The sequence below is a fragment of the Portunus trituberculatus genome, chromosome 19 (assembly GCF_017591435.1).
Source record: "Portunus trituberculatus isolate SZX2019 chromosome 19, ASM1759143v1, whole genome shotgun sequence".
NCBI lineage: Eukaryota > Metazoa > Arthropoda > Malacostraca > Decapoda > Portunidae > Portunus > Portunus trituberculatus.
The window spans coordinates 15,573,094-15,645,182 of record NC_059273.1 but is presented as its reverse complement, the minus strand read 5'-3'; the positions used below and the strand labels follow the sequence as shown (position 1 = coordinate 15,645,182).

General features: G+C 40.0%; 1 non-coding gene across 1 annotated transcript; it reads left to right on the top strand.

Annotated features, from left to right (window-relative positions):
* Positions 1 to 58,105: 58,105 nt before the first annotated feature.
* Trnam-cau lies at positions 58,106 to 58,178 on the top strand. The gene has a single exon. It is a non-coding gene; the product is annotated as a tRNA-Met (tRNA).
* The last annotated feature ends 13,911 nt before the right edge of the window (positions 58,179 to 72,089 follow it).

The window sequence follows — 72,089 nt, the reverse complement described above, 5'->3', positions numbered from 1 at the left end:
AGAAAGGTAAATTTAACCCCTTGAGTACTATGAGGCGTTTCCAATGTTCATTTTTTTACTATTTGGTGATTTTATACAGGTTCAGAAACTTATGTGGGGGAATAAAACAGTGGAGATTGTGGCCATTAATCCTCTGACCACCATAGATCTATCCTAATGCAAATAAAGTCGTCTGATTATGCCTAGAAATAAAGGTGAAAAGTGTTTCTCAGTATTGAAGAGGTTAAAATCGGGGGAAAAATCGCCCAGTCACACATGGCAGTGAAGTGAGAAAATAAAACATTAATAAGAAAAAAAATCTCGTTGTTCAGAGGTGGTTCAAATCTTCCCTACTGTTTTCTCTCCTTTTTTATTTATTTTATTTTCTCCCATTTTTGTATCTTCGATCTTTAGTTTTGTTTATGTTTTTAGCCGTTTTCTTTATCCCTTTTCTTAATATAAAAAAAATCCCGTTTTTTAGAGGTTGTTCAAATCTTTTCTCTTTTTTTTCTCATTTTCTTATATTCTCCCATTTTTCTCTTGGATCTTTATTTTTTTATCCGTTTTTCTTTATATCCTCTCTTAAATAAAAAAAAAATCCCGTTGCTTAGAGGTTGTTCAAATCTTCCCTACTTTTTTTTTTTTTTTATTTCCTTATATTTTCCTGCTTTTTTCTCTTGGATCTTTAGTTTTTTTTTTAATGTTTTTATCCGTTTTCTTCATCTCGTCTCAATAAAAAAAACAAGTTGTTCAGAGGTTGTTGAAATCTTTTCCCTACTCTTTTCTCTTCTTTTTTCTTATTTTCTCCCTTTTTTATTTTCTTTTGGGTCTTTATTTTTTTTTTATCCAGTTTCTTTATCTCCTGTTTCGGTGTGGTATTTGTTCTGCATATTTCCTTTTCTTTTTCTCTCTTTCTCTTTCGTTTCGTTGCTTTTTCTCTAACTTTGTGTTTGTTTCTCTATTTTTCCTTTCCCTCTTCTTTTTGCTCACTTTTTTTTCTCATGTATTTCATTTTTACTTTTTCATATTTTTTTTCTCTTTTACTTGCTATTTCTACTTCATAGCTCCTTTTTCCTTCTTTTTTCATTCCCTCTTTCGTCATACCATCCGTCCTCTGTTTATATTTCCTTGTTGTCCTTCCATTTTCTATTTTCTTTTTTTTTTTTTGTCCTGCATATTCGTGCAGTTAAATTTTTTCCCTTCTTGCCATATTCTTCCCTTCGTCATGTCATTTTTTCTTTTACATATTTTCCTCTCCAATATTTTTCGTTTAATTTTCCTTCTCTCTCAAATTGTTCTTTTATTATTTTCATTTTTTCCCCTCTTGTTATCGTATCCTGTCCTTGTTCCCTTAACATTGGTCTATTTGCTTTATGATAAATCCTTTTCCTTTTTCTTCTTTTTACTCTATTTTCAGTTTTTCTTCATATTGTTTTCTTTAATTTTTGTTTCTTTTCTTCATTTTGTCTCTTTGTTATCGTTTCTTGTCCTTGTTCGGGGTTGGTCTATATGCTTCATGATAAATCCTTTTCCTTCTTTTTCTTTTGTTACTCTAATTTCTGTTTTTCTTCATCCTCTTTTCATTTTTTGTTTTCTCTTTTTTTGGTATATTTTTAATAACCTTTGTCCTTTGTCCTTTATTTCTTCCTTTGTCATGTCTCCCTTTCCATCCGATTTTCGCTTTCCTTGTGTTTCCTTACTTTATTTTTATTTGTTTGATATTTCTTAAAATAAAGCTTCATTCCCCCTGACTTTTATCTCACCGTTCATGTGTTCTTTTTCCAGCGCATTTTCCCTCTCCTTTTTTCGTTAATTTTCCTTTTGGAGCTAGACACTTCTAGATAACACATTTTCGCTCTTGCTGTGTATCCTGCCCCTAATTTTTTTGCTCTTGTTAAATATTCTTCATAGATATTTTCTTTCCCCCTCCTTTATCTCTCCATTCGTCATGTCTCCTTTTTCCCTTTCTTCTTCTCCCCTTCGCTGTTGTCTTTCCATCCGTCCCCCTAATGCAATAAAACGACACTCACTGCTTTGGACATGACCTTCCTTCCTGCTAGTGGTGCGTTGCTCCCTTGCCTTCCTCACTCTCAGACGGAGAAGATTTCCATCCCGTATACCCAACCTGTGCGTTACCCTTTCATTACGTCTCTCTAAATATATCAGAGGGCAGCTTGCGTAACAATATCCATTATGTGGTTGCCTGCCTGCCATCACACCCGGGTTCATTAGGCAATAAATATTGTCCATGTACACAGGTGGAGGTGGATAATTACATCCGGGGCTTGGTTGGCTACAGGTGCGTGACTCCCGCCTCTAAACTCCCCCGGACAAAAGGTTAAAAAGAGAGACAGGAAAATAACTCCATTCATCTGCGCCGACACTGCTGATCCTCCGTCGCTTCGAGAAGACTTGGTTATCCTCCCCGCTCAACTCCCATCCTCCCTTTCTCCAGCTCACTCATCACTCTATATCTCTAAGCCAACTCAAGTGACCCTTACTCATGTTATCCTGCATTTCCACCGTGTGCTTCCTTTATTGTCTCACTCGGGTAGCTGTCAAGTGTTTCTCTCTTTCTCTCTCTTCGTTCCCGCTCTGTTTTTTGTGTCTCTCAGGTGAGCTTTACCGAGGGATGGAGGTGATCTGCGTGGCGGCTATCAAGTTTACGTCAGGCAGGAGAAAGGAAAGGAAGGGATTAAGTGATAGACGCAGTGTAGACGGGGCAGGGAAGATAGCGGCGGGAGGAAGAATGAGAGAGAGAGAGAGAGAGAGAGAGAGAGAGAGAGAGAGAGAGAGAGAGAGAGAGAGAGAGAGAGAGAGAGAGAGAGAGAAACAATAAGATGGAAACAAAAAAATTTAAGGCAAGAAAAACGAGCGAAAATCGAAGAGATCTAATTTTCAAAAGCAGAATCGAGCAATCTCAGAGGAAAGACGCCTCGTATTTTTCTACGGGACATGACGTGAGCTACTGTGTTCATTCCGGCGGCGCTTAAGAGTCGAGCCAAAACCAGCAACATCTTTCACTCCTCATCTATACAGGAAGACCAAGAAAGTACGATACATAAGCTAGTATTCTAAAACACCCCTATTCTTCAGCTCCACTATTTCATTAGGGTTTATTTGAATTTACATGAGTTCTTATGTTTTTTTTATGGTTCTATAGGCTAAGTGACAAGATTTCTACGTCAAGAACTGGAGAAACACTCTTGAATACACCATTTATCATCTCTGCGGCCTTGGAAAGTAGTCAAGATGAGAGAGCAAAGCGTTTTTAATATGGACCATACACACAGATTACCTTGAGGCTGTTGAAAAGTGGGGAGAAACTTCGGAAATATAGCCTTAGGATGGAGTGAAATATGTAAAGGTTACTTGTTTTTCATTGTTTTTATGCGGGGATGTTGTGGTTAGATTAAACGTGTGTGGTGATGTGAACTGTTATGGAGTGAAAGTTTGGACAGGTTCGGAGGAGACCATGGAGAGGGAAGGGAACTAGAGGAATGATGCTTTGGAGTGAGAGAGAGAGAGAGAGAGAGAGAGAGAGAGAGAGAGAGAGACAGACAGACAGACAGAGACAGAGACAAAGAGGAGCCAACAAGCCAGACTAAACTCGCATCTCACTTCATCTCTTATCACTTGACCTCCCACAATTAATCTCCCAAACCGTTCGTGGTCTCAGCTCTCCATTTCCACACACACACACACACACACACACACACACACACACACACACACACACACACACACACACACACACACACACACACACACACACTTCCTCCCTTCGCCTTTTTATACGTTCCTCTCCTCCACGTTCCACTCTCCTCTCACTTATAAAGCAATAAGTAGAATTAAATAATGCGTCATGTGAGGAAGGAAGGAAAATACCACGTGTCTATCCTCCCCCTCCCTCACCCTTTCCCTGGTATAGGTTTCAGGGTTTTCAGTATTCACCAATAAAAACTGTAATGAAGAGGATCGTTTTAATACTCAGGGTTCAGAAGGCTGTCTCCAATTACAATGAGAGACCGGCGCGGGAAGCACAGTGATGCTTTCTCTCTCTCTCTCTCTCTCTCTCTCTCTCTCTCTCTCTCTCTCTCTCTCTCTCTCTCTCTCTCTCTCTCTCTCTCTCTCAAGCATGAACTAAAACAATCCTCAGGAAATGCCAATAAAACATGGAAAATAGCAAATGATATAATGGACAGGACTAGATCAGAATTACCCACTCAGTTTACATTTTAAAACAAACAGGTATCATATAGTAAAGATTTTGCTGAATATTCCAATAATTACTTTACAAATGTAACTAATCATTTTGTTGTAACAATGTAGGACACATCATCCTCATTTAAAGATTTCCTACCTGCACCTACCTTACTTTCTATATATTTCCGTCCAGCATCAATTACAGGGATGAATAGCATTATAAAATCGCTTAAAGAAACATCCCCCGGGGCACGACAGTATGATGGCCAAAGTTATCAAAAAATGTTCCGACTCAATTTCTCCATTTCTAACACACATAATTAATTTATCGTTTCATCTAAAACGGTTATACTAATATGCAGAAAAAAGTATCTATACTATCCCTGAAAATTATAGACCTATTTCTCTTCTTCCAGTATTTAGTAAGATTTTCGAAAATAAATCATGGCATTTTCTTTAACAGATTACTCAAACAAACAATCAATTTTATCCAGTAGCCAATTCGGATTTAGACCGGGATACTCCACCAAGCTGGCTGTACACACACTTTGTCAATCCATCTACGAGGCCCAAGACAGCAAGCTTTATCAAATAACACTATTCTGCGATCTCTCAAAAAGCTTTCGACACTATCTCTCATTCCATTTTACTACAAAAGTTGAATGTTTATGATATTCGTGGTCTCGTTCTTAAGTGATTTTGTAGTTACCTCGCCAATAAAAAACAGGTTACAGTTTTCAAAAACAAGACTTCATCTTTTAAAACTTGCTGTAATGGTGTTCCCCAGTTTTCAGTTCTGTGTCCAGTTTTATATCTAATTCATATCAATGACATAGTACATGCAAGCAGTAAACTATATTGTATTTTGTTTGCTGACGACACAACAATTTATCTCCAGGGAAAATATCTCAAACTACTCCAGGATACCCTCAACAGAGAATTAGTACACGTTTTACACTGGGTTCAAAATGATAAGTTAACTCTAAATGCCAACAGAACAAACTACAAGGTATCGAATCCCATAAACACTCAACCATTTAACGTAACCATTAAAGTCAATGATAAGGTTGTTATATATGTCCATAAAAAAACAAAATTTTTAAGAGTGTTAATAGATAATAATCTTAAATGGAAGTCTCACACAGATGAATTGATGACAAAAATATCTAAAATAACAGGTGTTATTTATATAATTAGAAATCAGCCAACTTTTAATAACCTTAAACAAATTTATTCATCTCTGTTATACACTAACCTTTTGTATTGTTCAGCTATTTAGGAAGGAACATACCAAACATGTATACAAAATTTATTTATGAAGCAGAAAAAAAATAATACAAGTTATATTTAACTGGAACTGGTATGATCACACCAATCCATGCTTCAGAGATTACAATCATCTTAGATTACTGGATATTATTCATTTTCAAAGTTGTTTGTTTGTTTAGAATTCATTAAATGTATTCCGTGTTCATATTGGTTTCAAAACACACACAATTGGCACAAGAGGCACACAGGAGCTCAGACTCCCGCCCTGCAGAACATCACATGCCCAGCACAGCATTCTAACCAGAGGAACCAGACTGTGGAACCAGCTGCCTCACAATACTAAACTTGCACTGTCTAGAATCTCATTCATAGCAAAGTTAAAACGTCATTTGCTAACTAATTATAATGATCAATTAAATGTTATGACTTGAATACCACCAGCAATATATATATATATATATATATATATATATATATATATATATATATATATATATATATATATATATATATATATATATATATATATATATATATATATATATATATATATATATATATATATATATATATATATATATATATATATATATATATATATATATATATATATATATATATATATATATATATATATATATATATATATATATATATATATATATATATATATATATATATATATATATATATATATATATATATATATATATATATATATATATATACACACATATATATATATATATATATATATATATATATATATATATATATATATATATATATATATATATATATATATATATATATATATATATATATATATATATATATATATATATATATATATATATATATATATATATATATATATATATATATATATATATATATATATATATATATATATATATATATATATATATATATATATATATATATATATATATATATATATATATATATATATATATATATATATATATATATATATATATATATATATATATATATATATATATATATATATATATATATATATATATATATATATATATATATATATATATATATATATATATATATATATATATATATATATATATATATATATATATATATATATATATATATAAATATATATCCGTTGAGCTGAAGCTCAACGGATCCATAATTTTCAGTCATATAAATATTCATGTATTTTACAATCACTATGTATCGCCTACTAAGACCAAATAAATTTATCAATCTCTCTCTCTCTCTCTCTCTCTCTCTCTCTCTCTCTCTCTCTCTCTCTCTCTCTCTCTCTCTCTCTCTCTCTCTCTCTCTCTCTCTCTCTCTCTCTCTCTCTCTCTCTCTCTCTCTCTCTCTCTGCTACATTGGTAGAATTGTATTTGCATGGGCTATTTTTGCTTGTAAAAAAGAAAAATAGAAGTTTATATATAAAAAAAAATAGTTTTGTTATTTTATTTGTATATTGATGTATTTATTTCATTTTTATTTCTTTTTATCTTTATTTTTGCAACAAACTTTAGTAAATGTTTGTCTTATTCATTATTCATCTTGGTGCAGTGCGGTGGTGTGATGTGTGCATGCTTTTTTATTTTTATTTTTTCTTTTATTTCTTTGCGTGTGTGTGTGCATGATTTTTTTTTCATCTTTTTTTTTTTTTTTTTTTTTTGCTCCAGATATGTGTTTAATTTTTTTTATCAGATTGGCTTTTGCACGAGTTTAGTGTTAGTGTAAAATGAACGCTTTAATCTGTAAAGAGAAGAGGAAATAGGAGTTCTTGGTAGCAGTGGAGTGAGTGGTGGTGATATTGATGCTTCGGTGATGATAGTCATAGTGGTAACGTATTGCCGGAGGCCTGAATGGTGGTGCCTGGTGGTAGTGGTGGTAATAGTGGTGATGGATGTGTGGACAATGATAACAGTATTGGTTGTTGTGGTGACATGCTTATAGTAGTGGTGGTGGTTGTGGTGGCGGTGGTGGTGGTGGAGACGAGTGACTCAACCCGTCGTGGTCGTTAATATTTCATGATTATGGTAATTACCCCCGGTGAGTGTAATCTTGTGGCTTAACTAATATTTACAGGTGGAATTTAACGTGTAACCATTTACATAATTCATGTAACCTCTAATGAAAAAGTCATACAAGAGAGAGAGAGAGAGAGAGAGAGAGAGAGAGTGTGCAGTACCATTAGTATGTTTATGACACAAGAAATACCTGTTGTGTATTATAATTTATTTTGTTACGTGTGTGTGTGTGTGTGTGTGTGTGTGTGTGTGTGTGTGTGTGTGTGTGTGTGTGTGTGTGTGTGTGTGTGTGTGTCTTCTTGCGTACGCGTACATGTTCCTTATTCTCTTTTTGATGCAACCTACAAGATGTTGTTTCTGGGAAACGTACTTCCGACGCCGTGTTCTATTTTTCCAACGTGGTAGTTTATGTATTTAATTTGCTTTCCTACCTGTTATTTCACCAGTTTTGAAAAATGCTTTCAGATTAAGAGAAGGCAGATGCCCATTAACAAAGGAAAATCCAAAATTCATTCTATGAATATTTTCTTGATTCTTGCGTGATTTCGAAGATTCGACGCGAGAAGAGGGTGTGATTCAAGACAGTGTTGTCAGCACTTGTTTGTCAGGGCGATAGCTTGTACATAGACATCAATTTAAGTGTTCAGTCTTTCACCCTTTTGTGTTCCTCTCAGTTTGATATTTTTTGTCATCGTGGTACCGTATCATGTAAAGCTCCCCCTTTCATTCGCAATAGTCATGACCTTTACTGTTATTCAGAAGTAATCCGTTTCTTACCATCGATTAAATCGCGTCACTGTAATATGAGGCTTGAGTTTTCCATCGGCTGATCCCTTTCCTATGAATAAGGCAATAGCTTTTCTCGTGTAGCTTTTGTTATCTCTTTTTTTTTAATTCGTATGGATAGAGGCTTGATAGTCCTTTTCAAGAAAAAATAATAAATAAAATTAAAACATATTTCAAATGGAGCTCATAGTAATTCAGAGTATTATATAATGTCCAGCCAGGAGTTGCAAATCTCTCTAGTGGTCAATAAACAGTGTAGCATATGCTGATGACGTTATTGTGATGGCCAAGACAGCAGAGGAAATCAACGAGATATTTCGCAGCTTTCCGAAGAACAGCGGATCAAATAGAACTGAGAGGCAACTTGAAGACGGAAATTATGAAACATAGTTGAGATGACAATTACTTACCAAGAGAGAAGCAAGTCTGATCATTAACTATAACGAAAGTGTATTAATTCAACTGCGTACCAAGGAACTGTTGCAAGGGAATCAAATGAATTAGTCTTAGAAGTAAACGAACACATAGCTGCAGGAAACAGATGCTGCCATGCCCTATCAGTAAGGGAAAGTAAGATTGTAAGCAGATAAACCATAGTAAGGATATATATAACACTGTAATAAAAGCCCACTGTTCTATAAGGATGCTTTTCTATGTATGTAAGAGGGAGAACTATCAAGAGCAAAAAAAAAATAAAAATGAATATTAGAGAAAAAAAGGCACACTTGAATTGTAGTCTCCATAAAAGATGTGAGATCTGCACACTGACTAGACGAACAGTGTAGGAATAGAAGTCTTTGAAAATAACACAATGAAAAGAATCCCCATATTTTCACCAGTATCACTATTATTCACCAGTATTCTCACCAGTATTCTCACCAGTATCACTTTTATTCACCAGTATTCTCACCAGTATCACTATTATTCACCAGTATTCTCACCAGTATCACTATTATTCACCAGTATTATCACCAGTATCAACAGTTCATCACCAGCCACTATTTCCACAAGTACCGTCACTAACTACCTGTCTTCCTAGTACCATTGCCATTCAGTATTCTCTCAAGTACCTACCATCACTATCTAACATCCTCTTCAATACCATCCATCACCAGTATAGAAACGAGGAAATACAGGCAAGAGAAGCTGAACAAGTTGATAAAGAAGAGAAAGTAGTGAAGAAGAAAAAAAGAAAAGAAAAGATGATGCACATAACTTATTTTACAACCTTCATCTTCTATTCAATCGCTTCTCTTAAGTTACATGAAGTATTTTTTTTTCTTTTTTTTTCTATCTATTTTACTGCTCTGGAAGAGATGGTGTTCTTTAGGCCAATAGTAATTTCCTGTGTGTGTGTGTGTGTGTGTGTGTGTGTGTGTGTGTGTGTGTGTGTGTGTGTGTGTGTGTGTGTGTGTTTACCCTCGGTATCGCTAACGCAGAAAAGCCATGGAATTTTAGGTAAAAAGGAGAATATAATGTTGTTCCCCAGCCATATCTATGGACTCACTGATGCGTGTAATCAATTTAACGCCGGATTGTGTTTATTATAATGATTTTAGCTACAGGGGATAACTTTCACAAAATTGAGATTGAAAGACATTACTTCCACGAGCTCATATGCAGTAATGGGTTAAACACACACACACACACACACACACACACACACACACACACACACACACACACACACACACACACACACACACACACACACACACACACACCTTGCCTTTGTTCGTGCTCTGATCAGCTTCAGTTTCCCAAAGAACATCCTCTATCAGATACCTTTATTAAGTTAGCAACATCGACCTCCTCCTCCTCCTTCTCCTCCTCATTTTTTCCTACTCCTCTTCTTCATTCCTATTTCTCCTCTGACTCCTCTTCTTCCGTCTCCTCTTCCTCAGTTCACACAGAAAGGAAAGAATGAAAGGAGGAAGAGAGGGAAAAATAGAGGCGCTAGGAGGAATGTAGGAAGAAAAGAGAAAAGAATTGCCAGTGAAGGGACAGCAAGGATGTAAGTGAAGGAAAAGAGCGTTGGTTGGGTGAAGGAAGGGAGGATAGCAGAGAAACACCTAAGCGAGAGAAGAAAGAAGAGAGGGGCAGGAGAAATGCATTGATAAAGGAAATAAAAACACGTTTGATGTAAAAAGGAAAGAAGGATGATAAAAAAGGAAAGGAGGAAGGAACAGGAGGTACAGGGAGAAAAGAAACAATAAAAAGAGACACGAGAAAAGAAGGAAGGAACGAAAAAAAAAAAAAGAAATAAGCAGAGAGAAAGAGAGAGAGAAAGAGCCGGTAGACACAGTGGTGATAGTGGTGGTGGTGGTGGTGGTGGTGGTAGTGGTGTAATATTTACCAGTGAACAGACACACACTCAGTATTTTCTGGGTGCATCGTTCAGGCCGTTAGCACCCTTCTCTCAGGCACGGGAGGCGAAACCAACGTCATTATACTCGCATTTTTTCACACCCCTTCTCTCTTTTCCCGGCTGGATAAACGAAGTAGATATTTTACGTTTCAATCGAGCCAGGCGAGACGCGAACCAAGGAAGGGCGCGAGGAGAAAGTTGTCACGAAGAGCACCTGAAAAAGAAAGTAAAGACCGAAGGGGCGAGGGAACGAAGGGCGATGGGACACTGGGGAAGAAGGGCGAGAAGGCGATGGAAGGGATGAAAGGCGAAGAGAGTGTGAAGGAGTGTTAGCGAGTGGCAGGGAGTCCAAGGATATCTTCAAGGGAGAGGAATATTGGAAGGTTAAGGATGGGCTAGGAGCAACAGAGTATTTGGAAAACTTTTCGAACTGACCAAATTGTACTTCCAAGAACAGTAAATTGCTTTGATGATAATTGTTCAGGCTTGAATTGTTGGTTCCTTCCCTAGAGAGCCGCAGTCCAGCACCGCATCTACCACTGTGTCTATCCTTCTTTCTCTCTCTGCTTGTCTATACATTTCATAACAACATAAGAGAATAAGGGAAGAGTATTTTTATCATACATACCTCAGCTATTTCCACTCAATGAATTTCTCTCATCTTTCAAATCTTTTTCATATTTTTCCCTAACAATCTGTCAATTTAATTCTTTGTTAAAAAAAATGAAAAAAAATGAAGAAAAAATAGAGAGAAAGGATATCTGTAGGGGAGTGTGAATACAGCACCAAATTGTTTTAGCAAAGAACACCATTGGCTGGCGTCCCTTCCGCCCCTCGAGGCGTTGTGAGGCGGAGGAAGTGAACTGTTTGCCAGGAGACACGCCCACTCACTCCCTTGATAGCGCGGGTGGGAAATGGGAACGCCAGATTGCTTTAGACGTGACTGACTCGAGGGTTTAGTAAAGGTAGTGGTGATAGTTGCGCTGGTGGTGATGGTGGTTGTAGTGATGGTGATTGTGGTGGAGGAGACGTTGGTTGTGCTTGAGGTAGCTGTGTCGTGACTGTGTGTGTGTGTGTGTGTGTGTGAGAGAGAGAGAGAGAGAGAGAGAGAGAGAGAGAGAGAGAGAGAGAGAGAGAGAGAGATTTCAGGCAATAAAACTACATTATTTATCAAGAACATTTGAATAACATTAGAACTATGCCTATGAGAAGTGAGATACAATATATTTTGCATACGAGACAACATTATTTTCCAAGACTTCAGGTAATAGAAAAAATAATAAAGCAGAAAAAATTTAAAATACTCTTAACATCACATCATCGGATATGTGTATGTAACTTTGGATAACACTTCCATCTCTATTCCTTTTTTTGGACCATTTTTTTCTTTTTTTCCCCGCCTTTATGTAGCTTTCAGCCAGGTTGCCTCTCACATAAAGGCAAAATAAAAAGAAACACCTTACCTACAGCACCAGCCTTTGAATTAATAACAGCTTGAATACATAATACCAGTTACCTGACACTGAATCTTACCTCTTCGTCGATACCAAAACGGTAATCGATTGGATCAGGAAGCAACAGAAAGCTGATAGGCAATTCTGTAAAGTGAGGGACAATAATCCTCACATCGCTGCTCGCGGGAGAGACCAACACGACAACGAAGAGGAACGGAAATTAGTAATCACGCAGGAGAGAAAGTAACCGGTCTTAAGCCTTATGTTATTATGGAAAGTTTGCGTAACCCATTCAACTCATAAAGATTAGTACATGGAGCGTGGCAAGTGTGCGGGGAGCTGCCTGGCCTTGCAATATCCATTAGTTTATATTGATTTCCTTTTTTGATGTTAGAAAGAAGAGAAGATTTGCCTGTCTAGATGATGAGGTGATTCTGATGTTGTTAGTCTTTTTCGTGGCGGTGGTGGTGGTAGTAACAATTGTAGTATAGTAGTAGTAGTTGTAATAGTTGTAGTTATAGTAGTAGTGGTGGTAGAAGCTGTAGTAGTAGTAGTAATAGCAGTAGTAGTAGTCGTAGTTGTAGAAGTAGTGGTGGTAACAGTTGTACTAGTTATAGTAGTAGTAGTAGTAGTAGTAGTAGTAGTAGTAGTAGTAGTAATAATAGTAATAGAAGTAGCAGTAGTAGTAGTAGTAGTAGTAGTGGTAGTAGTAGTACTAGTAGTAGTAGTAGTAGTAGTAGTCGTTATTATTGTTGATGTTGTTATTGTTATTGTTGTTCTAGTGGAAGTAGTATTAGTAGTTGTTGTAGTAGTGGAAGTAGTAGTAGTTGTAGTTGCTGTAGTGGAAGTAGTAGTAGTAGTTGTTGTTGTAGTGGAAGTAGTAGTAGTAGTAGTTGTTGTTGCAGTGGAAGTAGTGGTAGTTGTGGTTGTTGCAGTTACTCTTAGTGGTGGTGGAATGAAACTTTTTTTGTGGCGTTCCAATATTGACACACTATAAACTTCACATAGTCGTATATTTCTCTTTGTTAATTTTCTGGCTTTGCTGTAATTGAATGGTAATAGACTCAGGTATTTGTGTGTGCGTGTGCATGTGTGTGTGTGTGTGTGTGTGTGTGTGTGTGTGTGAGTGAGTGTGCTTGCGTTTCTCCCGAACAGCTCTGAACACGGCAATATTCATGTGTGTGTGTGGGTATATATATTACAACACAAACAGCTTGCTTGTACTCATCAAATAAACATGGCACAAGTGGCGCTATGCATAGAACATTTTTGCTGTTGGATAGATTCGTTGAGTTTTATCATTCAACGCGTGAGTGCTCTTACAAACGATTCTACCAAGTACCCCCACACCTTTGTCCTCGGTGGCTGCTTCGATTGCTATTCTTTTTATTTATACCATGTGGGCTCTTCACGGGAATTTATGGGGTAAAGGGGGATACTTTTTTAGGGTACCTCCTATCTCAAATCCCACCCGCTAGGAAACCGTTGCCCCGAGTGAGGAAGCCCAACCTATACTCAGACCGTGGACAGGATTCGAACACAAGTGCTTGGAGACCCCTCGGACCCCAAATCACGCATGGTTCCACTGTACCACGGCGGCCCCATACGATACAAAGGAGTTCCTTGGCCGTGGTGTTAATGTACGTCATTGCTTATGTGTTTACCTGTTCAATTTTTCCGTTTACATTTTATCATAACGTATCACGATGTTTTTTTTTTTTTACGTAAGAACTGCAAAGGGCAAAAAAAAAAAAAAGAAAAAAAGGCCCACAGGAATTGCAGTCTCCTGAATGCAGTATCCTAAATGTGTGTTTGCGGTTTTGTGTTTGTATTTGTTTTCCTCTTTAATACCACTGAGGCAATGACACCAAAGGTTTACCATTGGACTCCGGGGTTGGTTGGATATTACATCTCAGATTCAAGAATTTCTGAACTCCATTAAGCATTAACTCTAATCATCAAGATAGTGTAATGTCGGTAACACACCAATGCTAATTCGCACAGTGCATATTCATAGTTCAGATGAAAGAAGACATATCTGCTGCACTGTATTCCATTCCTGTCCTTCATTTAGACACGCTGACTGATTATACATTATCACCATCATATGCAACATAACGTAACTGTGTAAAATTAAAGGTGTGTTACCACTGCCTCTGATGAATTATCTAGACATTAAATGCAATGAAGACATTAAAGGCAGACAGTGCAGTGATACCACATTACAGATTGCAGAATGTTCGCAGGCACCACAGCAGGGAACTTTATCGTTGTTCATGTTTCTCCTCGGTAGCCCTGCCCTCTCCGTTCCCTTCCTTGCCCTGCCCTTCTGTTCCCTTATCTTTCCTTTCCTTTCCCTGCCCTTCTGTTCCCTTATCTTTCTTTCCTTTCTTTTCTTTCCTTTCCTTTGCCTTCCTTCCTATCCTTTCATTTTCTTTCTTTATCTTTCCTTTTCTTTCCCTTGCCTTCCTTTCCTTATCTTCCTTTTCTTTCCTTTCCTTTCCTTTGCCTTCCTTCATATTCTTTCCTTTCCTTTCAATCCCTTTCCTTCCCTTTCCTTTTCTTTCCCTCCCTTACCATCCTCGAGACATGTAATCGCAGAAAACGTATTACATGGAAGGAATTGCGTCAAGGTTGATGGGAATTACTTATTCGTTGAGAGACAATATTTTCTCGCCCAAGAATTTACACGGACACACACACACACACACACACACACACACACACACACACACACACACACACACACACACACACACACACACACACACACACACACACACACACACACACACACACAGCAAGTAATCACTGTTAGCAGAAAAATAATGTTTATCTTGTTCCACTTCTGAGTATCATTAGAAGAGGAAGAGGATGGAGGATGATAAGAAATACGTGAGTGATTAAAAATGACAAGAATACAACAAAAAAAATATAATGAAAAGCAAGAGAAGAGGAGAGGGAGAAGAATATTACAAACAACAAAAGTAAAAAAAAATAATGTTGAAGATAATATAATAATAGTGGTAGATATTATAGAAAGAAAATAATATTTGTTAAGATTATGTTATGAAACGTTTTTTTTTTTTTTCTGTAGCTCTGGCGTATTATATTGATTTATAGTGTTGCTTCTGGAAAATGCGATTATAGATCAGGACAATGAAATGGAGGGAAGCGGTAGTATTAATAATAATAGTAGTAGTAGTAGTAGTAGTAGTAGTAGCAGTAGTAGTAGAAATGTTATTATCATTATTATTCTTAGTAGTAGTAGTAGTAGTAGTAGTAGTAGTAGTAGTAGTAGTAGTAGTAGTAGTATAATAGTAGTAGTAGTATAATAGTAGTAGTAGTAGTAGTAGTAGTAGTAGTAGTAGTAGTAGTAGTAGTAGTAGTAGTAGTAGTAGTAGTAGTAGTAGAAATGTTGTTATCATTATTGTTCTTGGTAGTAGTAGTAGTAGTAGTAGTAGTAGTAGTAGTAGTAGCAGTAATAGTAGTAGTGGCAGTAGTAGTGGTGGTAGTATACTAGTAGTAGCAGTAATAGAAATAGTAGTAGTAGTAGTAGTAGTAGTAGTAGTAGTAGTAGTAGTAGTAGTAGTAGTAGTAGTAGTAGTAGTAGTAGTAGTGGTAGTAGTAGTAGAAGGAGGGAGGAGGAAGGGGAGGAGGAAGAGGAAATATGAAAAAAAAGATAACTAAAAGAACATGAGTAAGAGGAAGCAGGGGAGAAGAGGAGAAGGAGAGAAGGGGAGAAGGAGCAAGACATTGAAAAAAATTAAAAACGAAGAGAATAGGGATAAAAGGAAGCGATGAGGAGGAGGACGAAGGGCATTAGTAGCGCCATGGCGTCACACTAGGTGGCGTACGAACTGCGTAACACTTGCTATCTCGCCTTGGAATGTATCGCTGCCATTACCGTCACTGCATGGCCGTTGCCTCCTCACAATACGGCAATGATCCCCTTACTCTTTCCCCTCCTGCCCTCTTTGTCCTCTTTCCTCACTCGCTATCTCTTGTTTTACTTCGTTCCTCTGTGTATCAATTCCCTTCTTTCTTTACTTGTTCTTTCTTCCAAAAACGAAAAAGCAAAAAAATAATAAATCTTAGACATTAATAGATAACACGAAATAAACGTGACTTGACTTCCTTTAAGATATTTATCCCTGTTTTGTTTTTTTTCCCTCTTCAATGTTCATCTATGCATCCCTTCCTTGCCCTCTCTCTCTGCTCGCTACCTCTTGTTTTGCTTTGTTCTTCTCTATCCATCAATTTGCTTCTTCCTGTATGTGTTCCTTCTTCAATGTTCATCTAAGCATCCCTTCCTTGCCCTGTTTTCTACTCGCTACCTCTTGTCTTGCTTTGTTCCCTCTATTCATCAACTCTCTTCCTTTTACTTGTTCCTTTTTCATTGATTATCTAAGAATTCCTCTTTTCTAATTGCTACTTCTTGTTTTACTTTGTTCCCTTCTATCCATCAACTCTCTTCGTCCTTTTTATCTGTTCCTTCTCTCATATTCATCTAAGCATCTCTTTCTCTTCATTATGTTTCTTACTTTCTACTTGCTATTTCTTTAATTATCCTCTCTTTCTTATTTTCATACACTTTTTTTTCATTCTTTTATATGTCTTAGTTTTGACTACATTTTTTTTGCTGTATTTTCTTCTTGTTCCTTAGTCTTTTCTTTGTTTTATTTCTCTTCATTCAAACTATCTCTTTCTTTTGTCCTCCCTCCCTCCTTACTCCACTAGTCCTCTCTATTCCTTTCCTCTCCTTAATTCACACGTTTTTTTTTTTTTTCTGTTTATGCTTTCTGTTCTTTTTCACTTCTTATTTGTGAAGCTTTTTTTTCTCACGTGACAATTCTTTTTTCAACTACATCATTGCACTTACAACCTTCCCCTTCATTCTGTCTCGTCTCATATATAATTTACATTCATGCTTCCATCCACGTCCTTCACACTAATATCTTAATCCACCTCAAGCAGCGTCATCTCTCTTCCTCACCTTCCCTTTCCTTCCTTCATTTTCCTTATTTCACATTTAGCATCGTTCGCTCATTCTTATCCTCCACTCTCCGAAATCTCCTTTCAGAATACCTCAACCCTTAATCTTCAAGCCACTGCCTCTACCTCATCTCTAGGGAAGCTCTGCCCGGCTCCTCGCTCCTCTCCCGACCCTTCTCCGTGTCGTGGCTCCCGTCCCCCGCCTTCCCATCCTAACCCCAGTCGATAAATCTTGCGCCGGGACTAAAGATTAATGTGTTGACACGGCGTTTGGGGTCTCACAGTGTTTCCAATAGCTCGTGTCTTTGATGCCCTGTGTTTATAGCCACCCGTTGCCTGGAGATAGCGAGAGAGAGAGAGAGAGAGAGAGAGAGAGAGAGAGAGAGAGAGAGAGAGAGAGAGAGAGAGGGAGAGGGGGGAGTGGTGAAGCGAAGGAGAAAGGGTTATCGACACCTGTAGCCTCGTGGACTTTATTGCTTTAATCGGCGAGGGCGAGGACTGAGGTGTTGCATCTTAAGGTTCAGGCGGGAACAGCTGCGCCCTTCTCTCCTTCAATCGCCAGGTATAAGTCTCTGGATTATCTTTGTGTATGTGTGTGTAGGGCGAGGCAGGGTGGGTGGGTCATCTGGTGGGTGTTTGTTTTGGCGACAGACAGAGGAGAGAAAACGGATTACAACGAAAAAAAGAGAGAAAAAAATCACCATACTGCCACCAGCACGAAAAAAGAGAAGTTTAAGACCTAAAATTAAGTGTTGTTTATTTGCTACGTTTTTTTTTTTTTTTGCTTCCTTTCTGTGTGTGTGTGTGTTGGGGAAGAGGTAAGTGGTGCTTCTGTGTGTATGTGTGTTTGTGTGTGTGTGTGTGTGTGTGTGTGTGTGTGTGTGTGTGTGTGTGTGTGTGTGTGTGTGTGTGTGTGTGTGTGTGTGTCGACAGTTCAGATGTTTTCTTGTAAATTAACAAACACTGCTTTCCTTTTAGTGTGCTCTGCTAACTCAATAATAATTCCATGTATTAATCCCACTCGTAATTTCAACATCAAATCTTGCGACAAACAAATGTAAATATGATTTCTGCTTTCTTTATAATTTTACACATTCATTCTTACTCCTCTTTTACCAATGTAATAGAAAATTGTAACTATAAAAGTTAGAACAACAGTGGAGGTGATGGCGTTGGTGGTGTTGGCGGTGGTGAAGTTGTTGGTGGTGATGGTGGTGTGGTAGTGGTGGTGGTGCATCTGCAATAGTACTTTTTTTATGATCGGGCTGTAAAGTTGCAGCACTTGTGAAGAAATGAGGCATTTGTTGATTAAAATTTTGCTAGGGGAAGTGTGTTGAGAGAGAGATAGAGAGAGAGAGAGAGAGAGAGAGAGAGAGAGAGAGACAGACAGACAGACAGACAGACAGACAGACAGACAGACAGACAGACAGACAGACAGACAGACAGACAGACAGACAGACAGACAGACAGACAGACAGACAGACAGACAGACAGACAGACAGACAGACAGACAGACAGACAGACAGACAGAGAGAAAGAGAACAAACACACATAGAGTAAAAAAATATGTCCAAACGTGTGTCTTGGTACGTGCGATACACCACTGTCACCCTTTTACTGGTGCACAAGAGAAGAGCGGAACCTGAGACTGTAATAGAAGGCATGCATTGTGTGAAGGCGAGGGAAGCCAACATCGTAAACATCCTTCATGTACATTCAACAGGGAACTCGTCAACAAACATTTAGTCAGGAATCTAAGGGACTACATGTATTGTGCAGTTCTGGAGGTATTGTGCAGACGTGGCGGTGGTGGTAGGTGCTCGTGGTGGTGATATAGAACTACTGACTACTCTAGAATTTTTAAAGTGCTTTTTTCATGTAAGACTAAGAACGAAAGTGAACAAAAAAGTGTTAAAAAGATTCATTAATCCCTTCATTACTGAGACGCATTTTTATCACTAGTTTCGGGTATAATTAGACGATTCTATTTACATTAGGAAGGTTATGTGGAGGTCAGAAAATTAATGGTCACAGTCTTCACTTTTTTGGATCACCACATAAGTTTCTGAAGCTATATAAAATCATCAAATAGTAACCAGAGTTAATATAAAAACGTGTCATGGCACTAAACGGGTTAATATCCTCAGTTCCTAAGAATAGGTGAGAGGGATAGCTTGGAATTTGAGGCTGAGTGTTGTAAACTTCCTTTCCAGAGTTCAAGTCATAAGAAGGTGCAAATACAGAAATAAATAGGCAGGGAGTTATAAAGATGAAGTGTTTAACCTCTTCATTACTGGGATGCATTTTTACCGTGATTTTTGGATATGATTAGACGACGTTAGTGACATTAGGAAGCGTCTATGGAGTTCGGAAGATTAATGGCCAGAGTCTTCACTGTTTTAACTCTCACATAAGTTTCTGAACCTATATAAAATCATCAAATATTAGGTATAATGAATATGAAAATGCGTCATGGTACTGAAGGGGTTAAGGTATCGTTACATTGTTTATAGGTGTGTTGTGTGTTTATAAAGTAAGTGTAGTATGTCACTTTTCCAATAAGGATAAAAAAAATGTGACTTGTTATGCATTCAGTAATTTTGTTTCACAGTAATGTATTTTCTTCAGAATTTTCCTCTTTGTTGCGTTTTCTTCATTATTTAGTTTTTGTTTCTGTTCTTCTTGTTCTTCTTTTTAAGTTTCAGTAAGATAAGCGAAAATGAAACGCAGTATTTTTTCCTTTAATGCCTCTTCGTTATTTTTTTCTTTTCCTTTCAGAGTGCGGAGTGGTGAGAGCGGCTCCAATTGGCGGGCACATGATGAGAAGGTACGTGCGTGAGTGTGCTTTGACACTAAAGAATAGCAAGTGCCTCGCCTCACTGCCGCGAACCTCCTCACTAATTAATACAACTCCTGCAAACCATTTACACGAAAATTACACTCGAATTATCCTTTGAAGACACACGTTATCTGCATCGTTCTTAATTTGAGCCGCTTTGTAACGAAGATAATATTTTTCTCTTTTGTTGTCCATGAATTCGTTTTTCATTTTATTTTCATTTGCTATGTAGATCGACGTTCTTTTTTCCTCTCTCTTATTTTTCCTTCCTCCTGCAACACATGATCAATACTCGACCAGTGTTCATTAAAGGCACATAAATTATTTCTTTCTTTTACCTTCTTTCCTCATCAACTACATTTCTAAAGTCCCTCAAAAACCTTGAAAATGTTATCAGTAATGGTCATGATAAAAGTACAGTACTAGTAGTAGTAGTAGTAGTAGTAGTAGTAGTAGTAGTAGTAGTAGTAGTAGTAGAGAGATAGATAGATAGATAGATAGATAGATAGATAGATAGATAGATAGATAGATAGAGAGAGAGAGAGAGAGAGAGAGAGAGAGAGAGAGAGAGAGAGAGAGAGAGAGAGAGAGAGAGAGAGAGAGAGAGAGAGAGAGAGAGAGAGAGAGAGAGAGAGAGTGTGTGTGTGTGTGTGTGTGTGTGTGTGTGTGTGTGTGTGTGTGTGTGTGTGTGTGTCTCAGCTGCAGTCCAAAAAGATGATGATGGCTGAGTGAGTGAGGCAAGTGAGTAGCAACAGGAAAACCAAGGAGAAGAGGAGGAGGAGGAAGAGGAGGAGAAGGAGGAGGAGGAGGAGGAATAAGGGAGTCAGCAGGAGGTTTGTTATACGTAGGCATGGCCAGCGCAGTCCTAGGGGAGGAGCGGCGGGCAGGCCTCGCTGTAATCACACACTCCAAACACGCGACTTAATCATTCATTCCCTTTTAGTTCTAGAGCAAATACCCTTATGGGAAACGTGTGTGTGTGTGTGTGTGTGTGTGTGTGTGTGTGTGTGTGTGTGTGTGTGTGTGTGTGTGTGTGTGTATTTAGTCCTCTAAGTAAATCATTCGTTTCTCATTTTCATATTTAGTGTCTCAAAAACTAATTTACTATGAAAAGCAAATATACATATGTTTATGTGATAAAAGGATACATTCCGATCCTTTGCTCTCTTCTATCGTTTTTTTCTATGTGAACTGCTATTCTGATCTTTCTAATAGCATGTCTCCCTTCCTCCCGCAGCATCATTGGTCAAAGTTCTCTTTTTTCTGTCACACCTTTTGTGTCACCTTTCTAATACACGAGTTTTCCAGTTTTTTTCAATCATTGGTCACTTTCTTTGGTAAGTTCTGGAACTCCCTGGCTGCTTTTTATATTTTCACCATCCTATCACTTCAACTGATTCAAGAAAGAGGTTTCAAGGTATTCATTTTTAATTGGCTGTATATATATATATATATATATATATATATATATATATATATATATATATATATATATATATATATATATATATATATATATATATATATATATATATATATATATATATATATATATATATAGAGAGAGAGAGAGAGAGAGAGAGAGAGAGAGAGAGAGAGAGAGAGAGAGAGAGAGAGAGAGAGAGAGAGAGAGAGAGAGAGAGAGAGAGAGATAACATAAAAGAACTATAGAGAAAGAAAGAGAGCGTACCAAGTCATTTTGGAAAACTTTTTCTGATTACGTATAATTTAAGTAAACGCGGCAAGATTGACCCCGGCGGGAACCTTGTTCCCCAAGTAAGTATTTTCAGCTTTATTTACCGCATCGATCGCTGCATCGCCAAGAGGGTGTGTCATTCCTTCGCACACACACTGGACGACTCATTGTAGTGGCAGACTTGGTATCGATGAACTGATATTTTTAGCGAGTCTCAAATCACAACAACCGCTTAATCCTCCGGCGCCGCCAAGTAAAGGGAATAAATATCAGTGATAATATTTGCGACACACAAATACTCAGGGTCCCAAGGGAAATCATGGGCAAAGACGAGCCCTCACGGTTACAGGGAAGCCGGAGGGGCCACACACCATCTCCTTTTTTCCTTGCCGCACCACTCGCCCTGGGCACCTCACCCTCAAAGATGAAACTCAAATTATCGCGTCTCTAAGAAAATTACCAGAATATTGCAATGTGTAGCACTCTTTTCAGACTTTTCCCAGGAGTTTATTTTCGGGGTTTTGTTTGGACAGTGCCGGAGGAGGCCTCTGTATGCCTTGGTCGGGGAGGCAGACACTCCCGGCAGACGGTGAGCGGTATGTTCTGGAGGAGAGATTTCCGCTCGAGTTGGCAGAGGACACTGGATGTCTTATGTAAGGTCGAGTCTCCTTGGCGATGCTTGTCTGCTTGTGCGTGTGTGTGTGTGTGTGTGTGTGTGTGTGTGTGTGTGTGTGTGTGTGTGTGTGTGTGTGTGTGTGTGTGTGTGTGTGTGTGTGTGTGTGTGTGTGTGTGTGTGTGTGTGTGTATGTGTGTGCGGTGCTTATCTTCATTCACATCAAGCCCCAAGCTCACATTGGGACTTTTTATGTAAGGCCTTCAATGTTTACCCTATGTTAACTTCAGCAGATGGTCTAGTGGTTCCAGGTGCTCCGCCTGCCACCCGCCCCCCGACCTTTTGCTCTCTCAATTCCTGCTGTTACCTAACCACCAGACATTTTGTTGGAAAATGTCCAGACCTTGAAAACACTGAACAATATATTGCTTGTGAATATCATGTTGCTGTGACTACTACTACTGTTGCTGCTGATGCTATGTCAACTACTACTGCTACTACTACTACTACTACTACTACTACTACTACTACCACTACTATCGTTGTCCCTGCTACCACAGCTGCTACTACAATGATTTTAAAACCAGTAGTTTATGACATCTTTTCCAAAACAAGAACGCAGTACAGTTATATAACGTTACACATGTAAAGGAGAATAGTAATATAAACAAATTCTTATTAACTGTGATATTCCAGTAGACCCGATCTCCTTACAAAAGTGCATTATCTTCTATACATTCGCTTTGTCAGACTTTTCCCTGTATGGATGGGTCGTGGTGGGAGAAGGAGGAGGATGGAGGAAGGAAAGGAGTAGGAGGGAACATTCTCCAACTTTCCCTTCCCTCGCCCAGTCATTCGCCATAAGTCCTGAATTTATTTTGCAGGATTAATTTTCTCCAGACACAAACGTCACATAACCAGGCAGCCCGACGTCTGCCGCCCGCCGTCCCATCCTCTCCTTATACTCGTCCCTCATCCGCCCTTCACGTAGTCTCGCTGCGCCGCGGTACCATAACCTTCCTGCATTGAACGTGTAAAATCCCTCAGCTTATTGGATTTGCTCCACATTTCCAGTTTCTAATTTCCTTACCTTGTCCTTTTTTTATCTCTCACTCACTCACCACTCTCCTACTCCTGTTTCACTTGTTGTCAGTATTGCCTTAATAATTTCACTATTTTTAGCTGAACTTACGTTGTCTTGCCTTTCTTTGTCTTACCTTGCTAACCTTGCCTTACCTTATGTTATTAAAGCTTATCTTACCTTATCTTGCTTGCCTTACCTAAACTTATCTAGCTCACTTCACCTAACCTCCGCTACTCTTTATTTCACTACTCACTAATTCTACTATACCTTACTGTACTTTACCTTCCTTTACTTTACGTTACTTTACCTTACCTAACGTTGCCTGAATTTACCAAACCAATATTTTCCCTTGCATTCTCTTTGTCTTGCCTCAACATTTTAACTCATTTTCCTTACAGTTTCCGTGCAGGCTCCCTCTAATCTTACACTCTATTCGACTCTAATCAAGCGTGCTGTATTTTAAGCGGCTTCACTTACAAACTTTGCCAACACTAAGTTTTCCTCTATACATATTTTTTCAAGGCCTTCTGCAGCGGGTCGCTAGGCAATGGTAAGCTGTGTGCCCGAGTCCCGCTGTGGCTGTAGCGCGTGGGTAGGAAAAAGGAAGGCTTGAAGGGCTTGTAAGGTGAGTAGGAGACCGGGAAAAGGAAGAAAGAACGGTTGAATTATGTGGAAGATGAGAATAAACGGCACAGGAAAGATGAGAAATTTAATATTCAGGGAAATAATGGAAAGGGATAGGAAGACGACAGGAGCGAGGAGGAAGAAGAGGAAGTGGGAGGAGAAAAATGAAAGCCGCATTTTACCTCTCTCTCTCTCTCTCTCTCTCTCTCTCTCTCTCTCTCTCTCTCTCTCTCTCTCTCTCTCTCTCTCTCTCTCTCTCTCTCTCTCATTCCCAATATAATCTTATTCCTTTTCAAAAATAAAGTATGTAGATTTTATTTCCCACATGGTAACTACGCGAGCGTTTGCACGAATCTGATAAATATTAAATGTACCAGAAAGGACAAGCCATATCTGAGGTGCGTGAAGAAAGAGAGAGAGAGAGAGAGAGAGAGAGAGAGAGAGAGAGAGAGAGAGAGAGAGAGAGAGAGAGAGAGAGAGAGAGAGAGAGAGAGAGAGAGAGAGAGAGAGAGAGAGAGAGAGAGAGAGAGAGAGAGAGAGAGAGAGAGAGAGAGAGAGAGAGAGAGAGAGAGAATCTGTCCCTGCGAAGCGGAGGAAGAATGCAGTGCATGTTTTTTACAAATGTATCCTCACAAAACACTTGACAGAGCAGTGACACAATGAATAGTCTTCAGAAGGCTGAGGGAGGAACAGGACTTTGGCAGCGGCTGTGTTCTCTCATAAGTTATTTTCAGCAAGGAAAGTCATATCAGTAAAATCCCGAGAAAAAACATGGGACACTCAGTAGCCCAGGAGGCGCCGCTGTGCCGTCAGTCTGATAATCGCTTCGTCCACTGTGCTTTTCGTCCTCGTATTTACACTCATCACGACTTTGTCCGAGAGGCACCAGAGCCACTCGGACCGCGCCGCCTTCGCTGCACTACAACTAATCTGTTTGATATAGCCGCCGTGCCAGTCCACTTCCGACCATAAGCAAACTTTGCCATAAGGTGATTGCTAAGGGCGCGTTCTGTGTGAGCCTTTTGTGTCGCGTCCCGCGCCGGAACTCAAGCCGCGGGGGAGCTGTCAAGTGGTGGGCGCAAACTAACCAAAGCTTTCCGTCAGCTTGAACCACATAAAGGAACGTGATTTCCACAGTTGTTCAAGTGTAGGAATTATCCATGTGTGTTCTTATTCGAGAAGCCCTGCTCACTCACTGATTCAGGTTTCTTTTAGGGGGACGCGCTGTGGGAGGACAGCGGACAGGGCGTGGAAGGGTCCGCAGGGAGGCCACAGTATAGTCGACTGCTAAATAATTACTGAGTAGCTCTAAGTCTTCTGCTGGTGCGACTCCCCACAACAACGCACAGGTTCACCTGCACCTTGTATAATTGCATGCTGGCGTGAATAATCCATAGAAGACGTTACGTTACCAGTGCAGGGCTTCTCTTTGGTCACTGGTGGCATAGCAAACAAGATTATTTCTCTCAATCCTGCTCTCCTTTCCTTCTCCCTTCACCTCACTCCTTTCCTTCGCCGTAACTCTCACTTACCCTCACTCGCTCTCATCCTCGCATCCACAATCATTCACCTTCACCCTCCTTCACACTTGGACTCACTTTCTCTCTCGCTCTGATATCGCTCTCTCCCTCCCAAAGGCATTGTGTCTCCCTATATCACTGAACAAATACATCTGCTATCGTATTTCTTTGCCACTGAACTTCAAAGGAGGAGGGGAAGGGGGAGGAGTAAAAACAGTAGGACAAGAGCTAGGAGGAGGAGGAGGAGAAGGAGGAGCAAGGGAACAAGAACAAGGATGGCAAAAAGAACGAATTCGTGAAGATAGAGTAAAAAAAAAAAAAGAAATCAGAAATGCATTGTGGGTAGAGTTCTAACATGACAAATATTGAGAATGTAGGTGACATTGAGTAGCTAATATGTGTGTGTGCATGTAGTGTGGTTTGTGGATTGAGAGTTAGACGTAGAATACATTTAAAAACATTCAGACCAACATCTGCATCAACTAATCTTAAACCATTATTTTTATTTGTCCTTATTTTCTCTCTTTTGAGTTTAGCAGGAGTGAAAATAATCCGCCGTGTTAAGCATTTCATCATCTATGTAGGAGTTTGAAACGTGTAATTTATGTTCTCACGAAGGCGCCGCGCGTTTTCTTTCATGACAAATGTAATTCCGCTAACCACTTACGGCGAGGCTTAATGTTTTAGGAAATGTGTAGGTTCTCTTGTGAACGACTCTCCAACTGTGGAATATTTTTGAGGCTGCGACGCTAGCGGGCCTGCGTGCACTGTGTCAGCCAAATGCAGTGTGACTAGACTTTTGTTTTAAGACTGCTTTAAACATTGAAACCCGAGAGGAAAAAACAGTAAAGCTTCGCAGAGAGAGAGAGAGAGAGAGAGATTTTGAGGGCGGGAGGAGTTCTCTTTATCGCGTGGCTCTGAAATTCTCTGAAAATAGATATAATGTTTTACAAATTACATTTCCGGGAAGTAAGAGAAAGAGGAACAGGTAGAGGAGGAAAATGGAAAGGAGGAGATGGAAAAGAAGCAGATGGTGGAAAAATGACGAGGATGTGAAAGAGGGAGAGAGAGAGAGAGAGAGAGAGAGAGAGAGAGAGAGAGAGAGAGAGAGAGAGAGATGAAACGGGTGAAAAAGATCCAAAAAAGAAGAATGAAGGAGAAAGAAAAGAAAAGAAGAAGGAGGATGAAAAGGAAGAAAGAGAAAGAGAGGAAGATGTAAGAAAGTGAGGGTCGGATGGAAGAAAGCGAGGAGAGGTGGAAGAGGAAATACCGACGGAGGGAGAGAAATTGGAATAGGGAGGGAAGAAGACAGTGAACAATGGAACATTTTTGAGGCTTTCATGGGATTAAAAAAGACCCGCCCGAGGAATAATCTTTTATGAAGGAAGGGCCGAGGGGCTGCGGGTCGCGACTTCACTTCGACAATACTGGAATGGCTCTTACTCGAGAGGATTCGAGTGCATTTTCCTGGATTAACTTAAGGTTCCCAGTGCTGCCTTGGACTCCACCACGGTGATACAGGTGAAGAATCTTGTTCCCTCTTGATATGAATGACTCGAGTGATAGAAAATGTGAAAAATTGATGCGTTGGTGTTTTTATTCACATTTCTTTTTGTCATAACACATTTTTCAAAGACACAAAAATAGTAATACAACACACACACGCACACAACCACTACAAACCACCCGTGCCTTCAGTGTGGGGAAAAGATTCACTACAAAATGGAATCTGAGGCAACACACGCACACCCACACAGGCGAAAGGAACCGTAAGTGTGAAGAGTGTGGTAAGAAATTCACTCTAAAGTCCCATCTTAAACAGCAATCCCTGACACTATGCATGCGAGATTTTTGGCAAGCGTTTTACTTTCCAATCCGCACACTTTTACCACACACTTTTACATGATCAACTCCAGACTGTGTGATGGAGATTCTCATAATGCATTGGTATGAGTGATTTGTGTGATGAGAAAGCTGAAAATGTAAGTGTCTTTTGGAGGAATTTTCCACAATAACTTCATGGGATTGATCTGAGACGCCCTGCCCTGCCTTGGATTGTGTGTAAGAGGAATCTTGTACTTGTATTGGAGTGATTTGCATGATGGAGAAAGTTGAAATTTAAGACGTATTTTAATTTTTCTTTTATATTTTGGTTTTACTTCCGTTGAACTAAATAAAAATTTTCTCCCCTGACTTTGACCTTAATCTCTCCAGTACCAGGACGCGTTTTCATATTCATTCTAGTTACTATTTTGGTGATTTTATACAGCTTCAGAAACATATGTTGGGGTTAGAATAGTAAAGACTCTCGCCATTAATCTGTTGACCTCATTATACCCTTCCTAATGCAAATAAAATGATCTAATGACACACAAAAGTTAAGGTAAAATTGTGTCTCAGTATTGAAGGGGTTAAGAAAAGCAGTGTTGTGAAAGAATCTTGTACAACTTTGATACTTGTGATTTTTTGTTTTATTTATATCATGTGGGCTTTTCACGGGAATTTATGGGCTAAAGGGGATACTGTTTAGGTTACCTCCTATCTCAAAGCCCACCTGCTAGGAAACCATTGCCCCGAGTGAGGAAGCCCAATCTACACTCGGACAGTATACGCACAGTGAAAATGGGAATGATAAAAAATGTTCTTTTGTCTTTCATACATGTGTGAGTTATATTTCCACTGTATTATCCCCTTCAGTAATGTGATTCAGTTTTGCCATGATTTCAAGTGTCATTAGATGATTTCATTTACATTAGGAAGGGTCTATGGAGGTCAGAAGATTAATAGCCAGAGTATACACCATTTTAATCCCCACATAAGTTTCTGAAGCTGTATAGAATCACAAAAATAGTAAGCAGAGTAAATATGGCATGGTACTGAAGGGGTTAACGAAAGCACTCCCAGTAATTAATATTATCATTGTTAATGTGTTTTTTTTATTAATATTATTATTATTAGTGTTATTATTATTATTATTATTATTATTATTATTATTATTATTATTATTATTATTATTTTTATTATTATTATCATTATTATTATTATTATTACTGTTATTACCATTATATAATTATTATCACCATCGACCACCACCATCGTTATCATCAACATCACCATCATTACCACCATCATCATTACCAGCACCACCACCACCACCACCACCACCACCACCACCACCACCACCACCACCACCATAATTATCCCAGACTTACATATAATGACACGCTTCAGTGAGGAGTAATTCCCCACACAATCACAGGATCAGCCTTTACTTACTTCCCGTCCCAAACCAGCGATCGCAGGGTGGGAGAGTCTTCCGAGCTATGAATTGGACATGAGGCTCAAGTCATGTTCTCAAGGTTTTCTTGTTTGCAGTCTCTTCAGTTTTTGCTACAGAGATGAAGTCAAAGAAACACTACCAGGGCATGAAAATTGTCGTGAATTTTATTATGGAATGGCCTCGACCTTCCCCAGAATGTTGTGCGGCTGGGCGTTAGTTTGCACCGAAACTGGAAACATTGCCTGGAGCACCCACTCTATACTGAAGCTACCCTCAATCTTGATTTTTTAAGGTAGTGATAAAGAATATAAGAGAAGGAAATTAGAGAAGCTGCAAGAAGCCATTATGTCCATTTTCTTGTTATTTGCATTAGTGCCTGTATGCTTTATAGGATTGCAGGTATTTCATTTGAAAGTATGAATCTATATAAATGAGACGGTAGTTTCGATCCATGTCATCTCTAGCTTAGTGTATAGTAAGTTAGGTCCTTAAGAGTTCTTCACTCAGAAATTTGGCTCCGTCTTATTTACCCTGGCAAAGTTTGCATAGGAAATAATGCTAGTGAGGCACAGTCTTAATGACACTAATTATGTCCATGAAATACTTCTAGATAACCTGGACAAGTTGTGATAGCAATGTGAAAGGAGGACATCATGTTTCGTAAGAGAAGTTACATTGCATTGCTACAGATTAAGAAGTATCGTAGACAGAATACATCTAAAATGCTTAACGCTCTCATCGGGAAAGTGACATATCTGTTAGAAGGAATGAGTGTGATATGTCAACATGAGTAAATTCTGCTCATATATAGAACACATTAAATATCGTGTGGTTGTGTGGAGCGCCATTCTGGAGACTGACGGCAGTGTACCACAACGACAAAGTTCCTCCTGGCGTTGATTTTATCCTCCTTTGTGTAACATGAACAATGGAGTCTTGTTGCACCTCTAAAGAAGTCTTGATACCTCATTAACTACAATCTTGCTGAGTGAATACATACCTGATTATTGCTTCGCTGAAAAGCTGACCCTAATTAATCGAATATAGAAACAGGGTACGGCTGGCTATCCCTGTAAACAGCAAGGTGACTTAAGTGATAATACTGAACCTGCTTCATTCCTTCCATCCTGCCTTCCCTGCGCCCTATCGTTCATGCTCCCTCAGCGGGGTGTGGAGTGACGGAGAGTCAATACGATCGTCAGTTTACAGGAGGCCGGGCAAGTTAGTGCCTGGGCGCGCTGGGGTGATTGGATCCAGGAGATTTGTGACCCGTCGCCGCTCAGATGGACCCCAGTAGTAACTTGGCTGTGGAGGGTCTGTCGCTACCTTACTCCACTCGTACTTTTTCCCTCCCACAAACTCTTCGTGTAATCCGATGCGGGTAAGAAGAGAGAGAGAGAGAGAGAGAGAGAGAGAGAGAGAGAGAGAGAGAGAGAGAGAGAGAGAGAGAAATACTCACTCTCCTCCTCGCGTTTGTTGTGTACGAAAAAAGATTTCATGGGGATTCAACTCCACAAGGAAACAGAAAGTCAACGAAAGAGGAGGAGGAGGAGGAGGAAAGGGAGAGGGGGAGGAAGAGGAAAGGGAGAAGAGGAGGGGGAGGTGAGAGAGGGGTAGGGAGAGAGGCAGGGAGGGGAAAGGGAATAGAGAAACACCAGAAAACAAAACACAAGTGGCAAGTAACATCGTTCGCTGCTATGAACAACAATAATAACAATCAAGCTGTTCAATCTTTCCTGCAATATTGCGTTCTGCCTCTTGCCTCCCCCGAGAGCTGCCGTTCGCTTCCAGCCTTTCCCGCCCCGGCCAGCCCTGCCAACCCTCACCGGCAGTCACTTCTCTTGTATTTCCTGACTTTCCTGACACCGGTGCTGCAGCTGTGGAGGTGTGGATGCTGCGGGTTAGTCACAGTGCATAAAGGAAGGGCAGAGAGAGAGAGAGAGAGAGAGAGAGAGAGAGAGAGAGAGAGAGTTAGAAGAAAGAGTGAGTGTTTCAGGGATGCAGCCGCTATGCACTGCTGTCATCACACTTCCATTTCACTCACTTCTCACTCGCTTTTCTGTTTTTTTTTATATAAAAGTTTCGCTCTCCCCACACTCTCATTCTCTCATTTTCGCTTTCTACTTTATTTCTCATTTTTCTCCTTACGTGTGTGTGCTTCATCCTCTTCCTTCTTCCTATCCCCTACCTACCCTCTCTCTCTCTCTCTCTCTCTCTCTCTCTCTCTCTCTCTCTCTCTCTCTCTCTCTCTCTCTCTCTCTCTCTCTCTCTCTCTCTCTCTCTCTCTCTCTCATTAATAGTTTATTCTTTTGTTATATATATATATATATATATATATATATATATATATATATATATATATATATATATATATATATATATATATATATATATATATATATATATATATATATATATATATATATACACACAATTTTTCAATGTTCACTACATTTTCCAATATTCTTTTACTGTTTTTTTCTGATCGCTGGTGCATTTAAAACATTCTATGCATTCATTTTCATTGCTTTTCCATCTGCCGGTCACTGAAATGCTTCTTCTCTTCATGCATATATAAACAGTCCTCTTTGGAACGATGATAATAAAACAAAAACATAACCCAACAACATTCCTGGCTTTCTGAATGACCGATCACAATATTTTTTTTTCCCAACTAGATTTTTATTCTCTTTCTCTCCCTCAATCAGGATACACCCCAGCGCCCTTCCTCCCAAACCTCGCTTCGGCCGGCCATAAAACCATTATTCTCGACCCTCATTCCCTGGCCACTACGCGCTGGTCAGTAATTGTTCCTCATATTGACAACTTAGGGGTCGCGCGCCACCCAATATCCTGTCACTCGCGTCGGCTTCATCACCTACACGAGAAACAAAGTGTGCACGCAGGAAACGGGACTAAAGGAGGTGCAGAGAGAGAGAGAGAGAGAGAGAGAGAGAGAGAGAGAGAGAGAGAGAGAGAGAGAGAGAGAGACGGGAGGAACAGCCTAAAGGAAACATAAAGACGGAAATCAAATAGGAAGAAATATGTGTAATCAGGAAGTGCAAAGGGAAAGGCTTCTGAGATCGTGTTTTTTTTATTGTCTATTTATTTTTTTTCGCTTTTTTTCTAGCGTGGAGTTCTTTTTCTTTCTTGTACAAAAAAAAGGCAATTACCTAAATCTGTTGTTTTTTAGTACTGTATATTTTGTATAATAAAATAACGAGAAGTTTTGTGCACGTCAATCTGCAAAGTCCAATTAACCTGTATAAATAAGCATAATTTTTCTACCAGCTCACCACTCATGTTATTAACTTACTGTTGTTAATCCTAATGGACAAAAAAAAATAATACTTCTTTTAGAAATAAACTCCATGATTGTAGTAAATAAGAATCTTCAAATAAATACTAAAGAGAAGTGAAAAGACAGAAATTATATATCAAGAGAAGGAAGTGACAAGGAAAATCGTGTTGACATATCCTGGAGGTATTTTCATTATCATCCACTGACGTACCACACCTTCACCTTTCACTAACTAGCAGCAATAAACCCAATGTAGAGATTTTTTCATCACCTACAAGAAAGAAAGATAAAGTGATTCTGTATTATGTAACCGGTAAAGTAAGAGAAGGTGGCAGTACGACAACGGCATATCTCAGAGCGATTTGTAATTAAGGAAAGGAGTGTCAGGTAACAGCGAGGTTACGACATCAAGCGTCCACTCCGACGTTTGATTGCGGGAAATGTAAACTGAATCTACACAGTAACTTGAGTCTAGCAGTTACGAGAGCGAGGTTTGACTGCTCTGATGAGTCTCCACTGTTTCTCTTAACGCCGTCGGTACTGAGACGCATTTTTACCTTGAGTTTTGCGTGTGATTAGACGATTTTATTTACATTTGGAAGGGTCTATGGAGGTCAGAAGATTAATGGATACAGTCTTCACTATTTCATTCTCCCCATGTAAGTTTCTGAAGGTGTATAAAATCACAAAATATTAAACAAAATGAATATATAAACGCGTCATGATACTGAAGGGGTTAACCAGAGTGCCTGCAGCTGCCTCTTCTTTTCATCATCTTCAATTCCATACATCATACCCATATCTTATTCTATTTGATCTCTCACATTTTTTTTTTTTTTTTTTGTTCTTTTTTTGCAGCATACTCGTATCTTATCCTATTTGTTTTCTCACATTTTTTTTTTTTTGTAGCATATTTTCATCGTATTTTTTGAAGTGCCAAAATGATCAGATCGACGACTATCTTCACACCTTTTTAGTGATTAGCTCCTTTTTTTCATTTCCTTTACCAGCGACCCTCTTACGTCAAAAATGACACTCCTTTTATCTTAACCCCGTGAGTACCATGACGCGATTCCATATTCATTCATCTTATTATTTGGCGATTTTACACAGCTTCACAAACTCATGTGGCTGATTCAAATAATGACGACTCTGACCATTAATCTTCTAACCTCTACAGACCGTATATAATGTAAGTAAAATGGTCTAATGGTACGCAAAACAGACGGTAAAATTTTATACGTCACAGTACTGAAGGGGTTAGGAGTATTAACTGTTTATCTCTCATTATCTCCCTCTTACACACGAGAGTATAAAACAGAAAACGCAAAACACACCTGAAAGACTAATGGGAATTAGATGTGTGTCGTTATCACTTAAATGTCCAATTAGAATCATTAAGGTGGGTTTGGGTTATATGCGTTGGTAGTAGTACTAGTAGTAGTAGTAGTAGTAGTAGTAGTAGTAGTAGTAGTAGTAGCAGTAGTAGTAGTAGTAGTAGTAGTAGTAGTAGTAGTAGTAGTAGAGACAGAAAAACACATACAAAACCAAAGAAAGGCAGAGAGTAAAGGAAAATCTATTATTCATGATTAGGAGGCGGCGGGATGTCTTTCTAATTGGACCATCATTGTACAGGTGTCAGGGGGCGACCTAAGGCTAATTAGAGAGAGATGACTTAAATTACCGAGCTATTTTCCAGTTACTACCATTACCATTAGAGCACTGAGGCAAGGAGCTGAAAGGACGACAATCGTGGTGGCGGTGATAGTGGTGGTGGTGGTGGTGGTGGTGGTGATTATGATGAAATTTGCTTGATAATGCTAGAAATGTTAATGATATGTTTAACTCTCTCTCTCTCTCTCTCTCTCTCTCTCTCTCTCGAGAGAGAGAGAGAGAGAGAGAGAGAGAGAGAGAGAGAGAGAGAGAGAGAGAGAGAGAGAGAGAGAGAGAGAGAGAGAGAGAGAGAGAGAGAGAGAGAGAGAACACGTCCATCACTTTGATCAAGATCATGAGAGAGGGACGAAAATTTTATCAAACATGAGATGGAACGCAGGATTATTTTATAGGGTAATTCATAGGATGTCAGAAGGAAGAGAAGGAGGAGGAGGAGGAGGAGGAGGAGGAGGAGGAGGAGGAGGAGGAGGAGGAGGAGGAGGAGGAGGAGGAGGAGGAGGAGGAAAAGGAGGAGGAGGAGGAGGAGGAGGAGGAGGAGGAGGAGGAGGAGGAGGAGGAGGAGGAGGAGGAGGAGGAGAAGGAGGAGGAGAAGGAGGAAGAGAAGGAGTGGGAGGTACAATAATTGTTCCCAAAAAGCTTAATCTCTCTCTCTCTCTCTCTCTCTCTCTCTCTCTCTCTCTCTCTCTCTCTCTCTCTCTCTCTCTCTCTCTCTCTCTCCCAAGCTCTGGTAGCCAATGTGCTCCTCTGTTTGAATTTTCCGCCACGCCGTCCACCTCGGTAACATTGGCTACGCGGTGATTATGAGTCCTGAGTCACGTCTCCATTTGAGCTAATTCAGAGGGGAACTTCAGGCATTTCACCCACGCCGGTCACTCTCTCTCTCTCTCTCTCTCTCTCTCTCTCTCTCTCTCTCTCTCTCTCTCTCTCTCTGGTCTTGGTCGTCTGGTTTTCTGTCTGTCACGTCATGTTTGTCTCTATCTGGGAGATGTATTGTTATTTTCAGTGTAACTTTCGCTGCCGGCTTTCGTAATTGTTATATATGTGCTTCTGACTCCACTGTGCTGTGCTGCCTGTGTGACGTGAGGCTGCGTGATGTTGTAAAGGAACACGGTCAGTTATTTGAGCAGTTTGCCTCTGTTCTAAAACATTAATCAGTTAGAATGATGTAACTGTCTGGTGCTGTTGTATCTGAATGTGTTGTGGATGTCATTTCGCATTTGAAACCAAGTGTGAGAATGATGATAGAATATATCTCTCTTTTTTGTCTCTCTCTCTCTCTCTCTCTCTCTCTCTCTCTCTCTCTCTCTCTCTCTCTCTCTCTCTCTCTCTCTCTCTCTCTCTCTCTCTCTCTCTCTCTCTCTCTCTCTCTCTCTCCTTTGAGATTTGAGATTTGTATGTTGCATAAAGGATGTTTCTTGAATACATGCAGTAAAGGGAGCTGGGCAAGGTTTGTGGCCGGCACTTTCTTGTGCGGCAGCGGTGGTTGCTGAGAGGTGCAGTGTTTGGCAGCCACTTGTCTGAGTGTTGTCCGTCTCCTTTGTTCCCTTCAGCTTATTCTTGCCGCCGCTTCCTCCTCCCTCGCCTCGCACATCGTCGCCCACCACTGTCTCGCCTTCCCGAAGCGAAATGCTCTGAGCCACCTTCACTAGCATTCCCTCACGCCCACAAGCCCAGGCCGCTCCTCCTCCACTGTGCTGTGCAGCCTCCAGCTTCTACACACGCTCACAATGTCGGCACAAAATTCGCGTTAGCACAAAACTTGCACTGAGCATTTCAGTTTGTTTATGACTGCCTGGCCAGCACCTGCCGCACCGTGCTGCGTGATGGGCAGTCGCGCTTGGAATCCCTAGTGGTCAGGAAGAAAATTATATATTTTCTGAGTCTGCTTCCTGGAGAGAGGTAGAAGGTTGTCTTTTAAGTAAAGCAAAAACTTTGTTCGTTAAAGACTAAATCTTGAAGTGAAGATGAACGCAAAGGTGAATCTGCTCATGCCCGCCGCTCCACCTGCAGGGACACTTGTCCGCCTGGCTCCAGCCACGGAAAGCCTGCCAGGTGTAGTTTACTTACCTGTCCCTCCACATGTTATAATACTTAAGGATTTACACGCAATCTGCTTTATTTGAAATATGAAATGTTTTCATCCGTCTCTCCATTTTGTTGTATCGTATCTATCGTGTACTTTTTCCCCTTATGGATTCAGTGTCGAGTGTTTTGTGTCACTTTTCCACACCCGATTCCCAAAGCCAACTCAATCATGTTAGTCCATTTTCATATGGATTTTTAGATATATAATCGATTCTTAGTTTTTCTTTAAAAATTTATGAATTGTGAAACAGTATCTTAGTGTAATATTTATGTCAACATTTGCACTATAAAGGACAGCGCAGAAGTTTATATATTTCACTCTGTGTCTGTGTGTGTATATATATATATATATATATATATATATATATATATATATATATATATATATATATATATATATATATATATATATATATATATATATATATATATATATATATATATATATATAGTGTGTAATTCACCACGGTCGTCTGCTGGTCACCAAACCAGTCTTCCCTATTACGGAGCGAGCTCAGAGCTCATAGACCAATCTTCGGTTAGGACTGAGATTACAACACAGTCCACACTCCGGGAAAGCGAAGCCACAACTCCCCCGAGTTACATCCCGTACCTATTTACTGCTAGGTGAACGGGGGCTGCACATTAAGAGGATTGCCCATTTGCCTCGCCGCCTCCGGGACTCGAACCCGGACCCTCTCGCTTGTGAGTTGAGCGTGCTAACCACTACACTACGTGTGTGTCTGTGTGTGTGTGTGTGTGTGTGTGTGTGTGTGTGTGTGTGATTTTAAAAGCATCACTATGACATGAACTTTTCACTTTCTTCGAATATTAAGCAACAATTAGTAACCTCTTCTATGTCGCCGAAATTGACATTTATTGTTATTCTCATCCTCCTTAACCATCGTTTGCATTGAGAAACAAATAAAGTACGGTACTTTTGTTCCTATATATTTATTTCTCGTCTTATGACGTGTGTTTGTAGAAAAAAAATATGTTTGGAATTCTTCTTCACGGCAATGATATCATGTGAGGCACCAGAATTAGGTCTAGTGTCAATCTTCTTGACTTGTGTAATGTGTAACCTTTATCTTGCCACTTCCTGTATCAGACGACTTTAAGAGAGCCAGTGGTCACCTTTCAACTAATGCAAACCTGGGACCTTTTAAATCAGTCAATTAATTTTTAACTAATCAATACGAATGTAGGCGAAGCAAGCTGATTAATATGTAAAATAATATCACTTGAATGAAGAAAGATAATGTTCGTGAAGCAGTTGTAACAGTAACCCCATTCACTTGTGTAGCAAATACCTGTTGTTGGCCATTAAGGTTCTTCCAAGTTCGTGACACAGTGATCTCTTGAATACTGCAGAAAAAAAAAAAAAAAAAAAACGTCACCTTGATTATATCTTTCTGGTGGATACGTCCGTGGCGAATGATGCAGTCCGGAGGCTAGGTGCCACTCAGAAACTCTTCTCTTCCTATACTCAAAATACGAGTACAAAGGTAGAAATACGGAATGGTAGATTAAGTGGACGGTGACACGTATTGAGAGAGAGAGAGAGAGAGAGAGAGAGAGAGAGAGAGAGAGAGAGAGAGAGAGAGAGAGAGAGAGAGAGAGAGAGAGAGAGAGAGAGAGAGAGAGAGAGAGAGAGAGAGAGAGAGAGAGAGAGAGAGAGAGAGAGAGAGAGAGAGAGAGAGAGAGAGAGAGACAGAGAGAGAGAGAGAGAGAGAGAGAGAGAGAGAGAGAGAGAGAGAGAGAGTCTTTTAAAATATAGTCTATAAATGTGAGATAGTATTTTATTTTATATATTTGTTTATTTATTCATTTTGTTTTATTTCATTAATTTATTATTTCGTGTGTGTGTGTGTGTGTGTGTGTGTGTGTGTGTGTGTGTGTGTGTGTGTGTGTGTGTGTGTGTGTGTGTGTGTGTGTGTGTGTGTGTCAGGGGCGGGGTGTGTGTGTGTGTGTGTGTGTGTGTGTGTGTGTGTGTGTGTGTGTGTGTGTGTGTGTGTGTGTGTGTGTGTGTGTGTGTGTGTGTGTGTGTGTGTGTGTGTAGGAGTGTGTGTGAGTATTTTGCTCTCTCATTTCGTTTAATAAGTCAGACTTAGGCTATTTGCTCATTAAGTGGTTCATTAACAAGCTTGGTAATTGATTGGTGTTAGTTGCATTCACGTGTAATGGGAGACTTTTGGGTGTTCTCGTCACTTTGTCATTTAGCTTCGTGCTGGGAGGGTCCATTGCACCTGACAGAGGAAGGATGATATTTCAGGGGCGCGTGCTTCAGTCGAGCTAATTAAATCATGTCAAGTGGCTCTACTGTGAAATGGAAATAGTGAAAGGCAAAGGAATGCTGTGTATAATGTTGTTTTTATTGATGGTGTTACTGGTGTAGTTTGTGTTGGCATCTTCGTTACCGTCACCATTGTCGTTAGTATCTGCTCTTTGTCCCCGTCTTGTGTTCTTGAGATGATACGTTTTCTTCTCAGTTTCACGATTCCTTTCGCTCATTTTTCCTCTTATGAGATCGATACCTTACCATTCCCTTTCCTGCTTCTCCTCGTCGTCGTCTTCTTCCTTTTCCTTAGAACATGTAATTACTCAGCTGTTTAATTCTTTCATAACTTTAGACACGTCCCCCGTCGCCTAGCCACCCTGCCCGCTCCTTTTCTTCACGTCACGCTTTCAAGACTCCCTTTTCTCTTCCATCATCTTTTTTTCTCCTAGCATCACCTGAGATACGAGTTGATCCTCTTAATTAATTTCTTTCTTTACTGTCACCTCCTCGCCTTGGCCCGTCACGTCCTTACCGTCTTTGCTGGTGCAGTCCCGTCATCTCAGGCTTGACAGCGCCCTTGGGTTACTTAAGAGATGGCCAGTGTTTTGTTCCTGGTACTTCTTTCATAGTTTTCACCTCACTTTAGTTTCGTAGTCCCTCTCTCCTCTTCTCCGCTGCCCTTACGCCCCGGGGTCATACTTTTCCCCTCTTCCTCATTTCACTCTTCAGTCTTCCGTGCTCGCGCCGTCTCAGCATCACACGCAGCGCTGACCTTCAATGGGTTCTGTGTCTTCTCCACAAAAGGCTTGACGCCCCTTCAGTCACGCTTGTTGCCCCGACACCGTCCAACCTTTCCTCACAGCGCCACCCTTCGCCTCTGTCCCCCCTATCCTCCCCTTCTCTCTCTCTCTCTCTCTCTCTCTCTCTCTCTCTCTCTCTCTCTCTCTCTCTCTCTCTCTCTCTCTCTCTCTCTCTCTCTCTCTCTCTCTCTCTCTCTCTCTCTCTCTCTCTCTCTCTCTCTCTCTCTCTCTCTCTCTCTCTCTCTCTCTCTCTCTCTCTCTCTCTCTCTCTCTCTCTCTCTCTCTCTCTCTCTCTCTCTCTCTCTCTCTCTCTCTCTCTCTCTCTCTCTCTCTCTCTCTCTCTCTCTCTCTCTCTCTCTCTCTCTCTCTCTCTCTCTCTCTCTCTCTCTCTCTCTCTCTCTCTCTCTCTCTCTCTCTCTCTCTCTCTCTCTCTCTCTCTCTCTCTCTCTCTCTCTCTCTCTCTCTCTCTCTCTCTCTCTCTCTCTCTCTCTCTCTCTCTCTCTCTCTCTCTCTCTCTCTCTCTCAACCCTCTCTTTACCCTAACCTGTTAATTTATGTTTCGGGGAATTTGAGAAGGAATCACCTTTGATGGGTCTCTCGTGTACCGGAATATTGAACTAAGCTAATAGGGAGGCCTCGATAATTTACAATTGTCCTCTTTTCCTGTACGGGGTAGGTAAGTGCCCTTCAGAGAGAGAGAGAGAGAGAGAGATAGAGAGAGAGAGAGAGAGAGAGAGAGAGAGAGAGAGAGAGAGAGAGAGAGAGAGAGAGAGAGAGAGAGAGAGAGAGAGAGAGAGAGAGAGAGAGAGAGAGAGAGATCTACCCTTCAACTGTATAAAAAAAAATCTTTGGAAATTCACAAAAAAAACCATGAATTTCTCCCTCCACGAACTGAGGACCCAGAGCGGCAGAGGCGGTAATCACGAACGACAAATAGGTACTATGATTGCAGAGGAGGAGGAAGAACATCAGTCAATTGAAGCGAGGGTGAAAAAGCTGATGGACAACCTCGAGGGAGCAATTAAAAGTAAACAGCAATTTTCAAGTTATAAATCACTAAAATCTAAAAGCCATGTAAGAGATTTTATGGATGTCCTCGAATTGTGTATCGTTATGTGCCATAGTTTGTCTCTCTTTTTCCAGGGAGATTGAAAGGTAGGGACGATGAACAGAAAAATGCGAGTTAATCTGGATGGTTAGTGGTTAAAAAGGCAAGAAAAGAATAAATGTGGTGTCAGCCAGGAGGAAATCAGTGCAGCTTGTCATTGGTAACGTGAAAAGCTGCACGAGACTTTTAGGGTCATGGAATATGTAAGTAAGGTTTTTTTTTATTAAGCGTTGGTCGATGGTGTTGAATTACTACATTTGCAGCTCCACTTGGCTGGCTTGGTGTTGTATGCTGATGCCAAATTGTTATATTTTCACTTTTGGTTAAAATATTTGGCTGTGTTTGTTTTTCACGGTTTATTTCAAAAGCAGCCTTGTGACTCAGACTATACATAAATGTCGTAATATTGACTGAACAAGTGGTGAAGCAATGCAGGGACTTAATTTACTGGAGAAAAATATATCATTGTATATGTTATTTGTATTTAAAGGTCTCTGTCTCCTCAACGTCACGTATTTGCCTATCACAGTATCCCTTTCTTTGCCACGACCTTCCTCAACTCTCTCCTTCTTCACTTTTCCCGCGATGCTTCCCTTCTTACTGATATAAAAACATAAAGATAGTAATAATAATACTAATAGTAATAACAATAATAATCCTAACAATAATAATACTAACACTAATACTAATACTAATACTAATACTAATAATAAAGATAATAATGATAAAGATAATAATAGTAATAATAAAACTAAACTCTCCTACACACATACTGTAATTAATTTGAGCATTCAGCTTCTTTGGAACTTGAATCCTGGTTAACTGGTGATGAAAATTCCAATTTAATCAAACGTGTATTGACTTTTAGTTTAGTGGATAATGAAGTTGCTTGTGTGGTAAATGTTCATATTTCCTAGTAATTTATATTTGTTCAAGGGCCACGTTTTAGTCATTTCGAGGAATTAATAAGGTTCCCGCGTTGAAATTCTGAAAGAAATTAAAAACGTGCCGGAGTAAAAATACCAAGCCCCGTTAGGCTTGTAATATATAGAATTGAGAGTATGGAGAATTTCTAAGAATAATCACCGGTGAGTGTCACGCTGCTCTCCACCTTTTATTTCAAGTGATTGCTGACGTGTGTGGCTGCGGTGTTATGTTTCCCTCGCTGAATGCAAGCGTAGGGGGCCTCCTCAGACGTGGCTTAGACCGGGAGAGATACAGTATGTGTGTGTGTGTGTGTGGGTGGATGGGTGAGTGGGTGTGTTTAGGTGTGTGTGTGTGTGTGTGTGTGTGTGTGTGTGTGTGTGTGTGTGTGTGTGTGTGTGTGTGTGTGTGTGTGTGTGTGTGTGTGTGTGTGGGTATGGGTAGGTAGGTGTGTAAGGTGGACTCACGTGGTGGTGTTGTGTTTGTATGTGTGCAAGTGATTTTAAGAATGCTTCATATAAAAAAGAGATAAAAAAATCTCCACTATTTGCCAATCGAAGCGTGAAGGATATAATGAAAATTCTGACATTCACTAATGAAGCATAAATGAAAAGACTAGGTTTCTATAGCAAATCAGTATATCGAGGATTTGTAGGAAAATGACTTCAATAGTGAATGGTAAGTGCTTGGAGCTTTCAAGTATGATTAATAATTAGTATAATGATTGAAGCTATGCAATTTGTCGAGGTTGTCATAATGGCGTCCCTCATTGCCCTGAAGAACACGCCAGGTGAGGGAGGAACCGCGGCCGCGTATGAAGGGGAGAGAAAGTAAAAAGCTTCCCCTAGTTACCTGTTCTCTTAGCGCATTAACAGTTCCTTCCCCTCGTGTTATCACTCTTCTGTAACGCGAACATTCCATGCTGTGTTTTAACCGATGCTGGAAAATTAATTTGTTGCCTCTACACTTCAAAGGAGTCTCGGGCAGGTCTTCAGAGGATTTGTTCACGTTTGTAAGGATGCACTGCAGGCTTCAGGTTACTTCCTTTTTTTTTTTTATCATCCGTCACTTCACTGTGGTGGAACGCTTCGGTGTTTTTTGCGGAGTCTCAGAGTCAGCCAAAGAGGTTCAAGTAGTTAGTGTTTGTATTCTGGTGTGATGAGAGAGACATGGCCTAGTAGCGTGGCTGTGAAAAGGGATTGTAGTGATTTGTAAGTCTTGGTTGTCTTGAACCCTTAGTACGCCTCAGTCTCTTTCTAAGGGAAGTATATCAGTAAAATGGAATTCGTGATGTTTGAAACTTTTTTAAGAATGAAGTTATGCTTTATTACTTCATTGCTATTTCCATGTAAATTATGTTAATATTGTACAGATAATCTAGAGTAGGGATTATACTGCAGAAGGGACCATCTGCTTAAATTCAATGGTGGTTGTTGTTTTTATCTCTGAAATCTATCACTGAGGATTTGAATATATTCTGACAACTCAAGTGAAACAGCAAGGCATTATTTACCAGAAACAGAGCTGAAGTGGTGGAAGTTGTTTTCTGGAGTATAATGTCTTCATATGATCGAAGGCTTCCTTGAGACCTCCGGGCTGTATGTTTCTCCGTTTGTTAATCGATTCATTTACTGTTTCTAAGTATATCTCAAATATTTTTTTACTCAAATGACAAATGTTCCGTCTCGTTATGAAATAAAAGGAAAAAATGTATATAAATGATCCTGTTTGTGAACTATGCATGTTACTATTGTTTGGATTTTATTATCAATACATAGAACATTTTATTTGTGTACGTGATTCTGACTCTGGGAAGGAAAGTCATGCCCGATGAGATTATTTTGGGCTCTTTAGATATGTTTCATGATGGAATGGTGGCTTGTAATATAATGCAAACTATACCACAAATTTATTAACGTTGGAATATGTCGTGGTGCATAGCAGAAGGTTACATACGTTGTTATTTTGCATGCAGTTCATCGATCTGGTTGGTGAAAAGTAGAAAACAATAAATAGGGATTGCTGAGCTGAAAACAGTGAACATGTTGCCTAACAAAAGAAAATACAAAGAAACACTTCCTGGAAAGAAATGCCAGACGAAGAAACAAAGCACCTTGTCAAGGAGATGAAAAATGCAACATTATTGCATTTGGTGCATTTTGCTGCACCACATCTGAACCTAAGACAAGCTGTGGAGGCTGCCTAGATATGCATCTAACACCATATCCCTTCCTCTCCAACTCTTCCTCACTCACTCCCACCTTCCCTTCCTCCTTCTCTTCCTCCTTTACTCCCTCTCTCCCTCCTGTCCTTCCCCTTCCTAGCTTGCCAGTGTCACGCTAAGTTTGTCCTGAGTTTCTGGGATGCAACCTCGATTCAGTTTTCCAGGAAATTGCACTGAACCCCGAGACTCTTCAGTGAGGAGAAACGCTGCCGGAGGCCCAGTGGCAGTGCGTCGTGGCCACCAGCACTAATTGCATAAGCTCTTCTCAGCAGCAGCAGAAACAAAATTGAATTCCAGGAAAAATGCACACGTGTCTACGAACTGCTGTTGTTTTGTGCGTGTACTCGTATAGTAAATGTGCAAGCCACAGTCCCCGCTGAGGCCGTCTCTTCTCCGCTATTGATAAGAATGCTGCCCTTATTTCACTTTGTTCTGTGTTTCTTACTTATGCTGGCGACGATAACAGGTAATGTAATCTCCTCAGAGGAGAAGAATTTGCATTTAAATTGTAAGCTAAGTATTTTGCCATGCGGCAGATGTTTTCTGTAACGCTGAAGATTTCAGAAGAATGGCAACAATGTTCGAAATTGCCCGGCGATACAGCTGTGATGGTAAGCCTCCAGCACACTTCAGGGGCGCCCTTAGGGATCCCTTACTGGCATCCGAGGGAGCTCCGTGCCCCTAAAGAAGAGGTGCGTTTAGAAGAAACAAAGTTGATCTTGATAATGCAAACTGCAAGTCGTGAAGAGACCATTCGTGGTCCCGCGAGCCTCTCTGGTCTACGACGCTCATGTCCATGGGTGAGATGGGGCTGGGAAGGTCTGCAGGGCGGGGCGCGTCACGATGGCTGTCTGGCTGCTTGCTTGGCTGAACTGCGGCATTGTCTTTTTTGCTACAGGCATGTTTTTTTTTTTTTTAATGCTCTTTTTTTTTACTCATATTATTTTCCATGCAGTGTCTGTAACGTCGCCCACATCAATATATGGAGATGACGGAAGCTCTCTCTCTCTCTCTCTTTTACTTGTAATCTTGCGTGCATATGTAATCTAGATACAATATCTTACACAACATAATACAGGTAAGAATCACCCTCACGGCAGTAATTTATTTCACTCACTTATTGTATCCTCGCCCTGTTTAGAGAACAATAGAATGTAAACATTGTAGTAAAAATATTTGTCACTTAGGTGCAGGACCAGGTACAATCTAACTTAGTGTACTAGGACGTCGTTTCGAGAATCAAGCTGGTTTTTAGGAATCATACAGGTTCTGATGCTGTAGATTTAGAGGTAAGAATACGTTGTGTTGGAAAATGAACTGATTGAAAATTGTAGTTGTGATTATATTGTTGTGGTCAGTTTCGTTTCTCAAAGGACTTCAAATAATGCATATGCAAGATTTATTTTTTCAGTTGTGTTTTGGAACTTCGTATTTGTGTTCGTGTTTAAAAAGATCTTTGTTGCTGAAGCAGCACAAACATTTATTGAATTGCTTGGTGTTTTGCCCGCAGTCTTGTGTTTGTGCGGTGGAGTTTCTTTCAGGGCAGTTTACATTGCTTTGCGTCCACCCGGGGAAATGCGGCTCTAGCGAAAGGATCTTTTTAATTTTTTTATAAAGGCTTCCCTTTTATAGATACTGTATGAGGCGTGTTGGCTGCCTACAACAAGGGCCACGAGGCTGGCCTGCCTAGGTCGAGAAGGTCTTGTGTACATAGTTGTTGTAAGATAAGTTTTATATCACCACTTTCATGTTGAAAGAGAATGGCTTGGGCCTTTTTTCCACTTGTTGTGGCGTTCCTCAGCGATCTCACAGCATCGCATCGCCTTTTGGTGCCGGAGGATCAAGACTGGAAAATAACGCCTTTTTACTTGCACCATGTAAGCCCTCGAAAAAAAAATGTTGACGTGTAAGTCCTTTTTTCAATTGCCTTTTTGTTTGAATATTTCTTTTTAACAGCTTGCCTTGCCTAGCTGGGATTTTCCTCTACTCTTAAACTTGAATTTTCTTTCTTGTAGGGAGCTTTATAACTATTCCTGCCGGCAACCTCTTACAGGAAAAAAAATTTAACCCTTCGAATGCCACGGAGACCAGTTACATGATTGGTGCCGCGTGTTTGGTGTGGACATGTGAGAAGGAGAGAAGAGGAAGCGTCTGGTGGATACTCGATGTGTAGGTGACTTCTTTACATGGATGAAGAATCCAAAACCCGACAGTGAATCATGTGTACCAGAGCTGAATAAAACTGTATGCCACGATAGTAAAAATGAGTTGAATTGATGTGAGATATAATAATGTAGATGCGTTAAATTTGAGGCTCGATTTTGTGTGTGTTGGAGCGGTAAGCAATGGATTCTTTTCTACTGTCTTGAAAATGAAAAATGATAAAACGTATACGAGGATTGGCAAAGAAAAAAAAAGAAAAATAAAGATTATTATGTGCATGCGAAGATTTTTTTTTTTTTGGTATTATTTTGCAAAACTTAGCATGCTTTGGGTAATACTGGTGAGAATATTTGTGTTTGTTGTACGTGAGAGAGAGAGAGAGAGAGAGAGAGAGAGAGAGAGAGAGATAGAACCTATCCTCTGTTCTCTTGCTCCTTTAAGTCTTTCGTTGCCTATTCCGAGAAAAAAACGTACTAAATCGCCACTTTTAGAAATACTGTACGCATACTGATTAGGGACGGGCTCACACACACACACACACACACACACACACACACACACACACACACACACACACACACACACACACACACACACACACACACACACACACACACACACACAACACATACTCACACTACAAAGAACAATTAGCAAGAGGATTGATTGCTAACATGAACAAGAATTACTGGATAAGCAATAAGTACTATTCGTGGACATGTAGTAAATGATATAGCTTTTGATGTTTTGTATCTGGGTCATCATCATCGTCATCACCGTTCTTGTTGTTGTTGTTGTTGTTGTTGTTGTTGTTGTTGTATATATATTATTGTTATCATGTTTGTCTTTTGCTTTTGTATTTCTTCATCATCATTATCACATTGTTGTTGTTGGTGGTGGTGGTTGTTGTGGTGGTGCTGGTGCTTTTGTTGTTTGCGTTGTTTTATTTGGTATTCTTATTGTTGTTTTAATTATTATCATTGTTATTGGTATTTTTATTATTATTGTCATTATTATTATCGTTATTATTATTATTATTATCATTATCATTATTATTATTGCTGTTGTCGTTGTTGTTGTTGTTATTGTCGATGTTGTTTTTTTGTTGTTGTTGTTGTTGTTTTTCTTGTTGTTGATATAATCATCATCATCACCAGTACCATCAAGTAGATGAAATAAAAAAAGCAACAACACGTCCATTTTTTTTTTCTCCCTCACTCACAATTTCATTTGCGATAATAAATCACCTCACAATAGTTATATCAAATGTCCTCTTCCTCACACACGCCCTTTCCGACTTGCCACCAGGTATTTGCTCTTTCTTGTTTCTCTACATCAGCGGCATTACTTTTCCATATCACGACTATCGGCCGCCCCGCAGGCATTAACACTTCCACTCTGCTCTCCGGTGCAATACAAACTTGTTACACAGCCGTCTGCAATATTCCTGTTATTTTTCGTTGGCCTATAATTTCGTTTCATCACAGCATTTTACATCGAATATTTCTCTCTCTCTGTGTAGTCCCTGAGCTTTGTTACACGTGCCACCCTCGCCTTTACATTTCAAAGGATAAAGGTTCCCAGCTTTTCTCTTCATTTTCCATTATCATCTTGTCTATCTGATTCCTCCCTCACCCGTTCACCTTTCCATACTCTCTCTCTCTCTCTCTCTCTCTCTCTCTCTCTCTCTCTCTCTCTCTCTCTCTCTCTCTCTCTCTCTCTCTCTCTCTCTCTCTCTCTCTCTCTCTCTCTCTCTCTCTCTCTCTCTCTCTCTCTCTCTCTCTCTCTCTCTCTCTCTCTCTCTCTCTCTCTCTCTCTCTCTCTCTCTCTCTCTCTCTTCTTTCCTTTTATCCAGCTGGTCTTGTCATTCCCCTAAGTACCTCTGCTCGCTCTGCCGTCTCTACCTTGCCTGGCAATGCGCAAAATGTCCCCCTTTACCCAGTTAACTCTTTACTTTCCCTTTAATTCTCCAGGGCTCCAGCGGCTGCCATTTCCCTGGACCGATCTTTCCCTCCCTTCACTGGCCGCCACATTCCCTAGCATCTGAAATCCTCCGACCCTTCGCTCTCAAGTCCCTTCCTGCTGGTGCACAGAACAGAGCACTCGACAGGCGACTAAGTGAGACTCCCAAGTATTAATGACGAAACTTAGCAGCAAGTAATGAGCTGAACCTGTGAGAGAGAGAGAGAGAGAGAGAGAGAGAGAGAGAGAGAGAGAGTAAAGGATGTGAAAGTGAAATAATTGATGGGCAGGTCAAGAGATGATTGGAAAAATGGACTGGAGAATGTGCGTGCGTGGAGAGCTGATGAAAACATAAATGAATAACAGTAGATTGATCAAATGTAGCACGAGCCGACCCTCCTCCTCCTCCTCCTCCTCCTCCTCCTCCTCCTCCTCCTCCTCCTCCTCCCAGCCTCATCCCCTACCTCCCTCTTAGCTTACTTCTTCCCATTTTCTCTCAATTATCGTTTTCTCGGAGGCGTCGACTCAATCATAGCGAGAATTTGTCCTATTATTGTGTGGCACTTTTGTCTGACGCTCGTTTTCTTTCCTTGATAATGCTATTGAAGGAGACATACAGGAGAGAGAGAGAGAGAGAGAGAGAGAGAGAGAGGAGAGGAGAGGAAGAGGGAGGTAAACAATGTCAAGGCTCAATTCTTTCAATTAATACTTCAGGATGCTTGCTCTCTCTCTCTCTCTCTCTCTCTCTCTCTCTCTCTCTCTCTCTCTCTCTCTCTCTCTCTCTCGTACTTTCATTCCCTCTTTCTATCCATCATCTTCCTTTTCCCTAACCCCACTTTTTCCCACCCGTCTTCCCTTTTGCTACGATGCACTACCAATATATCATTTTCCTTTACGCACGTCAGACTCAGCTTGGCCTCCACTCCATTCGTCCCTTCCAACCTCCACGTCTTACATTCGCCTCAGAGGCTCATGTACGCTTCAACACTCATCTCAATTGCTTCTTTCACGCGGCGCGGGGTGGGTGTCGCCGCTGTTACCGCACCTAAACTCTCTCTCTCTCTCTCTCTCTCTCTCTCTCTCTCTCTCTCTCTCTCTCTCTCTCTCTCTCTCTCTCTCTCTCTCTCTCTCTCTGTCATGGCGCTTTGTTTACCTCTGCTGAACCTGCTCCTCGGTTTTCCTGATTGTGAGGCTTAATTATCAACCTCCAGCGTGTCAGCACAGCACAAAAGGCAAATAAGAACCGTAAGAGCGTATTGGCACAGTTTGAATGGTGAAGGGTTTGGGACTCTGTCATATTTTGCCTGTGAAATCACGAAGTTCTAGGCAAAACCCCCTTGACAATTTTTTCTGGGTTTGCGCATGCGCACTGAGTACCGAAGTGACGTCATTGTTACCAAGGTAACGACGAGACCACCCTGACAACCCGCACTCTGCACTTCATACTAAGCCTATATACGCAGTTGCCTGGTGCTATTTATTTATCTCTACTACACGGTCAAGTTATACCATGTCTGCTGAAACCTCCCACTTCAAACTATGCAGGCGCAACATGACATATCGTCGCACCGAACTAAACCTTCCTACAATTACCAACGAGGGAGTTTTAAACTCACTTCAAAAGCCTGAACTACAAAAACGTTGCCGGGAACTTGGACTAACCAAGATATGGGTTAAGAAGGAGGATCTCATCGACATGATAATAGCCAACACACCAACCCCAGCCAGAAGAATGACGAGATACCACCACCACTACCGCCACCAACATCACCACCACCACCACCACGTCCACCTCATCCAGATGCCACTATCCCATGCCCCGCTCCTGAAGGGGCACACCTCCCCACATCAACTCATGCCGCGCCCTCTTCAGCTACCCCTCTTGACGCGACCCCTGCGGTCTTACCTCACCCTGATGTCCCTCCAGCTTCACCTCTAAACACGGCTCCTCCAGCCTCACCCCACCGTGATACAACTACAGCTCAACCTATGACTTCCCACAACTCTAGTCCTCAAGCAATCAGCCGTGACACTGAAGTAGTTTCTGGCCACAAAGCTGTAATAGATGTTCACAAACTGGCCCTCGACATTGAGAATATAAAATCAAAATTAAGTACCAAGGACTTGGAGATCGAGCTACTAAATGAGGAAGTAAAAATAGCATATGGGACTATCGAGACACTCCAGCAACGCATCAACGATATGGAACAGAGGTTCAACTCTAACAACAGGAAGCAGCCCCAAGTAACGAACAGCGATCCTTCCCCTCATCACTGTCTGCTCCTGGGGGACACTAACTTACGCAGAGTTCTACAGAGACTGAGCGACACCTGCTCTGTAAGGACCATTGACGGCGCAAATGTTGACCTGCTCAGAAGCTGGATCGCTGAAAAGCTTAACAGACCTCCTACCGAGTGTGTGATTTATTGCGGTGTCAACGACATTCTCGAGAAGGTACCAAGTGAAAATATTTTAGACAACCTGGGTTCGTTGTTAAGTGACTTAAAAGTGAAAAACTGCAATATGAAGATATACGTATGTCAGGTAGTTCCCCGCAGTGTTACCAGAATTTAAAGCCCAAATTGTAGCCTACAATGAACATTTGCTCAAATGGGGTGAATCGAACGGCATTAAAGTGATCGAAACTCCAGCACATTTCAGGCTCGGTACCGGGGATCTAGATGACATGTGTTTTGAAGGTGACGACAATAGTCCAGTGTTAAACAGATTAGGTGTCATTAGATTGCTAGATACAATTAAAGCACAGTGTCCTGAATTCCAGTTATGTAGCAACTGGAATACAATCAAGAAAGCTCCGAGTAACGAACACTTTTATAATACTAATACGGGTTCACAACCCCCGCCCCCTCGCCAGCCAAACCCCACACAATACGGCATCCCCACCATACAGGCCGACCTCCGGTGCTGCTCCACGCTTCCCTACCGTCCTCGCTTCTCGTGGTGCCCCGCCGCCTCACCGCCCTGACAGCTCGGAGCATCATACTACTGCTACATGGCCACGCACTGACGCCTCGTGGGCCCATGTCGCACGCAGGGGTCTCTACTCAACAGGCTCGGAGCACCATATTTCTGCTACAAGGCCACGCACTGACTCCTCGTGGGCCCATGTCGCACGCAGGGGTCTCTACTCACCAGGCTCGAGCACCATACTTCTGCTCATGTCGCACGCAGAGGTTACTACTCACCTGGCGAGGACCCGACCAACCAGCTACCACAACACTCCCACTATAGAACACCTCGCTCACCATACCAACGTGGGTGTTATAACTGTGGTGAATATAACCATCATCAGGAAAAATGTCGATTTGATCATCGGTTGCGGTGTGCAATATGTTACCAACTTGGACATAAGGAAAAACTATGTAAATATTATGGTCAATAGGGGGTTGGCGAAGAAGACACTGCCGCATTTTTCACTAATGGTTATAAAAGGGATAAGGTTAAGGTAGATCACATTAATGCACAAAGTTTATTAGCCAGCAAGGAAGAAGTGAATCTACTCATTAACGACAGAGAGACAGACATATTATGTATCAGTGAAACTTGGTTAAGTCCTGAAATTCGTGACGAACATATTGCTATTCCAAATTATGTTTCATATCGGTTTGATGCAGGAAGAGGAGGCGGTGTATGTATATATGTCAGAGATGTATTTAAGGTTACGCCTGTAAAGTTAACATTGAAAGGCCGAAAGGTGTGGAAGACGTCTGGTTGGCGGTACAGAGTAACAAGTTACCCACTGTGATAATCGGTTGCCTTTATCGCCATCCTAAATCTGTTTCCGACACATTTAATTACATTGAAGATGTTTTAGATTTTATTAATTTTAAGAATAAGCCATTTTTTCTTTTAGGTGATTTTAATGATGATCTTTTATCAAGTAAAAGCAAACTCAAACAAATTCTTTTAAATGCAAAGCTAGTCTCTTTAATCTCTAAGCCAACCAGGATCACAGTCACCTCTGCAACACTGCTAGACACTATAATTACCAATCAACTGGATTCTGATACAGTCCCCAGTCTTGTAGCTGATCATGAATTAATCTCAGTAATTGTAAACCTGAAGAAGCCTAAGCGCCTGCCTATAATCAAAACGTTCCGTGAATTGAGATTTTACACACCGGATGTCTTGTGTGGCCACTTGCCACAAGATATGCCTTCCTTGAATAGTATTTTCAGAACAGACAATGTAGACACGCAAGTCAATATTTTTACAGCTATTTTTAACAAATGTCTAAATATCTGTGCACCTCTTGTTACAAAAAAGGTTAAAAGATCATTCGCACCCTGGATCGATGATGATTTACGGTCTCTTATTCATGAGAAAAACAAAATACATTTGTCCTTGAAACATGACCGTAACAATCTCGAAATTCGTGGTGAATATAAAGAATTGAAGAAACTGGTACGAAGTTCACTTCATAAAACTAAGTCTGAATACTATAATAAAGAACTTGGAAACAACAGAGGTAATACTGCTGCAATGTGGAAAATTATAAAGGAATTAGCCCCAGTCTCCAAAAGTAAGGGTCCTGTAGCTATGAGGGAGGATAAAGAAGAGTTAACGTCTATGGCCAACAATTTTAACAGTTTTTTTGCAAATGTTGGGAAAATAACTTTCAATGAATGTCAAAGGAATGTTCCAAGAAATTCTGATTATAGTATTCCTACTTCCGATACCAGTACGTACCCCCTGTCTTTCGACCTCAGCCTGTAGATAGTGACACGATTATCTTAATCATTAAACATATGAGAAATAGTGACTCGCACGGCTGTGATGGCATATCTTTGCGGTTTTGAGAGATTCTCTGACAGTTCTCATACCTTACCTAACCTGCATCATAAATACCTCTATTGTAACAGGAACCTTTCCGTTACTCTGGAAGCAAGCAATAGTGGTTCCAGTCTATAAGTCAGGTGATGCAAATGAGCCCCAAAACTACCGACCTATATCTATCTTACCCGTTATATCTAAAATTTTAGAAAAGGTTATTGCATCTCAGCTAACTAAACATCTCGAAACCAATAATTTATTAAGTAAATCTCAACATGGGTTTCGAAGCCATCTATCGACTGAAACGGCGCTCATGACAGTTGCTAATAAACTGTTCGACAATATTGACAAACGTAAAATATCTCTTGTCACTTTATGCGACCTGTCTAAAGCTTTCGATAGTGTCAGCTATAAAATTCTAATAGATAAACTGCATAAGTTGAAAATTGACAATTTTTGGTTTGATAGTTATTTAAACAAAAGATCACAGTGTGTACGAATGGGAAAGACTCTCTCTGATAAATTAGAAATTACATACGGTGTCCCTCAGGGATCTGTGCTGGGCCCAATCTTGTTTTTAATATATGTTAACGACTTAACACATTTTATTTCTGACTGTCTAGTAGTACAATATGCTGATGACACCCAGTTTATTCACACTGGTAGTATTGACAATATTGATGACCTAATGTACCGAAGTGCTACTACCTTTAAAATTGCTAAAGATTATTTTAACGTAAATGGCCTATTGCTTAATACTAAGAAAACGCAGTGCATGTTTGTAGGCAGCAGAACATATATTTCAAAGATACCTCCAAACACTTTTTTAAAGGTCGATGGAAGTAAGATAGCCCCTAAAGATATGATAAATAATCTTGGAGTAAATTTTGACAAGTACTTGACGTTTGATAAACATATAAATAACATTACCAGAAAGAGCTTCGGTACGTTAGTCTATCTAAATAGGATTAAAGACTACCTGAGTTCTGATGCAAGAACAATTGCTATAAACTCCCTTGTATTAAGCTCAGTGAATTATGGTATGAAAATATGGGGATCTACTAACGCAACTCAGCTACAACGAGTACAGAAAGTACAAAACTTTGCTGCTAAAGTTGCACTGAATGGAGGGACTAGGCGTGACCACGTCACTCCTTTCCTGAAAAAGCTTGGATGGCTAAGAATTGAATATAAATATAAATATGAATTATGTGTAATGACTTATAACATTTTGAATGAGAGAATTCCGCACCATATTCTTCCCCTACCAAAACTCAGTGATCTACGGCTTCTTCCTACCAGACAACAGAATCAACTGTATATCCCTCACACTAACACACACACTGGGGCTCGCTCAGCACTGGTGGCCGCGCCACGCCTGTGGAATAGCCTTCCCGCTTGTCTCAGGAATGCCGCCACCGCTTCTTCTTTTAAACGACAGTTGCTACGCCACTTTTAGTGCAACAGTTTAGTACTCCATAACTATTGTACAAATTAAGTGTTTTTCTTGTTTTACTATGTTTTTAATTTATTTTGATTATTTGTAGACTTAGTGTTTTATTTTTCTTATATAATTTTACTCATTGTCGTTTTAAGACATTAGTTTTACCGTTCTAAAGATTTTAGTGCAGATAGTATAGTCTATCTACTTTTTATGTATTTGTGATTTTTCCTATATAGAACAATCTTAAATATTGTTTACATGTTGCCTGACCCAATGTTTCTATGCTGTAAACACCATGTAAGGAATAACCATTGTATTTTATAATGGAATAAATATTCTGACTCTGATTCTGACTCTCTCTCTCTCTCTCTCTCTCTCTCTCTCTCTCTCTCTCTCTCTCTCTCTCTCTCTCTCTCTCTCTCTCTCTCAAAATGTGTCCCGGTACTGAAAGAGTTGAAGCATTCCCGTACAAAAATAGGAATGTTTTTACTCTCTAAACCACAGCAGAGTCATTACCGAGTCAAACGCTATATAAATGACGAAGATGAGGGTGTTATCGGTATAATATCTAGGTTTGCTGGTGATTCCAAAATAGTAAATACTGTAGTCTTAGATGAATAAATTAAAGATACAAAATAGTGTAGATAGATTGTCAGGGTAGGGGTAAACGAGGCAAATGAGTTTTAATACGGGTACGTGAAAAGTGTTGCATATACAAAACGAAAAGAAAGTATATTTTGAATGGTACACAACTTAGAAGTATAGACAGTTGTACTGTATTGATTTATGAGTAACAACATCGGATAATTTGCAATGTTAAGAACTGATAAATGTAATAAAAAATTACTTTATCGGCAGATCATTTGAATACTAATCTAAAATGCAATACTCATTCTATATAAATCAGTGGTCCGTTCCGTTTTTTTTTTTATTATTGAATTCAGGCATGGTGTCCCTATTGTAAAAAAAAATGTATAAGCAAATCATAATATTGCTATTAACTCAGAAAACCAAGAGGTAACCCAATACAAGTGTTTAAGATCATCAGAGGCATTGATAGCATGGACCACAGTAAGTGCTTCACGGTAGACTTATTCAACTGCACTCGGGGAAACGGTGGTAAAATTAGGACATTTTTCAACTCCCATCAATATAATTTTTTTGTTCATTATGTCATCAATCCATGGGGTGGGTTTCCTCGAGACGTGGTAAACTCTAATGCAGTAGAAAATTTTAAACGCAGTCCAGATGAATAATTTACCTCAAATCCGTGGTAAACATCTTTATTAAAGATTAATACTCCTTTCCTCCGGGAAATAGAGATACTTCATTTCATCTATTTCGGTCCTTCCGATGAAAATTTTCTTCTGGATTTTTACTCATCTAACCAAGTAAGGAATTTATTTTTGCCCTGTGTACTCTGCGGACTGTGCTGGAGGGAGTGGAGGGTGTGGGGAGATCATTCTGTATTGCTGTTCTTTTCTTCTATATCGCCCTAGTAATTTTAGAACAAGTCACCTCGTGACGACTGCCGTGGCCTGCATCTCTCTCTCTCTCTCTCTCTCTCTCTCTCTCTCTCTCTCTCTCTCTCTCTCTCTCTCATCACTGTGTGTGTGTGTGTGTGTGTGTGTGTGTGTGTGTGTGTGTGTGTGTGTGTGTGTATAATTCACCTCGGTTGCCTGCTGGTCACCCAGCCAGTCTTCCCCATTACGGAGCTAGCTCACAGAGCTCATAGACCGATCTTCGGGTAGGACTGAGACCACAACACACTCCACACACCGGGAAAGCGAAGCCACAACCCCTCGAGTTACATCCCGTACCTATTTTACTGCTAGGTGAACAGGGGCCACACATTAAAAGGCTTGCCCATTTGCCTCGCCGCTTCCCGGGACTCGACCCGGCCCTCTCGATTGTGAGTCGAGCGTGCTAACCACTACACTAAGCGGTGTGTGTGTCTGTGTGTGTGTGTGTGTGTGTATATATATATATATATATATATATATATATATATATATATATATATATATATATATATATATATATATATATATATATATATATATATATATATATATATATATATATATATATATATATATATATATATATATATATATATATATATATATATATATATATATATATATATATATATATATATATATATATATATATATATATATATATATATATATATATATATATATATATATATATATATATATATATATATATATATATATATATATATATATATATATATATATATATATATATATATATATCCTTATGATTACATAATTGCTTACATAGATAACTAATGAATGCTTCGACAAAGACTATGAGATGATAAAACAGTCACTTTTCTTAATACGACTGCTGGTGCTCTCGATAAAAGTTTTAATTAAGAGAGGGAAGTCCATGATTACATTCTTTCTTGCTGGCGAGCTATATGAAAGACACACACACACACACACACACACACACACACACACACACACACACACACACACACACACACACACACGAAACCTTGACAAGACTTCTCATCAACTCGTAAATTTCTTGGAAGAGACTACCTTGTCACAGAGGAAGCAGAAAGAGAGAGAGAGAGAGAGAGAGAGAGAGAGAGAGAGAGAGAGAGAGAGAGAGAGAGGCGGTCACTCGTGATCTTTGTGTGTTAGAGAAAGAAAAAGGAGAAAGTATTTCAAAACCTGGAGGACTGGCGCGTCTGTTACCTTGCAAAGAACAGCCATTTTTTTGTTTCTCCTGAGTCAGCAGTTCCTCCTCCTCCTCCTCTTTCTCCTCCTCCTCCTCTTCCTCCTCCTCCTCCTCCTCCTCCTCCTCCTCCTCCTCCTTTTTCTCCTCTTTTCTTTGGGGAGAGTGTTTTCCTTGGTCTTCTTTTTGTCCTGTTTATCTTCTTCTCTCTTTCAGACACTCCTTCGTGCTCTCACTTTTCCTTATGTCACTTATATCCACAGGAACCTCTCGTCTCAAACAATGGAGATACACAAACAAACACTTATGACGTTTGCTACCCACTAAGAATATGAATATGAAAGGGACGTCCTGTAAAAAATTAAGTGAAGGATCTCAGCTATCGAAGTGGGATGGAAACCTCTTGAAGCTCGTGGTGTTGTAGATGATGAAAAGATGCTGAGTGGTTGCGTAGTGCTGAGCTGAGAGGAGAGAGAAAGAAATGTGTGGAATAGAAGATAGAAATAATACTCATTTCAGGGTTTACGTGGATAATTCTGACAACTATCAAGATTTTTTTGAAGTGGTACATAAAGGGAACGAATAAAGTCTTAGAGTAGAACTTGGGTGAGATAGAAAGTAAGTGGAATCGATGGAAGACATAATATTTGGTTCAGGGAATGCGTGGTAATTCTGACAAAGATTAATATTCAATAGTATCTGAGAAAAGGTGATGGATAAAAAGACTTAAGAGTAGAGCTGGGGTGAAAGAGAAAGTGGGTGGAATCAAAGGTAAATATAGTCCTGGATGTAAAGTTAACGTTGGTAATTGTCTGACAACGAAGAAAAAAGTCAGGAGGACAGAAAAGATGACAGCAAATAAAATACTTACAACAAAGACTGGAAGAACAAACAACAAGAGCAGAAAGAGAATGAATGACTCAAGAGGGAAGTAAAAGGCACTAGTGTAGGAGAAAAAAATCAGCAGAACCAAACAAGACAAAACAAATAGTAGAAATAATGAAGAAAAATATTGAGGAGAATGAAAGGAGACAAACAACAATACGCTGCGTTATGTTGATTTTTTTTATTGAAACATTTATATTCCTTAGCCTTAAAAAGAAAGCCTGTAAAAAGACAACCGGAGGAGAAAAAGGAAAAGTTGTTTATTCTCTCCTTCCTGTTTTCTTCTTTTTCTTCTTTCCTTTTCTTTTTTTTCTGCATGTCTTTTTTCAATCTCTATTAGTTTATTCTCTATACTGAGTTTCTCTCTCTTCTCTTCTTTCCCTTCTTGTTTTGCTTCTTCTCTCTTTACTGTTTTTTTTTCTCTTCTTTTCTCCTCCTTCTTTATCGTTTTGGAGGAGGAGCATCTGGTTTAGTGGAGGAAAAGAAAGAGGAGAGGAGGGAAAAGAAAAAAAGAGGAAGAAGAAGAAGAGGATGATGACAACTGGCCTGGCGTGTGTGAAGGAGAAAGAGAGACGAAAAAATGTCTGAAACTAACCACTACAAACATTATAATTAGGACTCTGTAGCCTTAACTACCTAAACTTTACCTTGTTTACGGTGTTTGTGTGTCTCTCAGTGTGTTTCAGTGTCTGTGTTGCGTAGTGTCCTTTCTACTTGTTTGGCGATTGATCTTCTCAGCTTTCTGGTTCATTGGTTCGTGTAAATGTCTTGATCTTTACCTTAATCATGTTTTTGTAGGTTTATTTTGTTTCCCTTCCATCCACAGCATGAAACTCTCTGTTTGAAATGTCAGGAGGTTGTTTTCCTCTATTTATTCGCAGTTTGATTACTTAAAAGGGAAATTTATTGAAGAAAAGTTGTCAGAAAGCTTACTTAGAACAATCTTCCTGTCCACACATAGATACACACACACACACGATTACATATATTGCCTCGATGGCGCAGTAGGCAGCGCGTGAGTCTCATAATCTCAAGGTCGTGAGTTCGATCCTCACTCGGGGCAGACATTTTTATGAGAAATGGATTCTGAGAGAAGAATATGACATTAGAAGCACAAGATCGCTTAGTAAAATACTGAGGAAGGGAAGATGTCTGAGAGATGTTAAAAAATTTAGTTTCCCGCAAAGATGTGTTGAGACTTAGAACAGTTTGAGTGAGGAAGTGGTGTCAGCAAAGAATGTGCATAGCTTTAAAAAAAAATTGGATAAGTGTAGATATGGAGACGGGGCCACACGAGCGTAAAGCCCAGGCCTGTAATACTACAACTAGGTAAATACAACTAGGTAAATACAAAACACACACACACACTCTCTCTCTCTCTCTCTCTCTCTCTCTCTCTCTCTCTCTCTCTCTCTCTCTTTGCAATAATTCAAAAGCACCACCTTACAATTGGGTTTTCAGGAATTCTATTGAACATACGAGTTGTATATGAAGCTCATTTCTATATTTTGTCCTTTTTTCCTTCTTTATTTTTTTCAGCATTTGAACTGCAACATCTCATAGCAAATGAATATGTTGAAAGAGTCCACGAATACAAATACTTAGACATAATTATGGATGACAAATTAACAGGGTCCGCAAATACACAGCAAGTTTACAAAAAAAGTCAACAGCGTATTGATTTTTTAAGAATATTAAAGAGCATTCATGTAGATAGAACTATATTGTCTTTATTCTATAAGTCTGTAGTTGAATCAATCTTGTATTTCCCAATTGCCATATGGTATGGAAAATTAACATGTAGAGACAAGAATAAATTGGAAAAGATTGTGAAGATAGCAGGTAGACTACAGGCAAACATTTTATCAGTGGATGAACTCTACAACAGACAAGTAATAAAACAGGTAGATAAGATCATGAAAGATGTAAATCACCCGCTTAACTGGCACTATAACTTTCTCAGATCAGGCAGGAGATTACCACTCCCTACGCAACACACAAGTAGGTATAAAAAGTCTTTTATTCCCAAGAGTGTAAAACCATACAACCATTTAAGGACTTGATATGTATGGTGAATAAATATAACAATGAAGTACACAGATGTAGTGAGTGATCATGGTACTGTAATTAGCACACTGTAATTTTTTTTTTTTTTTATGTATAAATTATATATAGTTTTAACAAGTAGATGAGTTCAATTGCCAAAACAAATTTCATATTGTATTTGTATCCAATGTGACAATAAAGCTATCTATCTATCTATCTATCTATCTATCTATCTATCTTTCATATTTTATCCATTCTTTTACCTCTTGATGTAATCATATTTCTTAGATATTGATCAACGTTGACAATAACTTCTTTGACAACATACCTTTAAAGGAAAATAATGCGTATACTGGTCATTCTCCATTCAGTAGAGAAAAGTAGTTTATTTGTTTGCTTTAAGTGCTTGTTTAATTTGATGCACAGGAATTTCCTTTTTCTCTAGGTGACAAACTGCAAGCATTTTACAACACAAAACGTCAAGGCAACGGAGCATACCTGGAATAATGCATACGATGGCTCACATAAAAGAAAAATGAAATTGTGAATTCCTTTTAGTAAGTGAGAAAACTAGAAATATTACAAAGTGGGTTGGGTCTCCAGTACGCAGCAAGGCACCCTGGGGGAGTCACACCTCACCTAAGCGTACCTGGAATAATGTAGAACTGGAAAATACATCACAAGAATAAGTTAGTCCTGGCAAGAGTAGAAGCCAGGAAGCAGCCACCTCGCTCCCCGCACCGATATCCACCGAACTAATCAAAGTTTTCTCCAGCAAAGGCCTTGTGCTCGAGACAGCCATCCCTCGGCACCTCCCCTGAGACGCCAGGCTCTCTGAGGTGCTCGAACTGCGCCACCTTTCCCGACTTTCTTTTCCCTTCCACGCCACGATGCTCTCCCTTCACTCTTCCCATCATTATTATTCCTCGATTCTCTTCTGCTTCTCCCTTTAATGTTTCTTCTTCCTTCGCTTCGTCTTCTTTATCTTTCTTATTTTTATGCTTCACACCCCCTTCTAATTATTTCAGTTTCCTTCTCTTTCGCTCTTCTTTCTATTCTTCTTCTATCACGGCGTGTACTTCCTCATCTCTCTCTCTCTCCTCCATTAGCTTTCCCCGCCTTCTTTCCTCTCATATCCTTTTTTTCTCTCATCTGTTCTCAAAGATTACCGCACCTGTGCTCTCTCTCTCTCTCTCTCTCTCTCTCTCTCTCTCTCTCTCTCTCTCTCTCTCTCTCTCTCTCTCTCTCTCTCTCTCAATTTATCTATCTATCTATCTATTTGTCTATTTGTTTGTCTATCTGTCTATCCCTATTTATCTATCTATCTATTTTCTATCTATCTATCTGTCTACGAGTGTATATCTGTCTGTCTATCTGTCTAGATATCTATCTCTGTATCTATCTATTTGTCTATCTATCTTTTGACTCGTGTCTTTTCAGGTCAAGTCAGCCTGAAGTCATCAATTATTTCTACGTATTGGAAATTGGTGTTGTTTTATTTACTTTTATTGGTGCTTAACTTTTTCTTTTGAGAGGTTTCACATTTTTCTTGGCCTTTAAAACTTAAACATCATTTCTAGTTATTTCTTTTAACAAATTTATAACATTTTTTTTTCTTATCCAATTAAAAATTTTAGAGCTGTCTTCTTTTTCACTAACCATCAATGTTATTTTAGAAAGACGATAAATGTTGTTCAGTTATTTCTCTACGTGTTTGGGTCATGTTATTTATTTCTTCATTAAAGCATCATGTAAAATTACTCTTAACTATGTCACTTCGCGTCTCCCTCTCTACTACCACTATCATTGTTCAGTGAGCTCGGTTTATCAGTACCACGATGCGTTTCGATATTTATTTTTCTTACTATTTGGTGATTTTTACAGCTTCAGAAACTTATGTGGAGGATTAAAATAGTGAAGACTGAGGCTATTAATTTTCTGACATCCGTAGGCCCTTCCTAATGTCAATGAAATGGTCTAATTATACATAAATATCAGGGTAAAAATGTGTTTCAGTATTGAAGGGGTTAATACTGACGTCTCGATATTGAGAACTTACAGCAACGCATCTTTACGCTTCCTTGGCCATGCATCGTGAGAAACCCCGAATGTCAGACGTAACTGATGTGTAAGTAGTCAGCAGCTTTGTCTTCTTTTTATTTCTTTATTCCGGCGTCATATTTTCTTCACTCTCTGCATGAACCGTTTATTTATCAATCTTACATGCGCCAGTAAAGTGTCCCGGGTAAAGAAAGCAAGAGTCCACATGGTTTGTTACTATTATTTCACGGAGAGCAGTAAATTTTTCTGGGGTTGCGTTTCTCGATGTGTGGAGGCGAAAGAAATAATGAAATGAGATACCGCGGAGACTCCTTGGCCCCGACAGAGGACACTTCGGCCAGGAATGTGAGTGTTTTTGGGGGCAGGATATTGTCTAGTGTTTCGTGCTCCGTTCCTCTGTTGCCTCGAATTCATGGCGTGACCACTTTTGAGACACACACACACACACACACACACACACACATTCAGGGTCCCTAAGGCTCAAAGAATTATTGTTTCACTATATTTGCCTTGCGGTTTAGGACGTATTGTATTGGCCACTCGTGGAACCTGGAGGGCGGCGTGAGGAGGGAGCACGGTGGAAACAAAGAATGCTATGAGCTGACCAACGCTGAGGGAAAGGAACTGTGGCGGAACGTGGTATTTTATATAGAGTAAGACGAGTGATGTGAAGTAGAGAGAGAGAGAGAGAGAGAGAGAGAGAGAGAGAGAGAGAGAGAGAGAGAGAGAGAGAGAGAACGTCACTCACTAAGAAGTAGCACATGGTCTTTGTGACACATAGCTCTTCATACCAACCTTCATTTGACCTTATCCAGCTTCCTAAATCTCAAACCTATCACGCTAAAGACAACACCACCACCATCACCACTATCACCACCACCATCACCACCACTACCACCACCACCACCACTGCCACCGCCACGTTTACCCTTTCCATACAGCCGCCAATGGACGCATCATGAGAATTTGTCGTTAAAAGTTAGTGACTCCAGCGTGTGAGAGCGATACACAAACTCCATCTGTGCCGCAGTCAGTGTAATCGGACTAAATTGAGTTGTTTATGAATATATATGGTTTTTTTTCCGGGTCCGGGTATTATATCCCTGGGTTTGGGACTGAATCATACGCGGCGTAATTGAATTAACTCTGAATCATCCATTATTAGCATATTTGATGGTGATTACTGGCGGTCGTGAAATTAGCGCTTTTGTCATCAGCAGGGATCAAAATGCACTCCAGCCCACCCCAGTGCCTCTCCTTCCTCCCAGCCCACTCACCCCGCTCAGTCACCCACCAACTCTCTCCCCTCACCTACAGTACACCCCTGCCACAGCCTTATGGACTTACCTTCCGGCTTCTCGTTTCCTTTCTCCGTTGCAATCTTGACAAAAAAAAGTGGCGTGTTTCAGTGAAGATGGTTATGACTTTTTATTTCCTTAGTTTGATGTGTCTCATATGCCTGTTTTTCTATCGGTTTGGCTAGGTGTCCCTTGTTTTGTGTGTCTGTGTGTCTGTTGGTTTGCTTCTCTCTCTCTCTCTCTCTCTCTCTCTCTCTCTCTCTCTCTCTCTCTCTTTATCTTACAGAAATACTTGGCAATCCATCCAAAGCCTCCGTTACTATCTGCCGTTACTTTTTTCCCTCCCTCTAATATCTCCGTCCCCTCCCTGCTCGCGGTCTGCCCCTAGCGTCATTCTATCACTCACGTCGCTGCCTCCCATCATCACCCATCACTGCCTGTCAGCACCATCATCGCCTATCGCCATCCATAGTACCTATATCGCCACTCTCCGTCACAGCCCATCACCGCCCAGTCGCTCATCACATCACAACGCGCCCTGTCAACCCGTCACCGTCCGTCACCGTGTGTGTCACTCAGTGGAGATAACTATGACGTGTTTCCATTCGTATTTCCGACTTTTCCAGGGATTGTGATGGTCTGATACAGTGCGATGGCGGAAGGACTTATTTGTTGTGGTGGAAAAAATCAAAGTAATTAATTAACTTGTTGAGGTAAGCGGATGATGGGGTCCTCGTTTTAACCCCGTATCTACTCGTACCCAATCCGGTCATTAGAATATCATAGTGAATTGTGGAGGAGGAGAGACGCTTCCATATTAGTCTGAAGGAGGAGTAGGACGGAGCAAGAGACATGTGATTTGTGTTCGCATTGGCAAGCTGAACAGAATGACTTAGTATTATTTTAGGCCACACTTTCTGTTTCTTAAGACTCCACTGATGAACTCCACTAATGTTGCTCAAGAGAAGGAAGAATGTTGTTACTAGCAATTATACGTAAGGTTTAACAGCTTCGGCGCCTTCCTACAACTATATTTTTATTTTGATAGCTCTTCTGGAAGCTTTGTGGGTTTTCTAGACTGTTTTTACGAGTCCATTTATAATCTAATGAGAATTTTCATTGTTTATGTGTAAATTACTCACTGTGACCAATCATCTCTGTAATCTTAGAAAGTTAGTTTGTATAAGAAACCGAGAAATTTTTCAGCTGCGTCCCTTTATTACAGTATCCTCGAAACTTTAATTAAGCCTTAAGTACCATGACGTGTCTCCATTTTTATTCTGCTTACTATTTAGTGATTTCTTGCAGCTTCAGAAACTTATGTGGGGGATTAAAATAGTGAAGACTGTGGTCATTAATCTTCTGACCTCCATAGACCTTTCCTAATATCAATAAAATGGTCTAATCCTACACAGATCTCAAGGTAAAAATGTGTCCCAGTAAAAGTTGTGTTAAATGTGATAGGCTGCGTAGTATTGTAATGTAAAGAAAAGGTGCGGGGATGCTGGTGGGGTTGATGGTGATTATCGTCGTCGTGGTGATAGTGGCAAAGACTATGAATGCTTTCTCTCATCTCCCTTCCTTCCTGCTATGAAATAAAACGCCAAGCTTCAGTTTAAAAGAAGTAAAAGAAAGCTTCGGTAAGACAACCTGAGAAGTAAAGGTTTTGTAATCTTAGAAATCTTCGGAGACTTATTTTCTTCTGATTATAGTTGAACTTTTACCTTCCACTAAATGACGTACAAATACTCACCTTCACCTTTTTAATGAACTCTTTTTTTCCACATCTCGTGTCGTAAAATTTCACAATGATTAGTTTTATGAAATGATTAATTATTAGCCGGTGAGTTAATTAACTATTCTGAAGCGGAAGATCTGGCCGACTGGTATACAGAGTACTCATCTGATTTCACTGTTTCATAAATCACATTCATGTTTCATCAGCGTATTATGTCGCAGCGTTCATCCGATTTACCGAGGCTTGATGTGGTTTTGTGTCGGAAATCTCTTACTATTTCATATTTCTTTTCAAAACACACCAGCTAGAGACGACATAGTGTTACCTGAGTTCCAGGCAGAACAGGATCAGGAGCAGCAGTAGGTATAATGATAGCAGCGGTGGTGTTTTTCCTTTACCTTCTTCATTTTCTTCCCTTTCTCTTTTTTCCCCTTCTTTCTGTCTTATTGCCCTTTTATTGCCTCAACGTCTTCACTCTCTAAACCAGTCCCCCATCACCTCCCTCATCTTCCACCGCCACAAAGTCGGACAAATCCCCTTCTTCCTCCTCATTTTCCTCCTCTCCCATTGCTTTACCTCCCTCACCATAGTTCTCCGTGTCCTTGATATATAATTATGGTGCTGTCAACATTTCTTAGACTATATCAGTTTGTTACGGAAGGAAGAGGGATCTGCCACAGTGTGCATTGTGGAGTTGCTTCGTTGTTTTCGTTGTAATAGGGTTTTGCTATTCAAGCAGTGAATGGTAGACTGTTTTCAGCCTTTTTACCCCAGGAATGTGTTTGTCAAGTCGAAAGATAATGAGGTAAAAGCGAAATCATTACCATATGAATTATTTTGATGGTCTTGCAGATTTTAATTATTTATTATTCATACACCGTCTAAATATTTGTCATGTAAAATAATGCATGCATGGATACACACATACGTGAACATATATGTATATTTGCATACATATGTACATTATTATACACGCAATGACTCATTCTCATCACTGATGCAGAAACCACAGACAACAATCAGACGTGGGTGGAAGGGACAGGGAATGGAAATGTCGAGGGCTGAAGGTGGCAGACGCAGGAGGGAAGGCGGCAGGTTGATGGTGGAAGGGTAAGAGGAGGGAACAAGAGGACGAGGGGAGGTAGGTGGGGGTGGTGCAAGACGGAGGGGAAATACCACAAGGTGGAGGGGAGAGGGACGATGGGCTCAAGACGGCTCAGTGAGATGACCACCACAATGGCGCGGATCTCCTCCACAGTTCAGTAAGTGTCGCGGCTGCGGTGGTGTTGGTGGTGGTGGTGGTGGTGGTGATGGTGGTGGTGGTAGTGGTGGTGGTCCTGCCTTCACACTCCATTAGCATCCACTGCTTGGCTTCACGTAAGCATCCGCCGCCGTCTCATCCACGTTCCATCTGGTTTCCACTGCTGCTCCACTTTCTGCACCAAAGCACAATCGGTCACGCCTCACCACCCCAATATTCACATACCACCTTACTGTACGCCATTATAACTTCCAACACTGACTCCTCCTCCTCCTCCTCCTCCTCCTCCTCCTCCTGGGCCAAAGTACGGTCATCTTGCCTTTCTCGGCCACAGTAGCTTCTCCACGGATCACTATCACTTATACTCGGTGATCTGCTTCATGGCCCAGAAATGTTCTCTTTGATATCCGAGCCGCCGCTGCCGAGGACACACTGCTCCGCCCAGGCAGTTGTCTTCCATGAACTGCGCTTCAGCCGGCTTTCCCCGTGCTGCACAGGAGAATGTATAAGTACAGTATATATATATATATATATATATATATATATATATATATATATATATATATATATATATATATATATATATATATATATATATATATATATATATATATATATATATATATATATATATATATATATATATATATATATATATATATATATATATATATATATATATATATATATATATATATATATATATATATATATATATATATATATATATATATATATATATATATATGTTTGTAATACCAGTCGCTAGTTAAATACTTGTAATAAATGGGCGTCACTCTTGGCCGGAGTTTTCAGGCCAAGGCGAGTTGAGTCGGTCACCTGCGTCAACGCCGCGCGCCTCCCCCGTCTCATCTGTCCCTGCCTGTCATGGCGGTGACAGCGGCCTGGCGCGGCCACCCCACCACGCAGCTTTCCCCTCCAGTCCTTCATTCCAGGGCCATTTACTATGGAGTCCCTTCTCGAAGCTTTCTCTCACGTAATCCACCAAATGGTAAACATGCCAAAGGTAAATAGTGTAAATATCATTATATTAATCCTAATATCCCTGCCAGGCGCCGATAGAGGCAGTTTTCTTTTTCTTAAAATTACGTGGGAGATAAAGACAGACCGTCCGTCACACTCCCGCGGCAGACGCAGCCATATGTAAAGTTATTTTCATTTTTCAACAAAGTATTCAGTCGTGGGAGTGAACGAACAGCCGCAGACAGTCCTAAATGAACTATTTGAATGTATAATGATAACATAGCTGTATATTTCTGCTGGATGTCTGAATCTAATAACGTCACTTTTTTTTCTGTTTACGAATGTAATTTAGTTTCTGGCATAATAATGTATATGAAGAAGTCCAGGGATTGCCTTCGCTGGCTGTTATTGTAAAAAATAAAGGCGGCGCTTTCCGTCTGCCTCGTCATGAAGGACTCACAGGCTTCTATTTTTTTTTTCTTTTCAAGTGTGATCTTCTCTTCCTCCCTCCCGCCGTCCCAACACCAGTGTTTCATTCTGCCGTCCCATTCCTTTCTCTAAAATAACAAAACTTAATAATTCTTGTGCATGGAGCTCATGTCATGGTTTCACTTTAATCTGAAAGGTTTTTTTCTTTATCTAAGAAAGGCTTTTATCATTTCCTATAATGTTAGCAAGCTTTTCCAGGTTTATCCAAGAAGAAATACGGATAAATATTGTGAAACTATAAATAGAGACAGTTATCAAAATAGATATTTTAATGAGATTATACACAAAAAGTTTCTGATTATGAACTCCATTGTCCTCTCCTGAGTCACTACATCTGTGATTTGTTTAGCTCTCTTTGTCTTTCATTTTTTACATATCCTTTCTCTCTTGACTTCTGCTTGTCTCTGCCTCAGTAACAGAATCAACGGTTCTGTTAAGTCTCTCGTGACCCCGCAGTGATCACGGGTTCACCACTGTAATCGCTTTCTCGTGCCTGCTGAACAAAGGCGAGTGGGGCAACACGAGCAAGTGGGCGGCACTACACAGTTACAAGGTGATGTAAGAGCGTTTCGATTGACGATTTACCTAACGGAAGGCAAACAATGGTAGTGTTGATGTTCGCTGCGGGGCCTGGTAAAGACTGACTTTATATGATAGGTGTGAAGTATTAATACTCCTATTTGGCTTAGTATTGCTAGCTTCATAAGATAAAGTTCTTCATAGATATTAAATGAACTGATGAACACCCTGCTTCGTTCAACCATCTCCTGTTCATATAAGAAGTTTAATGTTTTTAGTAATAATGGAAGACCTTAAAGGAAAGCTTCCGGCAGCCTCACTCTGTCGCGAATTTCTCCGCCGCCCTCACCGCACCGCTATCAACAACAGCGGGTGGGGATCATCCGAGGTAACTACGTTGTTAGGGCAGGAAGGCAGGCCACTTGAACGGACCCTTTGTCTCCTGGAGAGCTGTTTGGCCTGACTTTGAAGTGAGTTCACGCAAACTTGCCCTAAGTGACCTAAAACTCCAAGCCTCTCTGCTCAACTGAAGACCGGAAGCTTCTGAAGAAGCAGCGTTTCGCTGACATCGCGCGGCAGCAAAGAGAGAGAACTGATTAGCGTTGGTGTTGTCGTGCGAGAGGGAGAGAGAGGACAGAGAAGAACCAGGCACAGACGGCTGGAAAACATTCGCGTTATATATCCCAACCTTTTCCCAAAACAATCGTTCTGTTATTGTTAGTCACAAGAAAAGAGCTATTCGTACTGTGCACTGAATGAGTAGACAGAAAAGAAGTATGTGTGTAAAATGTGAAGCTACGATAACCCTGAAGCAAACACTAGATATCACGCACTTCATGAAAGAAGGTTATGACAGGATTGCAGTGGACAGAAGTGCAGGAAGGACACAACCTCACCCTCGGGTGCTAAGAGGTACGCAGAATTAAAATTCAGTCTGGTCTGTTCCTAGATCGTTACGTGGGATGAAAAAAATACGTAATTCAGCAATCGGAGTGAGCTTTCATTAATTTCTAACGAGACTTCCTTCTCCCCTGCCGTGATTTATCCTAATGAATCTTGCCATTTTAGCAATAGCAGGAACTGTTCGGGAAATCTGCTTGGCTTTATTCTAAATCTTTATTTGTATACATATTCACACACACACACACACACACACACACACACACACACAATACTCCACAGTTTATGACTTTCTATCACTGTATCTCGCCTTTCTTTAATACTAGAGTAATATAAGCAAGGCCAGAGCGGAATTCTATTACTAAATTACCTACTATGTTGAATTTCGGTGGCAAAAATCACAAAGCCAATTCGAATTTTTCCTTGGAGACCTCGGTGCGGGCTCGGCTGAGGGCTGAGGGCTGAGGGCTGGCCGTGGCTGGCAGGGCATCAAGTTCCTTAAAGCTCCGCGGTGGGACGCAGCCAGGCAGGGAAATTAGTTTCTCTCGAATCAATTACAGACTTGTGAAATGTGACCTTGGTGCTCCGTCAGTATTATAAAGATGATGATGAGGCGGATGATGATGGTTATTATGATGATTATTATGATGAGAGGATAAAAAGGAGAAGGAAGGAGGAAGAGTAAGAATAGGACGACGACAGTGATAGTGACAGAAACACACAAAAAAATCCCAGTGACAGTGATAATAGTAATAATAACAATGACTAATAGTAATAACATTGAAAATACTGTAGTTATTACCATTTTTGTTAATAAATCCTTCATAATGCAGTATTGCTTTTACTAGTACAGATCTGTAGGGAGAGAGAGAGAGGGGAGAAGTAGCTCGTAATTAGTGGATAGGGGAGAGAGAGAGAGAGAGAGAGAGAGAGAGAGAGAGAGAGAGAGAGAGAGAGAGAGAGAGAGAGAGAGAGAGAATATCACCGCCACCACCATCACCACCACCACCACCACCACCACCACCATCACCACCACCACCACTACTCCATCTTGTACTATATAATATTCTTAAAAAACAAACAATGGGGGCGAGGTGCGAGCCAGCCAGAGTTCAGTATTCGTACTCTAGGCGTAATTTAGCTCTGTAATTCATGTCTGATATTTTACCGCGTTTGTCATCTGGCATTACACTCACTTTGCACTTACTCGCCCTCGCTCTCTCATCCTACGCCTCTTCTTGTACCGTACCTCATGCTCCCTCTCGTCCCTTGATTGCATTCATCCTGCTCCTCTAACTTTTCTCATGCTTCAAATAAAAACAATGGAAGCTGATATTTTCATTTATTTGGCTTTTTCTTCATTTAAAATGGGTATTGGGGTACATGTGTTGTCTGGCACCCGAGATCAGACACTGAGACATCAGGAGGGAGCAGGATTAGTGTTCCAACTTGTAGAGGGATTTGCTGGAGGTGAAATGTAAGGGTGAACGATGACGTGAGTTAGTAAAGCAGGGATAGCGACGAGAGACCTATGTTGTATGGGGTATTCAGGTGTAGCAGTGCATGTCCATAGAGTCTACAGCTGCACTGGATGATGAATGGGATACTGATGGTGATGGTGGTGGTGGTGGTTTAGTAGTGATGGTTATGATAGTGATGATAAGGAAGAAGAAAGAAAAGAAACAAAAGATGACTAATAACGGCTAACTTTTTTTTTACCACAGGATGAAGACAAGTAAATTAAACAAAAAGTACGTTAAAATTTCTCCCTAGCAAGACAATAATCAGAGAAAATAAAGAGAAGAACAAATGTTTAGACCGTGACGCATTATTTGCACTGAATGTACCCAGGTGAAGCGTGTCGGAAGGTTAGTCCAGGTGGATGAGGCCCGGCAGGTGAATCCACTCGTGATATCTTTGTCCGTCATCCTTTCACTGGTAATGACAGGATGGTTTTCACTTCACTTGTATGTTGCCATATGGTATCATTATACTTTATTGCCCGTGGAACAGCGGCAATTCCTATTTCTCTCATCGGATAGAGCTCTTTATTCTGAATACTTTCAACTTCATATATATGCAATGGAAATATACTATAACGACGCGAACCATTTTTAACCCCTTTAATACTAGGTCACATTTTTAACTTGAGATTTGTGTACGATTAGACAATTTCATTGACATTAGGAGGGGTCTAAGGAGGTCATAAAATTAATGGCCACAGTCTTCACTATGTTAATTCCCTACACAAGTATAAAATTACCAAATAGTAAAAAGAATGAATATGAAAATGCGTCATGGTACTGAATGTGTTAAAATTTTATTCGTTACGTCCTTACAGCGACACATATCCTCTCCGTTTGGTATTGAATCGTCAATTGTCAAACGGGTCATGACAGGTTAAGCTAGGTTAGGGTTGGTTAGGTTTAGTTAGGTTAGATTTAGTTTTTAGTTACGGTGGAATGCTGGCAAAAAGACCAAAATCAAGACCTAGCAGTTTGTACTACAGCAAGTGCAGCGGCAGTAGTGCAGTTTCCTATTTCTTTTTTGGTGGTAAGAGACAGTATTTGATTACATTTTAGCTGTACTTTAACTCCAGTCTCTATTTTAGCCGAAAAAAAATATAGGAAATAAAACCATAGATCTTTTATTTGAGTACTCAGTTAAAACAAAAAAATGAAAGCGGCTGACTTCCAGTGGTAACTATTGGCAGATTCATTCAAAGCACACCAGAACCTTTTAGATAGGAATATTTTCATCTTCCATCTAAAGACGAGTAATAAAGTTAAAATCTACCTACCAAATTAATCCACTGAAGAGAAAATATATTAAAAATTATTCATTTCCATCTAGACATTCGCTAGATCATTCATTAAAGAGAAGGAAAAGAGTTCTTTATCAATATTGTCACTTTACACAATATGATATTCGTGACTTACTTCATGATAAGTGTTTAGAGTAATTAGGTGTGTATTTATGACTTCCTTTACTTTAGTGTGTTTCCTTTCTGTTCTTATGGTTTTGCTTCTACATTTCTAAGATATTTTGCTTTGATTTCTATTAAATAATATTCTAGGTAACTGAATAAGTATAAATGGTGTGGATAAAGAACTGTATTGTATTTTGAGAGTGAAAGGGTTAATGGTAATGTATCTTATGTTGAGACACTAAATACAGAGAGATATCCTAAAGTTCCCTCACTCCATTGAAGGAAAGGAATACAAACCAGCACAAAGACTACCACAGTTGATAATAACGAGGTAATGTTTCGTCAGGATATTTGATTTACATACACTGCAGCATCGGAATTAATGTAAAGGTTAGTTCTGCGAATCCAGAGACTCTTCTTTTTGTATTTTCTTTTATTCATCTGTCTGACATAGAAACAATATTAAAGCAACAAAAGAGCGAGGAGAACATGAGCTTTTATATCCGCATAGAGAGTGTGTGTGTGTGTGTGTGTGTGTGTGTGTGTGTGTGTGTGTGTGTGTGTGTGTGTGTGTGTGTGTGCATGTAAATTAGTATAGCTCTGCCTGTATGTAACTGCACGTGTGGGCACAGCTCTCTTTAAATGCAGACAAAAGGTCAACTTGTCCCTCATGTTCAGGAAATGTAGACTCAAAGACCTACATATTCCTGGATGTAAATATCATTTTGTCGCCAAGTTTGATACGTGAG